Source organism: Canis lupus, chromosome 37 (genome assembly GCF_011100685.1).
Source record: "Canis lupus familiaris isolate Mischka breed German Shepherd chromosome 37, alternate assembly UU_Cfam_GSD_1.0, whole genome shotgun sequence".
Lineage (NCBI taxonomy): Eukaryota > Metazoa > Chordata > Mammalia > Carnivora > Canidae > Canis > Canis lupus.
Window position 1 is genome coordinate 12,557,679 of NC_049258.1, and position 72,089 is coordinate 12,629,767.

General features: G+C 37.7%; 1 protein-coding gene across 1 annotated transcript; it reads left to right on the forward strand.

The window, feature by feature from the left end:
- Positions 1–13,470: 13,470 nt before the first annotated feature.
- On the forward strand, positions 13,471–34,105 carry ICOS (inducible T cell costimulator). Its single transcript, NM_001002972.2, is given in 5 exon segments — positions 13,471–13,543; positions 29,270–29,605; positions 30,288–30,394; positions 31,397–31,481; positions 33,683–34,105. Coding segments are annotated over 5 exon segments (627 nt in total). The 5' UTR covers positions 13,471–13,485; the 3' UTR covers positions 33,724–34,105.
- Positions 34,106–72,089: the final 37,984 nt, after the last annotated feature.

The following is a 72,089-nucleotide window of genomic DNA, read 5'->3' on the forward strand; positions in this document are numbered from 1 at the left end:
GCACACATGGGACAGAGGGAAAGGGAGAGAAAGAAAATCTTCAAGCCACCTGAGTATGGAGCCCAATGTGGGGCTCGATCCCAGGACCCTGAGATCATGACCTGAGCTGAAATCAAGAATCAGCCACTCAACCAACTGAACCACCAGCTGCCATAACTTTAACTTCAACTGCCATAACTTTAGATTTCTGATGCATGAACATCTGAGTTTTATGAATTAGATTAAGGTATTTCCTTTTATGTCTTATTTTCCTTTTGTTTTTAGGTTTAAAATACTTTCTTCACCCTGAGATCAAGCATGTAGTCATCTATGTATTTTTCCAAAAGTATCTTTATTATTTTTTTCTAACATATGATTATTAATTTAAAAAACATAACAGTACAATGAGGAGAATGTCTGAGAAATAATGATGAAGGACTTTATCCTTCTAAGCAGTTAGGATATACTTTTCTCATCCTAAATTTTCTCCAAATTCTTTTATGGTTTTTTAAAATTTAGTTTTGAATCAGGAATTTATTTTGCCATTTTATGTGAGGTTAGAGCCTCACATATTATTTAATGAAATAAATACATATGTAATGAAAAACACATATTTCCTCCACACCTTAAATTTATGTATCATTTTGCTAAATTCCTTTTGAGTTTCTGAATCATCATGTAATTTTTCTATTCGAAATTAATTTTTACATGATACTCTTAGGGAATTGGTAGACAATAGAGAGAGAAAACAGGGAGGACATAGAGGAAATCAATTCAGGCTAAACAATGGTATGATTGGTCTGGATAGAATAATTAAATATTATATGAAGTTATATACTCACACACTTTGCATGTATACATTCATATTAAAGCCTTAAAAATGATCTGCTAAGACATTTATCTATTATCAAGTACATCTATCTCTAATTCATGCTCAGTCATTCCAGAATATCTTAGAATTAAATTTACAAGGTTGGTTTTAGATGTGGAGAGGCAATATTACAATCTCTGTGTTCTTTAATTTGGCCATACTAGGTAGTATAATTTCATTACTGGTAAATAAAAATCCTAAAGGAATGATAGACTTTTGATATAGGTGATTGGAGAGGACAACCATAACTATTCATTAACAGAATAAACTGTCTAGCTTAAGAAAGAAGTTAGCAAATATTTATGCATTACCTTAAAATTTAAGTTAAAAAAATAAAAATAAAAATAAATTTAATTCAGTTAATGAACATATAATGTATTATTGGTTTCAGAGGTAGAGGTCAGTGATTCAGTCTTATATAACACTCAGTGCTCAACAGATCATTTTTTTTTATTAAAGATTTTATTTATTTATTCATGAGAGACACAGAGACATAGGCAGAAGGAGAAGCAAGCTCCCCGCGGGGAGCCCAATATGGGACTTGATCCCAGGACCCTGGGGTCATGACCTGAGCCAAAGGCAGATGCTCAACCAGTGAGGCACCCAGGTGCACCTCACGTGCCCTTCCTAATAGCCATCACCCAGTTATCCTATTTCCCCATTGCCCTCCATTCCAGCAACTCTCAGTTTGTTTCTGATGATTAAAAATCTCTTATGGTTTATTTCCCTCTTTGATTTCATCTTGTTTTATTTTTTCCTCTCTTTCCCTATGACCCTCTGTTTTGCTTCTTAAATCTACATATGAGTGAGATCAAATAATTGTCTTTATCTGACTGACTTATTTTGCTTAGCATAATATCCTCTACTTCCATCCACATTGTTACAAATGGCAAGATTTCTTTTTTTGTTGGCTGAGTAGTAGTTCATTATATATATATACACACCACATCATCTTTATCCATTCATCTATTGATGGACATCTGGGCTCTTTCCATAGTTTGGCGATTGTGGACATTGTTGCTATAAACATTGGGGTACTGGTGCCCCTTCAGATCACTACATTTTTGTCTTTGGGGTAAATACTCAGTAGTGCAATTGCTGGGTCATAGGGTAGCTCTATTTTCAACTTTTTGAGGAACCTCCATACTGTTTTCTGGAGTGGCTACACCAACTTGCATTCCCACCAACAGTGTATGGGGGTTACGCTTCCTCTGCATTCTCACCAACATCTGTTGTTTCCTAACTTGTTAACATTAGCTGTTCTGACTGGTGTGAGGTGGTATCTCATTGTGGCTTTGATTTATACTTCCCTGATGCTGAGTGACGTTCAGCATTTTTTCATGTGTCTGTTGGCCATTTGTATGTCTTTTTTGGAGATATGTCTGTTCATGTCTTCTGGCCATTTCTTGGTTGGAATATTTGTTCTTTGGGTGTGGAGTTTGATAAGTTCTTTTTAGATCTTGGATACTAGCCCTTTATCTAATGTGTCATTTGCAAATATCTTCTCCCATTGTGTCCGTTGTCTTTTGGTTTTGTCAAGTGTTTCCTTTGCTGTGCAAAAGCTTCTTATCTTGATGAAATCCCAATAGTTCGTTTTTGCCTTTGTTTCTCTTGCCTTTGAAGATGTGCCTCGTAAGAAGTTGCTGTGGCTGAGTTCAAAGAGGTTGTTGCCTGTGTTCTCCTCTAGGATTCTGATGGATTCCTATCTTACATTTAGGTCTTTCATCCATTTTGAGTCTATTTTTGTGTATGGGGTGAGGAAATGGTCCAGTTTCATTCTTCTGCATGTGACTGTCCAATTTTCCCAACACCATTTGTTGAAGACACTGTCTTTTTTCCATTGGATATTCTTTCCTGCTTTGTCAAAGGTGAATTGACCATAGACTTGAGGGTCCATTCTGGGTCTCTGTTCTACTCTATCGATCTGTACAACTGTTTTTATGCTAGTACCATGCTGTCTTGATGATTACAGCTTTGTAATAGAGCTTGAAGTCCAGAATTGAGATGTTACCAGTTTTGATTCTCTTTTCCAACATTCCTTTGGCTATTCAGGTTTTTTTTTTTTTTTTCCAGGTTCCATGCAAGTTTGGGATTATCTGTTCCAACTCTGTGAAATAAGTTGATGGTATTCTGATAGAGATCGCATTGAATATATAGATTGCTCTAGATTCATTTTGAAAATTCTTATGTTGTGTGGATTTGCTTCTGGACTTCAGATTCAATTTAGCTAATTCTTACACTCATTCTTGGGGCTCAACCACTTTGGCATTCCATATTCTAGTCCACTAATTGTTTTGGTTATTTTCAACTTATTTTTTCAAAAGAATTCTAGAATAATTTGGTAAGAAATTTCAAAGATCAAAAATCCAGTTGGTCTTTTGTTGGAAAAACATTATAAGTTAATTTGGAGAAACTGATATTTTTATTGGGTGGAATCTTTCCATTCAGAAATATTGTGTGCCTCTCCATTTATTCACATCTTTTGTTATATCCCTTGGTAAGTTACATAGCTTTCTTAATATAGACTGTGTATACGTACTAATATTTTCCCTATACTTTTCTAAGCATTCATTTTTTTCCCTGACATATAGAAAGCTACCAGCTTTTCTTGTATTTATTTTGCTTTTGGCTGCCTTACTAAATATATTAATCATAAACTTACTAATTAGAATGAACCTTTTCAGCTCATTCTCTTGGATTTTCTTGATAATCAACTACTTCAGGACACATATCTGATAAAAAGAAAAAAGAGAAACAGTTAAGATTTTATTTATTTGAGAGAGAGAGAGAGAGAGAGAGAGAGAGCAAACAAACAGGAGGAGCAGAAGGAGACAGAGAAGCAGACTCCTCACAGAGCAGAAAGCCTGATGCAGGTCTTAATCCTAGGATCCTGAGACCATGACCTGAGCTGAAGGCAGCAGATGCGTAACCAACTGTCACCCAGGTGCCCCTGTTTCTCCACTTAAAAAAATGTATAATATCACTACTTCTTTTAAATATCTTTCTGAATATTGAAAAACAATGGGAATAGTACCTTCCTCCAAACCTTGGAAGATCCCTTCATAATTAAGCATGATAATGTCTAGTGGTATGAGATAGAAACTTTTCATCAGGTTAAGAAGTATCCTCCCAGTTTTGATACATTAGTAGAGTTTTCTTTTTAAAAACCATGTATAGGTGCTGAATTTATTGAAGGTCTTCTCAGTATCCATTGAGATGATTGCATATTTATCCCCTTTAAGTTTGTGAGACATAGATTTCTTAATATTAAGCAATTCTTGCATTTTGGAAGTAAATCTTATTTGGCACATTATTCTCTTAATAAGTCACCTAATTAGGGGCATCAGTCAATTAAGTGTCTGACTCTTGATTTCAGCTCAGCTCATGATCTTGGGGTCCTGGGATCAAGGCCCCGGTCAGGCTCTGCACTCAGCGGGGAGTCTGTTTGGGATTCTCTGTCCCTCTGCTTCTCCCTCTGATCATGTTCATTCTCTCTCTCTCAAATAAATGAATAATTCTTAAAAAAAAAAAGTCACTGAATTAGATTTTTTAGTATTTAATTTATAATGTTTGTATCTATATTCAAAAACAAAATTGGCCTATGGATCTTCTTTGAGTTAACTTTGTTATTTTTTAGCATTATTTCAGTTTCACAAAATAAACTATGTTTTCAATCTTTACTTCTAGTGGTCTGAAATAGTTTAGAGAGCATGGGAGTTATCTACTTTTTGAAAATAATTGAACCACTCACTTGTAGAATAGTCTGGGTTCAGCTCTTTTGTTTGGGCTAGTTTCTTGGTTCCATCTTTATTTTTTTCTTCAAAGGTTATTAGTCTATTCAGTTTTCTATTTGTTTCAATTTTTTATGTCCCAGAAGATTGGCCATTGCAAACATATTTTAAAAAGGTACATGATATTGGATGTTGTATTTTTTTTTAAATTAAAATATCTCATCAGTATTTTTCTTTTCTTCTAATATTGTGCATGTATATTTTCTTTCCCTCATACAAAGATAGACTTGCTCAAGTTAATGATTTTTAAAATAAAAATAGAATTTTTATTATGTATAATTTGTTTTCTAATTCACTATTTTTTCTTTGTAAATATATATTAATTCTATGTCTCTATTTTTTAAAGGCTTAGTTTTTTTTGTATTTTTTATCTCGATCTAATTGATTAGCTCATTAGTCTTATTTTATTATTTAATAATAAAAAACAAATTATATGAATGCATTTTTTGCCAATAAGGGCTTTGACCACATCAAATATGTTTGTGTAAGTTGTGTTTTATCATCATTTTCCCCAAGTAGTCTATAATTGCAATTTACTATTACTCTGACCAGAATTATTTTAGAGAGTGATTTTTGAAATTTTCAAGTAGACAGTTTTAACACTTAAACTTTTCTTACTAGTTTTTAATTTCATAGTGATCAAGGAAAGTGTATATTTTCTGCTTTTGAATTATATTGAGGGTTTCTTTGAGTCAATACACAATCTTTTTTTATAAGTATTCCAGATTTTTCTTCGGAAAAAGATATATTCTCTAGTAGACAAAAAGTTTAATATGTATGTAATAAATCAATCTTTATAATTTGTTACTCAAATTCTATCTTTAAACTTTTTACTTATTTGAACTATCAAAAAAGTTTCTCTTTCTGACACTTGTAAGAGCACTAATCTGAAGCAAGTATTATAGGAGTTCTGATTTTGACTCTGGCCTAGCTAATTTGGACAAAATATTCAACTTCTCTAAGACTCAGATTTCCATTCCTACAATATGGGAATGATAATAACTGTTCTGTGCAAATCATTGGTCTTTAACTGACAGTGTATGTGTAGGTGTCATGTTACCTGTACCATGCCATACAAGTGTAAATTAACACATTTTCTGTCTTTTATTATCTTTTACCTACCTTAATCATCAAGACATTCTGCTCTATCTTCTTTAAACTTTTCAGCTATCTCTGATTTTTCTTGCCCTATCATGAATCTAAAACAGCTACTCATTTGCCTTAGTTATCATCACTCATTTAATCTCCTGGTGATCACCATAGCCTTTGCAAGATCCTTGCCCTTCTCTTCTTGAGTGCACTCAAGACTGGGGAAAACTTATTCTGTATGTTAGTAAATTGAACACCAATAAAAAAAAAAAAATGAAAAAAAAAAAAAAAAAAGAACTGAAAAAAAAAAAAAAAAAAAGACTGGGGAAAACTCTTGTTACATGTTAATTTCCTGTAGCCACTAATGTCTCCTTAGGACATGAAATAGTGCTTAGGAAATAAAGATGGACATTGATTTAAAAATATGAGATTACTTATATGTGTTAAATTTTCATTGGACTTTTAAAATAAAATGGTTAATGAAAGCTATAAATTACTAGGCTGTAGGATCACCCTGGGATTAGAAGGAGTAAAAATAAAGGTCTGGGCACTCAATACTGTATTGACTCAAAATCCCAATAGGATTTGAGGTGTGAAGATGTTGGACAGAAAGAACTTGTGAACATCTGACAATGATTTTCAGGTTCATTTGGAAAATAATTAGGTAACAATAGATATTTTTTAAAAAGAAGAGCAAATCAGAGGTTTCATTGGGCCAAAATGTAAATCTCATTATGAAGCTATCTAATCACTTTTGTCCTTTAGGTATTTTGCTTCCTTATGCTTAAGATAATTTCATAAGACTTTTACTAAAGAAAGGAAAAAGTATTGCACACACATGTACAGTGTTTAGTTATTCCCATTATGGAATGATACATGGTCACAGGAAAAGATTTCAAAAGTGCAGAAAAGCACAAAGGAAAAACAAACATTTGTTTACAAGCAAATTAATTTCTGGCACCTATTATTTCAATTTTTTATATATGCTTTGTATTTTTTATTCATAAATTTTCATATAAAAATTTAAACATTAACTTCATATATATGTAATACATATAACTTGCTTTTTCCACTAATTGTATCATGAACATTTTCTCATGATTCCATGGAATCTTTGACTTGTACCTCTAGTAATTATACTAGTGTAATTGACAGTGTGGGACTCTGCAAGATGTGTTTTTTTCTTTTTTCTGGCTTAAAAGATGAACGTTTTTCTTCTTAAAAAGAAAAAGCAGATTTTCAGTTTATGCCAGTAGGTGTCATCCGTTCACACAAAGCACAACCCAAGGAACCTAATGTAATTTGACTTAACCTCCATAATTTCTACCAAATTCCAGTATTGTATTTTAGCTACCTTTGCCCTTAGGGTGCTAGGAAAGAAAGAAAGAAAGAAAGAAAGAAAGAAAGAAAGAAAGAAAGAAAGAAAGAAAGAAAGAAAGAATTTTACAATGGAATAAATTTTGTAAGCTTGAAGTTATTTTACCTCCTAAAAATGCATTAATTACTGGGAAGAAGTTATTAAAATCTTACTCTGAGGTCCATGGGTGGTGCAGTGGTTTAGCACCTGCCTTTGGCCCAGGGCGCAATCCTGGAGACCTGGGATCGAGTCCCATGTCGGGCTCCTGGTGCATGGAGCCTGCTTCTCCCTCTGCCTGTGTCTCTGCCTCTCTCTCTCTCACTGTGTGCCTATCATAAATAAATAAAAATTAAAAATAAAATAAAATAAAAAAATCTTACTCTGAGTAGCCACCCAAAAAAGGTCAATGATAATTGCCATGTTTTCAGAAAAAGAGGGTCACCAATCTTGATCCTGTGTTTAAAATTTGAGATGTGTCAAATATAATGAAGTATTTTTAAAATATCAGAAATTTATGGAAAAAAGTCATGAAATTTAAATGCTATATGTAGTAATTAGATTTTTGGTAGCATGAAATAGTTCTTAAGAGCTTTCAAATCCATTAGTTTTTGACCCTCACAAGAATCCACTGAGGTTATAAAAAGTAAACTTCTGTTTAAAGAAGTCAGGGGTCTTTCTTGGAGCCACACAGCTGGTAAACAATGAAGTAAGGTCTAGAACAAGAGTCTTCTTACTGCATATGCATATGTATATGTATATGTATGTATTGCCAAATGAGAGTTATCTTTTAAAGCGGAGGTTAAAAATTGATAGTCTGTGGCCAAACTGATTGGATCTTTAAATATTTTTTTCTGCCTCCTTTAGTGCTGGCTCACACTTTATTTTAAATTTTTAAAATAAGTTGCAAAATTTAAAAATCAGAATATTTCCCCACAGCTAGACTCGGAAACGTATTTGGAAAAATCCAGCAGATATAGCTATATTGGACTCTTATTTTATTGTAGCAGCGTATAGGGGGATCTAATCAGCTGCTACTCCTATGTGCTCTTGAACTTGCCGCAGTTTCCACCACTCCCTATTGCCTCATACCAGGTCCCCTTCATTCATTTGTTCCATCTGTCTGGCCCCTGTACGCATATGAGCTTGTGAGTCTTTTGAGTTTCAGTCTTTTGGGGAAGATTATGTACTCATTTCAGCAATGCTATTATGGTTCAAACATTTGTTTTGATAGCTTTCATAATCACATTAAGAGCCGCAGAAGAGACATGGGGCATGTATTTTAACCCATGTAATTTTCTGATTGACATGGTGTTATCTGCTTAATCTCTTAGGTGGAGTATATAGAAGGAAAGCAGAGGACTGAAGCTTCAATTCTGGGGAATATCAACATCAACACTTAGGAGAACAGAGACGTAGAAGAACTGGCAAAAAAGTCCAAGCTGGAAGGGATCTAGAGATGATGAGTGTTAAAAAGAATACAGGAATGATTTTGACTGTATATGGGGAAAATGAGGGGCTTCAATGAAATGTTTGAAGTTGGGAGGCTAAAGGTTTCCTTCTAAGTGTTAGACTTTATTCAACACAGAATAGGTTAAACATATGTGAAATAGTCTAGAGTTTAATGGTTCTTGGCTGTGATAACTCAATCAGGAATGGGTGGTACTATTTCAAGATAAAGTAGTATGACATAAAGGAGTATATATAGCATCAAATGATGCAGAGATGTCAAAGAAGAGAAGAATGAGAGTGTTGGTTGGAGTTGGTATTAAGGAGCTCATGGGTGGGCTCAGGAAAAGGAGTTTCAATGGAATGCTAGAGATAAAAATCAATCTACAGTGGATTCAAGAACATCTAGGAAGTAGTGATGAGTAGAGACTGAGCGTGGACATCTTCTTCCTAAGAAAGAAGAAAGAGCAACAGATGTCAGGGGTTGCGGGGTCTGAGGAAATGTGTTTGTATGTATTAAGGACTGGAGAGATCCTAGCATGTTTTTAAATGAAAGGGAGGGAGCTATAGGAAGGTGGTCCAGGGGCAAAAGATGGAACTGAGGGGACAAGAACCCTGGAGGGGCTAAAGGGAATGAGATCCAGGGAGTGCTTTATGATATTTTGAGCAGTGGCACTCATCAGGATGAAGGTCTTGTTTGCCAAAGTGACTAAGTTGGGCTATTTTTGCTAAAAATATCAATAAATCACTAGATAGTCACATCTTACACTGACTGTTTTCACTATACTTGGAAATGTGCAATTAGTTTTCTCAGCTTCATGAATTAATAACTTAAATGAGAAATTATTTTGTTGTTAAAATAGAATATCCTTTTGTTGGTTTAGAGATGGACAAATGGTCAAATAAGAGATAAATCAGGATAATTATATTTATTGAATTAATTTCAATGTGAAATACAAACATCTTGATAATTTTCTGCTCTCAAATTATGATTCAAAGAACAAAGTGTTAATTGGTGATTGCTCCTGAGGTAATAGTGTTCATTCAAAAATTAAGGATTCTTCAAACACTCATTCATTCAACAAATAGTGATGAAGCATCTACTATGGCCCAGGCATTGTGTTGAGCATTATAGATACTGATGCAAAGAAGCCATCTTCTTCGGACTCTAGTTATGGAAGTGGTTGGTAGTAAATGGATCAGGAAAGGGCTTATTTGATGAGTTTATGGGTTTGTAAGCAAAGGCTTGAAGAATGGTAGGATTCATGCTGGAGAATGGAGGCTAGGGTAGCGAGAAAAGAGAGTAGGGACAAGAAGAGGGCCCCCAGCAATGGGAGGAAGAGTAGCTTAGGGAATTTGTAGAACATGACATCATTCAATATGGCTGAAGCATTTGATGAGAAGGAAGAGAGCAAATGCGGCAAGAAATGAGGCTAAATTGGGACCCTATTGTAAAACAGCTTATAACGAGTTTGGGCCTTATCTAAGACTAACAGGAAGCCAATGGAGGGTGCTAAGCAGGGAAGCAGGGTGAATTAGATTTACATTTTACAAAGATTACTTAACTCTTGTTGGAGTGTGGAGACAGAAACGGGGCACGTGTGGGGACAGAAAAATCAGGAGAGATGGTGGAGACCTGGTCTAAAGCAGTGATCCTGACAAGAAAAGAAGAAAAACAACATGGCAGACAGCCAGGAAGTAAGATAATAGGGCTCAGTGGTGAATTCCTGAGGGGCAGAAGGGGCTGACCACAGGTTCCTGGATGATTTAGTGACTGGAGGGTGGTGCCACTCAACAACAGAGAGAAGCTAGGAGGAGAACCCATCCTGATTAGGGTGAACACTTCTCTTTCAATGCTTTTCAACTTGAGAGTGGCAAACCAAGTTTAGGTGAAGTACAGATAACTTTGCAGGTGCTTTTTAAAAACCTCATTGTTTGAGCTCAGTGGTTCTTCTCCACACGCAAGTATTGCCTTCAGTAAAGTTTCAAGCAAAGCAAAAGAAAGATATTCACCTGTGGAACTTCAAAAAAGCAAGCCCACAGCATCACCAAGGCTGGTGCCCGCAAAGCAAGGAATAATAAACATCCCATTTTTAATTTAACAGATTTTCCATTCCCCGCCCTCACCCCAGGCATCTGCACACACAAATCAAAACCCTCTTAAGTCATGGAATGAAAAAAATGAAAAAAAAAAAAAAAAAAAAGCAAACAAAAAGTGCTTCCTGTGGTGTGAACGGAAATTGTTGCCCAGTTTATTTTCCAAGCACATGAACAGTAGTTCTGAATATTTAAAACCACAAGTAATCATATTCTTAACTGAGATTTTTGAGAAGAGGTGGTGCGGACAGGATCACTCATAGCGGTCTTTGACATAAAGTACATTTACTTTGAAGTAAGGCCTGCTCCCCTTCAACATCAGTTATCACCAAGTGTCTTACAAACAGAATTGTGTTGGTTGGGAAAAAGCAAACAGATTCAGAACAAATAAATATCCCTACCTAGTTGAACTAAAGCCAAGCCATACCATCACATGTGTTTTTGCCCCTTGAGATAGAAATTGCATCAAAATTTTATTAGGAAAACTCTTTTGCATTAGAATATTTTTAGAACTTCATCTAGGATCTAAGTACCCTTCTTCCACCAAAATATGAGGCCCCCAATTCACATTGGCCAGTAATTTCTGGCCAGATAAATGAAGACTAGCATGTGAATATAGTGTGGTAATTAAGAGTGTGGAATTAAGTTTCTTTCTTGTTTGTTTTTAAGATTTGTTTATCTACTCTTTGAGAGAGAGACAGAGACAGAGAGACAGAGTGAGCAGGGGGAGGGGCAGAGAGACAGGTAGAAGGTCCTGAAATAGATTTCCCACTGAGTGGGGAGCCCGCTGTGGGGCTCCATCCAAGGGCTCTGAGATCATGACCTGAGCTGAAATCCAGAGTTGGTTGTTTAACTGAGCCACCAAGGTGCCCATGGAATTTGGTTTCATTGTCTGGGTTTGACCTGACTCTATTACTTATTGACCATGTGAGCTTGGACTTCATTACTTAATCACTCTAACTCTCAGTTTTCTCATTGTGAAATGGGAATAATAATGAGATCTCTGTCACAGAGTAGTTGTGAACATGGAAGAGATCATTCATGTGAAGCACAGTGTCTGGCGTATTGGTATGTACTCAATAAATGTTCATTAGATTCCTGCCCTATTGTCCTCTGCAGAACTATATCTGAGCTCTAGAATTTGTGGTAATTTTTATTGGATGAAGTAAGAGCTCTCTAGACTTAGTTCCAGAGCTAGGCCACAGCAAAGTTAGAAAAAGTCAATTATTCTACACTGCCTCCTTTTTGCTGGGAAAGGATTCAAGTACGATAACAATGGATCTGGAGGCATTTCCTCTTGATGCTGTCAGGGATCATAGTGGAAGGGAAAAGAAGGAAATCAGGGTAATAGGTTCCCAGTGGTCTTGGTGGCCCATTATTTCTCTCAAGTTAGCTCAACACCTCAAATAGCGTCTTTTACACTATTAAGGCCTAGGAGCCTAAAAAAGGTCACTGGGGAAACAGAGATGTAATGGAATCACTGCAGGATCAGCCTCCTACCTTATCTTTGGAACCCCTTGGCTCTGGTCCAGTATCCCATATTGCTCTTCTAGAGCCCCAAATCCGGATTCTACTTCAGAGCCTGGACATTGGACTGAAACTTTGGTTGCCCTGACATCCTGATTTCAGCTTCTCACCTGAATATCTCCTCTGCAGGCTGATAGTTGGTCTTATCCTGTCTTCCCCATAAACCCTGGATCCAGCATCTTAGAAGCTGGTTCAGACTTTTAGATGGTTGGCTTGAGTGGCTCTACCTGTTTTGGTTAAGAGTGAGAACTCTGGAACCATACTCTTCAAATCCTAGCATTCCCACCTGCTATTTGACTTGTGCCAGCACTTTACAACTCATGGCTCAGTTTTTCTTATCTGTAAAATGGGAAATACTAATTTCCCCACCTCATAGAATGTCCCCACCTCATAGAATGGTTAGGAGAGTTAAATGAATTACCATATGTATAAAACATAATATAAATACACATACACAAATAATCCAGGTTAATATAATATTGGCTATATTCTATTCTATACATAATATATATTATTTTACATTTAATTTTATGTACACTTTACATTAAGATGAATATTTCATATAAACACTTATGTACATACAAATCTACTTATTTATATTATTATTGCTATTGTTGTTATTGTCTGTTCTATTGCCCTGCAGAGATGGAGACCATGGGTAGGCTTTTCAGCTTTTTTTGTTTTCATCTGCAGCTATAGGTACAGAATTCCTGGTTTCTACAGACTCTTCTGTAATATGCAGAACAGAGTTTAGGTTGGATTAAAATAGATTGCATCATTTGGAGAATTACCATCTACAGTGAATGTGATGTAAATATTTCTCTGATTTCTGTGTTGCTCTTCTTCCAGATAAATCTGCATTTCAATTTCTGTAAGAATTCCCTTTATTTCTTATCCTGTTTCAAAGGCTTTCTATCTCTGGAGCAAATAGCAGAAGATAGGTGTCAAAAACATGTTATTTATCATGTGGCTATTTTTAGAGTTTGTTATTCCCCAGTAACCATTGATTCAGTGGAGTGGGATGGTTCTGAAAATAGGCATGGTCTCTTTCTCTTGTTTTATTGGAACCACAATGAGGGTAAAGTTTCTCTCTGTTTTCAAAATTATCAGCAATCCATGGATTAAGCTGAACCCCCCCGTAAACCATAATGCCGCTCCTATCGCCACTGACATCAATCGCAAGACACCTCCTTGCCTTAATGGTAAGTGTGACACTACATAAACCCTCACAAAACCCACTTCCTTTCCAGCAAATAGAAAACAGTTGAGAACATGAATTCACTGTCAGCTTTGAACACTGGAGGGGATTGCATCTGTTTTCAGCAAACATGAAGTCAGACCTCTGGTATTTCCTTCTCTTCTGCTTTCAAGTTGAAGCCCTAACAGGTGAGTGGCCCATCGATTATTTTTTATTAAGTTATGATTCAAGTGAATATTAAAAAACCCAAAAGGTAGAAAAATCAGGCACCCAGTAGAAGGTATTTTTGTTTGTTTTCTGTTTTTTTTTGTTTTGTTTTGCTTTTTTAAAAAAATTTAATTTATTACTTATTTATTTTTTGAAAGTGGGAACAATTGCAGAGAAGTCCCAAGCACTTGGTGCTGGGCTTTTGTCACCATGTCACAGCTGATGCCATGGAGTTTGTACTGCTTCTTTTGATATTGTGTTTTTTAAGATGAAGAAAAATGTTTCATCAGACCATTAAAATTTTAAATTACCTGCTTGGAGTTAGCTGTTAGTAGATAAAGTAGAAGAGCGGCTTACTGTTCTCAGAGAAAGATGAAAGGCAAAATGACTTGTGTCAACTGAATGAAGGTAAAATAGTCGTGGCATCTGGGCCGCGAATTCTTTTAGAAGGAGAAAATAAAATGGAAACACTTTGAAAAAGAGGATTTTGATTTTAATCTTATCTGGGTGATCTCTTGTCAGAAATGTCCAGGCTGCCACAGAGTTTTTTTTTTTGACACTAAGCGTCAGGGTCCCTCTAAAAGGCCAAGGAGTCGTGGACACTATAAAAAGGCTCCTAAGCCCATGGAGACATTAAAGAAAAACAAACCAGCATTCTGAAGTCCTCAATTCTCTCTCTTAGATGGTATATATATCAGACTATTTGAAGGGTTTAAATAATGTGACCTACCACTAAATTAAAAAATGTGTTTCTGCTGTTTCTTACTTGGTATATTTTTGTATTCCCCCCTCTGCCCCCCCCCCCCCCTCTGAGCCATGTTCTTGAGGCTGGCACAAGCAAAGTGAAATTATATGGACTTGGAAAGTTCTATTAACTTCTATTAACACTAAAAGGGAAAGCAGAATTCTAGTAGACATAATCTCATCTAGACACACATTTTGCAGTGGTACAAAGAAATAGATTTTACTTTTCTCTCCAAAGAATTAAAAAGCAATAACAGATTGGTCAAATCTTTCATCTCGTAGTAGTTCAAGGTGATTCAAATGCTCTTAAGAGGAATGAAGAGTGAACAATTAGAGTCTGCTTATAAGTTCCAAAGTCAGCTTGGGGCTACTTGCTTGTTTATGCCCTGTCTACAACCCAGTGAGATCTTTTAGTGGCATGAACAACAAATGAATAGCTTTGGAATTGATATTCATTTATTTATTCATTCACTTATCCATTCATTCATGCACCACCAAGCACTTGCCACGTAGGAGGTACTATGCTAGCTGCTGTGTGTGCAATGATGAACAAAACCACATCAGTCCCTGCTCTCAGGAAGCTAACTGAATGGTTGGAAGAAAGACATTAATTAAATAATCCCATGAATTAATAATAATTACGGACAAATTCAGAGAATGTAACAAAGAAGCCTCTCTAGACTGGGTGGATATGGGGGAGGAGTTGGGGAGTGGTGTTCATCAAAATCTTTTTTGTGGCAGTGCCACTTGAATTAAGATCTGAAGGATAAGTAGGAATAAATGAGGGGGATGGTGTCAGAGGGGGAAAAACATTCTGTACCAGGTAAAGAGGAAGGGCAAAGGATCTATGGCAGGAGGAAATGAAGTAAGGTCAGAGAACTGGAAGAAGGTAGAAATGCCTGAGCATGGAAGGAAAGGGTTTGGAATGGTACAAGAAGATGCTGGAAAGAAAAGCAGAGGCAAAACCATTCAGGCCATGTAAAGGATTTTGGATTTTTTCCCAAGAATATTGGTACAAGTCATTGAGGGTTATGCTGTAAAAAGATATCCCAATACGCTAAGCCCATATGGGCACTTACGGTTGATAGTGTGTTTATTATCAGTTTGAGATTTGAGTTAACAATCATGTTTTTTTCTGTGGAAGGATAGATCCAACCTAGGTAGAATTATTTCAAGTTACTAGACTAACCTGATGAAATTGTGCTTCTAGAATGATATTCGTCTTAGGCTCTTATAGAATAAAACCAACGTTCACTGTTACCACACAGAAAGCTATGCCATGTGATAAGCCATTTTTTGGTTTGAGGGATAAGTGACTAAATGGAGATTGTAAATTGCTAATGGTCTCCATGTTCGAAATACCATCACCATGCATTTATCCAGCACCTATCCATTCTTCAGAGCCTACACCAAGCACATGCAAGTCTTTTCCTTTTCCTTTGCCATCTTTTTAATCCTCCCAACTAAGTAGGCTTTCTCATCCCACAAAAAGGTTAAGTTAGTCTTACTTTCAGTTCATGTTTAAAGAATCTCAGACCAGCAAAGGCTAAGTGATTTGTTACATATAATTTATGGCAGAACCAAGAGAGAACACAAATGTAATGTATCTGACTCCAATATTCACATTCCGTCCACATTGTGTTGAAGTAGCAAGACATATAATGTTAAAGGGGAGAAATTCTCAGTGTTACCTTTAGTTGGTGAGTTAATTGGTTGGAGATCTTGGTGATTTCTTAACTATTACTCTCAGTGTAAAATTTAACAAAATCATATTCTCAATGATTCTGGAACAATAGGAAGCTCCTCTTTGTAAAAGGATCTGGAAAAAATTTGAACCTTTACCAGTGTTTAGAGGACCCTCTTTTTACACGTAATGGGCACTGAGAACCATGTGGGTGACCTTATGATTTCTAATTTTAGGAAGACTGCTCTGAGAGCAGAGTGGAGGCTGTACATGAGTAAGAGTGATAGAAGTCAAATGGTGCTTAATAAATGTAGGTCTCATAATGGTTATCCTCCCAGCTCCTCCCAGAACCCTTCAAGTTCTTTTTGAGCCTTGCTTTTATTTCCCAGCCATCAAATCCATGATTCCTAAATCCCATCACCTTAGGAAAAACAGCCCTTTGGTGTCTGCGGATGGGTCCCTCCTTAGAGCTCAGAGGGAATTCTGTGGGATCTGTTCCTCCCACAACTCCCTTTAGGTACTCATGTTGGGTTTTTAAAAATCCAAATTGTTAACTTTTGTCCCCCATATATGAATTCAGGCCATTCCCATTCAGTGTGATAAGCCTGTACTTGATTTTATGCCTTCACTGTTATGTTTATTTCTATTAATTTTCCTTTGCTATTGTATCTTTTTTATTTTGGTTGGCTTCTTTTAACTTCTCTCTTTGCCTCTGTAATTTGGAAGGTTGACTACAGTTCTTAACTGAGTAAGTCATTATGTTTGGAGCACCTTGAATGTCTATTTATTATTGGCTTAAAATAAATAATGACAATGGCCTTGCCTGATATGCTGACCCCACACTCCTCCATTGACCTGAGAACTTCTGAAGGTGCTTCCTGTCCCATTCTCATGCTTTCCTGTTATTGTACCCCTGCCCCAATCTTGGGATTTGTTGAAATAATAATTGAAGATCATTGCTAGTTTCCTTTTACAGTATTTCTCTTCTTTTAAGAATCCCTTCTTTAGACTTCCTTCACCTATTTTCAGTGATAGCATCACTCTTACCATCCAGTCCTGTCCTGTGATTTCTGTTCTGATATAGTCATCAGGAGATTTCCATTACTTTCTTCAGATACCCTGGACTGTAAATTCCAGCACAGGTAAAGAAGTCTTTCTTTTAGTCTGATACGTGACTAATATCTTTTCTGGGAATAGGATTCCTGGGCTGAAGTCTTTTCCCTTAATTGTCTGTGGATCCCCCTCCACTGTCTCCTGGCTTCTAGGACTGCAGGTGAATAATTCCATGCTCATCTGATTCTCGTTAATTTGTAAGTAACTTAAAAAAATTCTCTAGGATCCTGTAAACTACTTATTTCAATATTGGAATTCAGGAGTTGTGTCAAGATATGCCTAGCTCAGTGAAGATTTTCAGGAACATTTTTTGGGACTGGGTGAGACTTCAATATGTGGACATGAGAAGTTTTTTGTTTGTTTGTTTGTTTTTAAATTTGCCCCATAGTTGTTTAATCTTATGTTTGTCTTTTTCTCTTCTTTCTAGGCATACCTATTATTCTTTCAAGTCTATTATTCTCATGTAAGATCTTGAGTCCCTTGTTTTCATCATTAGTGGCTTTCATAACTTGCCATTGCTATTAGCAACTTCCTCAGGTGAAATGGAATATTATACCTTTGTTAGCAGGATACTCCCATTTCCTGGTAGAAAAAGAATGTAGGTGCATAGAGAGGACCTAATTCTTATCTTAGTAGAATGAGACTGTAGGTACACTGTAAGGTACATAGACTTCTTTGACTTAAAAAAAATGGTCTCAATATTCACAGTTGTAAACTGTGCAAAACCCACAACTTATGCTGCCTTCCTATCTTAAGGATATGAATTTTATATGTTAAAGAATTTATTAAACTTTGTAAATTAAACAAATCAAAAATCCTCTGTTTCCTTCAATACCCTAGCTAAGGTTCACATTTACTTCATAAAAGGCATTTTTTATGTTACTGCTATTCTAATAAATTGGATCTTTCAAATGGCACTTTTTGGTCATCTTAAGTAAAATAAGACCTTTGGCATTTGAAACCTTAGGAAAATTTAAAAATATATTTTGGAAAGTGGAACTTAATAACATGTAGAAAATATATAATGCAAATGAAAACTGTTAGTCAAAACGTGATTTTTTTCATTGGTTCAGCATGTGAGGCTGATCAAAACAGACCAAGATTTGCGAATTTAGAGTCAAATGTTGGGAATATGGACCTCCTCTGGGTCACATATAATGTATTGATGCCTGCTTCTACTTTGCTTGAGGAAAAGCTAAGAAAAATTAAGTTGCCTTTAGGGAGGTTGACAGACTCGAGAATTTTGGTTCTGTCAACCACTCATTCTGATAGAATCTTTTGTTTGTCAGCCATGATGACGTAAGCATGGCACCTTCAACAAGCAATTGGAGATCACTTAAATGTAGTGTTTTAATTTGAGAAATCCAACTTTTTGCAGCCAACATTTTTATTTTCCTAGAACTCAGCACCAGAAAAAATCCATTCATGGAAAACAATAAACAAATAAAATCTGTAATGCACTCACAATTAAAGTTTATTTTGTACTATGTAGGTCTAAAGCAAAAAATCTCATAGTACCCATTTGTACTTATTTAATGATGAAAGTGTATGTGAATCCATGTTTTTACATGTCTCCAGGCAGATAAGTTTCAAAATAACCATTAAGAATTTAGACCTTGTCAGAGCAAGGAACTAGACTGTGTTGCAGATTCAAATACATAGGGAAGCTCAACACATATGGTTGATGAATGAGGATGTCTAGAGAAATGAGTGTGTCCAGCACAAAGTAATTTCATATGTAAGAAATTATTTTATATATTTTTGGTGTATGATAACTTCTCAAATATGTGGCATCAATGTAAATAGTACTTCAAGTACTCGAGACATTAATATACCCAATACACTGGAAGGAAAGAAATACATGAATATAACTTCCCAAACAAATTTAATGTTAAAAGATTCTTTTTTTCTTTTCTTTTTTCAGCAAGTCTCTTTGGCTTCTGTGCCTTAGCTTCTAAAAAATTAAGGGTTGGACTAGATTATTGGACTAAAAGACTCCTTAAGAATATAGATTCTGGTCTCAGACTGTCTAGGTTCATATTATGGTTCCATCACATATTAACTCAATAATCTTGGGGGCAGTTATTCAAGCCTCAGTTTCCTCAAAATAGAAAATGTTTCCATTGAAATAGAAAATCTGACATAGGGATCCCTGGGTGGTGCAGCGGTTTAGCGCCTGCCTTTGGCCCAGGGCGCGATCCTGGAGACCCGGGATCGAGTCCCACATCGGGCTCCCAGGGCATGGAGCCTGCTTCTCCCTCCACCTATGTCTCTGCCTCTCTCTCTCTGTGTGTGACTATCATAAATAAATAAAAATTAAAAAAAAGAAAATCTGACATAAAAGGCTGTTATGAACATCAAATTGTATATTTAATGCAATGCATTTAACACAGTATCCAATGCACGAGAAACTCTCAATGCTTACAAGTTGTTCTATTATTATTTGGAAGCTTTTGAAGACTTAACTATTTATTTAACTTCCTGACCTATTAGGCTTCAGAGAACTGGCTGGGCATCATTCAGTTTACGTCTTTGCCTTTGGCCTGGGAAACAAGTGTTCTCCAAAATCCAGTAAACAGAATCTCTTGCTCTACTTTTCTTATTCTTCTCTTTAGTCCACTATGGGACATTTGCCAACCATGCTCAGCCTCCATGTTTTTCTAAGCATTCATTTATTTCATTGAGCTTCTAATACATTCCTGGTCCTAGGTGACCATACTACAGTACTTATCCTTGTGAAGCTCAGGTTTAAATGAGAAAGACAGACAACACAATTATGATCCAAGCTGATATGCATTATAAATATATTGGCATAAATAAAGTGTTATTGAGAGTATAGAGATAGGAGTCTTTGGAGTCTTGGAGACCAATCAAAAATGATTCTTAAAGAATGAATGGGGGTCTCTAGGAAGATAAAGAAGTACTAGGATATTCTAGTTTATGGGAACAGTTTAAGGATGTGAGAAGAATGACCAAAAAGTTTAGTACAGCTTGAACATAAATGGCTCACAGATTGTGAAAGGAGTTTGTGTCAAGCTAACACAATTTTTTTTTTATCTCATAAGCCACAATATAATAGAAACTTTAAGCTGGGAAGTGAACACAATTTTGGGAGCAGCATGGAGGATGGACTTGGAAGGGGAGAGACTGTTCTTGAGAAGGCCAGTTAAGAAGATTCTACAGATGAGGGAAGACATAAAAGGATCCTGGATTGGCAACAGAACTAGAGAAAAGCAACTGAATTCAAGAGATGTCTTTGAGCTAGAGTCAGCTAGAGTTGGTAGCCAGTTGGATCAGGAGACTCGGGGAAAGGGGTTAGACTACTGACTCCCTTAAATGAAGGCATTTGGGTTTGAAAGTTCAGGTTGGAAATGTTACTCTTTATCTATCAGAAGAAATCAGATAGAGGTGTTGAAAGGAAATCGGAAATAAGGGATGGGAGCCAAGGGAAGGGGTGGCTGAGATAAAGGTGTGGGTTACTGGAGTAGAGATGAGAGCTGGAGCCTTAAATGTAGCAAGTTCACCCAGCCAATGCCTTGTTTATGTGCCCAAAGGGCTTTACCTGGCCACTGAGGGATGGGAAGTAATGTGGACACTCTTGGGTGCCAATAACATTCTTTCTCCCTCCCCTTCTGTGGTAGAGACTTGGGTTCATTTAATCTCATGTGATTTCCCTGGTAGGACAGTTTCAAATCAATGACAATGAATTAACTAACAAAATAACTTGTTTGCAAATTAACTACTTCATGAATATTGCTACAAAGTTTTATAACCTATTTGGCATTCTTCCATTTTCAGGAAGAAAGTTTTTACTAGAAGAAAATCAGGCTTCCATTTTTTCCCTTATTATATAGTAAGATGCACATTTTAGAGGACCAAGGGTTATTTTACCCTATCTCCCACCACCCCACAAAGTTCCTTGGAGAGTAGAAACAACTCATACATTTAGTGTGTGTGTGTGTGTGTGTGTGTGTGTGTGTGTGTTTGTATGCTCTTATGCCTTTTTTATTTTCTCCTCACTTTTCTTCTTTACATTTTTGTCTTTCTTTTCTATAAATGTTAAGAATTTAGATCAGATTGGGCTTATTTTGCCTATCCTCCTTGCTGACTTCAATCAACTCTTTAGAGTACGGATGCCTTTGAATAGTAATGTAAGCATAGAAATGATGCATGTATAAAAATCCATAATCAGAATTCTTAAAGTTTTAGCCAGTAGATTCATAAGAAATGACAATGCTTCTAAGAAAGGTGAAAAAAAAGTGGTAAATGCAATTTTTTTTTAAAAAGCCAAAATTTCTTAGTGTAGCAAAACCTAAATAAACATTGCAGTTTTTAGAGCTTCACCTCTTATGTCACATTCATGAGCTGTGCTAAGCTAAAATTTATTGTTTGATTACAGAAAAATATGTTTAATAAGCACTATCAATAATTGCGAACTCAGGAGATCTTATCTTTCTATCACTCTGAGATCTTTGTGGAGGTTTGTGGTTAGAAGTCTGAATTGAGGAGAATGAAATTGAATTGCTGATCTGTCTCACATGCTGCAGTTGTGTGGGTTTTCTAACATGTTTTTGCCAAAAGGTTTTCAACTGGGGCTAATATAACTGCTTATAAAGAGTCCTGGCAGGATGGGTTCTAGCAACACCACCTTATACTGAAGAAATGGAATATTAAAAGAACCAATTTACAAATAAACTCTTCTGAGTTTATAATTCTCAGGTGAATGATCTTTTTTCCCAGGTTTGTTTATTTTTAATACCCCCCGCCACACACACTGCTCCTGCCCTATGGATACAAATGTTCTTATCCCTTAAACAATTTAGAAACCTAAAGAAATCACCTAATATAAAGATTCTGAACTTACTCTTGAAGTAAGTAAGGTTATAAAGTAAGGTTATAAAAATCATAGTTAGCAGCGGTTAACAGGTTTGAACCTCTATTGAGAAGATTGTACCCTTTAGACATGATAGTCTGTGATTAAGAAGACACAGTACCTGTTTTCTAGAGTACTTATAATCTAAAGAGTACCAGAGGTATATAGATATGATAGCAAAACTAAGACTAAAAAAAAAAAAAAAAAAAAAAAAAAAAAAAAAAAAACTAAGACTAATACTTAATATTCAGATTTTAAGACCCATCACCAGGACTCAAGAGAACATATTCTTATTGTGTTTTTAATAATATATTAAATGCTGAAAGATACAACATGGCATTTTATCACAAGTCACTAACATGCTGTGATTACAAACTATCTGGATATATTAGAAAAATCACTGGTCCAGGGGCCCGTGTCGTGGCCATACATTGGGAAAATTTAAGGAGTATGCTCTCTGGAGGATCTAAATAATCAACCAGGCTTAAACTTGTCCTCTCCTCTATAGATAAAAAACAGTTAAGAGAATCATCAATCATCTAAACAAATCTTTATGAACCCAGTGAATATTTACAGATAAAGAACCTGTGTCTTTGAAACTCAGAATTTTCATTAGAATCTGACATTTCATTTCAGGGGATTGATTGATTAACTATACATTTTGCTTGATTATACATTTGCAATACTTGTTTCCAGAAGAAAGGCAACTCATGGGATCATGTCCCAGCTATGAGCTCTGTTTAATCCTGGGCAAGCCACTCACTTTTCTGCCCCCATTCTATCTTGGTAATATAAATATAAAATGAAAGGCTTAACTGATCATTTCTGAGAGCCTTTTTGGTTTTTACATTGTATTTTCTATTCATCCCCCCCCAGATTTATAACATCACTGAGATCTACATATTCATTTATTCATCTGTCCATCCATCCAATAAATATTTATTGTGACTTAATACATACTAGGTGCTATTGTAGATACTGGGATGGATTGGTAAATAAGATCAACAAGGTGCCTGATTTGAAGACTGATATTATAGTGGAGAAGTCAGACAATAAACAAATAAATAAACCAGATAACTTCAGAAATTGATAAATACCTTATCTCAGGTTATATGATAGAAAATTCCATTGGGGTGTATTTTGGATTGAGCAGTCAAAAAGTAAGAAGAAGAAGTAAGAAGCAGTCATGTGAAGATTGGAGAGAATATTCCAGGTGAAAACTGACATTTTCACCAGCTGCTTATATTTGAGGGATAGAAAGAAGAGCAGTATGACTTCAGTGTAGTGAGTGTCTGGAATAAAATGATGTTAGAGAAGTGGGTAGGTCATGTAGGCATGGACACCAGGCTAAGGAGTTAGGTTTTATTCTAAGTGAGATGTATGTTTTATAATCAGGGCAATGACACCATTTGTGAATGTTAGAAGATCATTCTGGCTTCCCTGAAGAGGATAGTAAATGGGCAGGAGCGAGAACAGAAATTTAGGAAACTCTTATAGGCCTACAGAGAGATGATGCTGGTTTGGCCCAATTGAAGTTTAGATGCAGGAGCAGCGGATAACTACCAGACATAAAACAGGTATAGGAAATTAGGCTTTCTTCCTGTAAACAGATTTTAATGTGATCCTGTAAGAGTCTATAGTAATCATGAAGTGTCTAGCCTCATGTGGTTGCCTGCTTCCATTATACTTCCCATGGTTGTTGCTCGTGCACTTCAACCTTAGAGTGAACCCAGAATCTTTCATGCACCCAAGAAGTTGTATGACCTTAGACAAAAAATCTAACCTGTTTGGGTCTTCAGATGTCTGTACACAAAAGAATTAGACTTGCCGTATAATTTCTAAGTTTACAAGGTCTGATTGTTTTTGATGCTGGGTGGAAGTTGAATCATGTTACAGGAAACACAAATGTGAAGGAGGTGTTTTGGGGGTGTCTGAAACATAGGCAGTGTCTATGAGCACCTATGAGTACTGGAGAGGGAGATGGGATGTTAGGGAAGGTAAGTAACATATCAAAGACTATGAGAAGGGATATTTTGGAGGGTGATTTTATATTAAGAGGTTGCACGTGAAAAAAAATGAAGCTGAGAGAAAAGAAGAACAAGGAGAGGTTGATTGCTGAGGCTAATACAATTTTTAACTTGTGGTATTGTCAGCGGAACTGACCAAACAGACCTGATACTTAACCAAAACAAACACTAGCTATTAAAATGGGTGCTAGGATACTAGCACTCTTGATTGAATGTTAGATTTGGAGATGAGAACATCCAGGGAGGGTGGAGAAAAGATTCTAGCTGTTTCTGCAGTTATAAGAAACTAATATATTCAGGTTTCCCTTAAATTATCTGCCGTCCACTTAATGCTTTAGCCCTGGCTATAGGGACGATCTCCATTTGATACTATTTTTTTAAATGTCATCAAAGTCTAAGGAGTGTTTATAATTAGATATTTGAGCCTATCTGTTCTACAGGTGCCAAAGTAATTATGAAGCAACTAATTTAATATCGTACCTGGTTCCTTTAATTGAAAACATTCAAATTGCAGGCTTAGAGTTGTCAAATTGTTTTCCAGATGAAAAGCTTAAGCTATAGGTACATACAGAAGCCAGGTGTCTTATCACTACATTTAATAGTAAGAAGATCACCTAGTTTTTAGATTAAAGTTTTTAGATTAAATATGAAAAAATGAACAGGTTAGATAGTATCCAGCAGACAAGAGACTCTGGAATGCCCAGTTACTCTTCTGCTGTCAATGGCACATGCCTTTGGCACTATCACTCAAGAAAGATGTAGGTAATCTTCCTGCCCTACCTAAATACTTTCACAGGCAATGTGAATGTATCATTCATTTTTGTTTCTCCTGATTCCTTGGAATATCCCCATAAGATACTGGGCCAAAGAGAATTATGGGAACAACAACAAAGTAATAAGCTTTCTAGGTTGTTTGCAGTCTCATCTGGATATGTTTTGATTATGGATCCTTAGAGAGTAAGCGTTGGAAGGAACTTTATGTTTTGGTCTTACTTCTTCAATTCACAGATGAAGAGACTGTAGTCCAGAGGGGTACCAGAGTCACAGACTTGCTCATGGCAAGGCCAGAATTTTCCTCTTGTTTCTTCTTCTTCTTCTTCTTTTTTTTTTTTAACATATATTTTTTAAAGATTTTATTTATTTATTCACAATAGACATAGAGAGAGAGAGAGAGAAGCAGAGACAAAGGCAGAGAGAGAAGCAGGCTCCATGCCAGGAGCCCAACGCCAGACTCGATCCCGGGACTTCAGGATGGCGCCCTGGGCCAAAGGCAGGCGCCAAACTGCTGCGCCACCCAGGGACCCCCTTCCTCTTGTTTCCTTGGGAATCACTGCATTGCACTTCCACTACTCTGCAGTGCTACTACATTTCATCTTATGTGAGGTTGTGGGTCATAGTGAGGGCACAGGGCAGAGAAGCGAAGCTGCTGACAAAACATCTTCAGAAACACAAGACAAGCATCTCTGTCTACATGTTTATATGGGGGCCACAGTCACTTTTGCTCCAAGATCTCTTTGTGGTTTACTTGCTGTCATTCTAAAGTCCTTGGGAAATGTGCTCTGAACATTTCTAAAGAAACTGAGAACAAGCTCATTGATTTTATCATCAGCTGTAGACTATAGAGACCTAAACATCAGAATAATAGTCATGCAACATAATTTAATTTCAGATAAATAAGTCCCCAAGCAAAAACAAACAAACAAAACAAAAAAACAAAAAAAAACACACAACTTTCCTTTTAATCTAATGTAGACTACACCTATGCTCATGCTCAGTTCTGTCTTTTTTGCCTTTTACTTTAATTATTTTCTCTATTTTTTTTAAAGCTTTTAAAAATTTTTTTTATTTATCTATGATAGTCACACACAGAGAGAGAGAGAGGCAGAGACACAGGCAGAGGGAGAAGCAGGCTCCATGCACCGGGAGCCCGACGTGGGATTCGATCCCGGGTCTCCAGGATCGTGCCCTGGGCCAAAGGCAGGCGATAAACCGCTGCAACACCCAGGGATCCCTTGTTTTCTCTATTTTTAAAGTGAAACAAGTACTATTTTCCTTCTATATGCCTAAAATTTTTTTTTATCCTAGAACAAAACATCTATACAGAAAGGTGAAAATAAACGTACAATTTAATGAATAATTATAAGGCATTCTACCTTACTCTCATAATCACCACAGCTCAAGAAATAAGGCACCCAGAAGCCTTCCCACCCTGGTGTTTTCCTTCCTGATTCCAACACTTCCTTCCCTTTATCCCAAACCACTAGACTGCATTTTGTGACGTCCACTTAGGTTATATGTGGTTTCTATTCTTTTAGTCATTATGCACGAAATAACATGCATGCATCATTTATCGAAGTTTCTCATTACATATACCTTTACTATTTTTCACTCTACTTTTTATTGTTAATGTTGAGATATCACCCGTCAATCTAATAGTTCCTTTTTTGAAGGTCATCAGTCTCTTTTCTCTGGCAGCTCTTAGGCTTTTCATTATATGTCTAAACGTGCATACTTTAAAAAATTTGCTTTTGATTTGTTGGGATTCTTAAATCTGAATGTGGATTGCATTTCAAATAATTTTTCTAACCTAATTTTCTAGTTCACCAATTCTCTCTTTAGCTCTAATATGCTTTGAACCTATCCATTGACTTTTAATCATAGTTTTTTTTTTTTTTTTTTTTGCCAGTTCTAGTTGATTCTTTTTCAAATTAGTTGGCTTTTTTATTAAAGTTTCTTGTGCTTTTAGATATTATTACAAGTTTATCTTTTATTTATTTATTTTTTACAAGTTTATCTTTTATTGCTTTAAATGCAGTAAGTTCAATTATTTATATTGGGGATCTGATAATTCAAATATATGGTTTTTTGGAGGGTTTTTGTCATCAATTGTTTCTGTTGTTTTATTTCCTTGCATGTCATTGTTTTTAAATACTATTTGCAGATAGGATTTGAGGCCAAGATGTAAATCTTTTCTTCCTGGAGTAGTTTTATTTTTACTATCAAAAGCATAAGGGTTAAAATAATGATCCAAAATCACTGTAAACAAAATTCAAAGATTTAGGTTTTCTGGACCATTGAAGTGATTTGAAGGTGAGCTATAATCTGCATGAGGGCTGGTTTTCTTCTGCCTTAATGTAGTCCAAGAAGGAAACCCTTTGAGATCCCAACTTATTGAGAAGAGGTCTTCGAGAGGCTCTTCTACTAGATTTCTCACTTCACAGACTCTGGGAGTTGAGACACGAAGACAAAAGTTTGAACCTAGCAGAACAGCAAATGCTCTCAAAGTAAAAGCAACTTCTAAACTCTGCTCTCATTGCTCTGGGTTCTGGTTCTTCAAATTTAACCTACCAATTTCTCCTCTTTGTGAAATCTTATTAAGCCTTTTATTTGTGGGGTTTTTTTTTGAAATCGTATTAAGCCTTTTAATAATATTTTTGGACCTTTTGTTCAGCATTTTTGGTTGTTTTGGTGTGGGAATTTATTTGGATCTGGGCTGCCATAACTGAAAAATTAGAATACTTGTATGTATTTTCACAACCAAATCCCCAAGTTGAAAATATATTTCCCTTGTAATATAAGAGCTATAAATTAAAGCCTACAGACATTAAGAAAAATAACTATGCTAAGTCTTAAATAAAATTATGGCAACTAGTGCAAGTAGAGTTGTGGCAAATGAATCCACCTGTATAATGCTAGTCTTCTCACAAATTGGAGTTCTTTCAGAAAGCAATATAACAATCCATAGTGTTGTAATCATGTTTAAACATTTTGGCCATATGTCATAAAAACAAAATGCTAAAAACAACCATAGTATTCAACATTAGTGAAATGCCTTAACAAATTATATATTAATATTATGTCCTAATAGTCATTAAAGAGGATACTTGTGACAACTATGTAAAAAATGGAACATTTATGATTTACCATTAAATGACAATAGCAGAACACAAAATAATATGTTTTCTCTATAAAGCATATATCTGGAAGGTAAAGAGCAAATATACATAAATGGCATTTCTATTTTACTGTAGGGGTGGGCAAGTTTTTTTCCCCTAAACATTTGTTATACCTGTTATATATTCTTTTCAGGAATAAAGACAGATTCCAAAACTGAAGCAAAAAAACTGTCATGCTAATAGTTTTCCCAAAAAATTTCAGTGAGAAACTTTTATATTAAAGAAAAAGAAAAAAGGAAACAGAGAGCAGTTTGAACTTATAACCCAGTAACTCAGAATATGCAAGTAGGCTAAGACCTTTTTCCGTTCCTTTTTCATGTGATCTCTATGTAGCTTCTAAAACACCTTTGGCTTCCTATAAGCTTAAATTTTATTGAAAAAAAAAAAAAAGAAGAAAAATTAGACAAAAATCTGGGGTGTTAGTGCCATCATCAGATCTTGATTGAATTCTCAGTAGATCAAGTTCAGAGAAAACATTTCTATCATTTGAAGATGATTCATTTGTTGTTTTGCTGTCAGAGGGTATAATATGAATATGTATTTATATATAGTTCATTTTTAGTATAAGCTATTTGCACTTTTTAATGTTTTTTCACTAAAAAACATCATCATTCCCAAATCTCATCCCAAATCTTCCTTTTTTTGACTAAGTGCTAATCTTCCTTCAATTTCAATTTAAAAAAAAACAAAAGTACATTATTTGATTCTATAAAACAAAATTAAAACCCAACCCCACCATCTTTATTTGAACAGCACTCCATTCCTAGCATTAATTAGGGTGGTTTATTATGTATTTACCATCTGTCCCCAATATGAAAGGGCAGGTACCATATCTGTCTGATAATACTATGTAAATATACTATTTAATATATTACATATTATATATTCATATACAACAAGCCAATTTCTGTTTAGGTTTTTTCTTCTTTCTTTTTAAAAAAATATTTATTTGAGGTAGAGAGAGAGAAAAAGAGAAAGAGCTCATGAGCAAGGGCAAGGGCAGGGGGAGAGGGAGAAGCAGATTCCTCACGGAGCAGGAAGCCTGACACGGCGTTGGATCCCAGGACCCTGAAATCATGACCTGAGCCAAACACAGATGCTTAACCAACTGAGCCACCCAGGTATCCCCTGGTTAGGTTTTTTTCAGAGGCACAGTTTTATTTTTGTCATGTTCTTTTTTTGGTTGTAAATTCTTTCATCTTGGTTCAATAGTGGTGACTGAAGAGATTTCTTTTGTGTTCACGTATAGTTATTAGAGTAACATCTTCTTAAAAGGTCACTTTTGCTTTGTTTTCTTCCTTTTTATCCAGGAGAAATCAATGATTCTACCAAGTCTGAGATGTTTACATTTCACGATGGAGGTGTACAAATTTTATGCAAATTCAATGCGATTGTCTCGCAATATAAAATGGAGTTGCTGAAAGGGACAGAAGTACTCTGTGATCTCACTACGACAAAGGAAAATGGAAACACAGTGTCCAAGAATCCGAAATTCTGTCAATCTCAGTCATCCAGTGATGGTGTCTCCTTTTTTCTGTATAACTTGGACAGTTCTCATGCCAGCTACTATGCCTGCCAACTGTCAATTTTTGATCCTCCTCCTTTTCAGAGAAAAAATATTAGCAGAGAATATTTGAATGTTTATGGTAAGACATTATTTTCATTTTTCAGGCTTAAGAGGGCATTTGCATTTTAACAACTTTTCTCACTAATGAAAACAAGTAAATAAGTGCCTTTTGTAGAGTTCATTTTGGTGAAATTGATGGCAATCATTTACTATGAAAATATGCGGGGGATTAATAATAATTAATATTAATCAGTAATATGCAATTTGATCATGTAGACTACTATGTCAGTCTATGTCTTTAAAACACATATGCCATTAGAAATCAGAAAAAAAAAGACAAATTACCCAGATCCATGGCCTAATGGCCATTGCCTCTATTCACATAAAGTTTAAAGTTTTGATTTGTTCTGGGGTTTGTGGAATGAAGTGAGATGATTGAAAATAATAGTTTTATACCATTACCATTCCTACTTACTTTTCTGCAAAAAAAAAAAAAAAAAAAGACGGAAAAGTCCTTTCTATTAAATTCATTTGTAAACATATGTGTCCATAGAGTCCATAGAGTCTTTTAGGTTTGAACTTTTAAGCTCTTGCTATGGTATGATGTTATTTATAATGTATTGGATTCCATGATTGTGATGAAGCCAAGCTTCCTTTGATTAAATCACTTTAAAATTTGGTAAAAGAACTTGTGATTCAGCACTGAAAGAGGAGATCGGATTTTCTCAGTTTTCCCTTAACATGTCTCTTTTCCAACCCAGAATCACAGACTTGCTGCCAACTGAAGTTCTGGTTACCCATAGGATGTGCAGCTTTTGTTGTAGTCTATATTTTTGGATGCATATTTCTTTGTTGGCTTACAAAAAAGGTGAGTGATGTCTATTTTTTCTTGCATTTGCTTTGTTGAAGAATATCAGTATTTACTCATCAAAGCACATATCGCTCTAGCCAGAGTAATTTGATTAACACAGACAGTTTTTCTTTTCCACAAGATATGTCTACTAATTAAACGATTAACTTGGCAGAGAAGCTTATTTATTTTACAGCTGGTTCAGCCTAAAAAAGGATTTGATGGCTTACAGAGAGAGCTGTTATTGTTATTACTCAAAAAAGATAGAGGAGCTAGGGCCAAGAAAGGATAAAAAAGGACAAAGATTGAAACACAAAAATAAAAAAGTAGATGCTTCTAATTTCTAAGAATTATTACATGCAGGCTGCACATTTGATTTTAAGTTTCCAGAGTCAGGGCAAAGATGAAACAACCAGTTTTAGGTTTCCCTCAACTTGTCAATTAAATAATCAGTGAGAAAGTCTTATAAGATGCCAATAGTAGCTGAGAAGGAAATGGTCAGCTTCTTCCTATGATAAGTTGCTAGGACTCTGTTTTTAAAGAATGCCACAGAAAATCTAGGGAGATAACTCAACAATGACAAAACAAACTCTCTCCTGGGGGATATTCTTCTCAGTCTTTCACAATACAGATTCTCAATGAAAAGAAGTTACACCATTCTGCATATTGTACCAGTATATCCACAGTGTGATCATTGGCCAGATCATGGAATTTGGAGAGAAAAAGAGAGAAGACAGTGAGATAGGGCCCATGACCTAAATCTACAGAGAAAGGAACAATAAAAACAAAAATGAGGTGGGAAATTCAGCAGAAGCCTCTTTATTTAAAATCCTTTTCATATTGTTTTCCTACTTAGTTGCAGGTCAGGAGCCTGAGCCATATCCTAACACTTTTGTCACTTATCATTTCAATGAGGAGTGAAAAACAAAAACAAAAAAAACGAAAAACAAAACAAACAAAAACCAGGGATGGAGATGAGGAAGAGCAGATGACAAACCATGTTTTTAACTTTTCTTCCAGAAATATCGATCCAGTGTGCATGACCCTAACAGTGAATACATGTTCATGGCAGCAGTGAACACAGCCAAAAAACCTGGACTCACAGGTACCACTCCATCTGGAGCTTTGGGCAGAGCAGAGTGTTCGTCACATTAAGCCTGGAATTTTATTTTTTTTCAAATTTTAGTGGAAGGGCAAATGTCTCAAAGGTCCAATTTTAGATTTTCTGTGAAAATTTGACTTTTCACTTTAAGTTTGTGCTTTCTGCAGTACAATGAAAACAATAAGTCTATAAAACTCATTAAAAATAAACAAGCAAAAGATTCATAAGCTACTGGTGTATCAAAGCAGTTTACTAATTGATACTTCAAAAATGGGATGATTCTAAGTCTTCCTTAGTAAAAAGTTCTTTAAGTCATGTGATGAACATTTATTGGGTATCAATGAAGTGCAAATTATTGAGTGAGGCATGGGAAATACACAAACAAATGTAGGAGGGTTTTGGACAGAGATTTGGAAGAGAGATCTGGGCTGGTGCTCCCTGGGGGAAGGAGTTAGAGTTAGGGAAACTGGTGTTAATCTGATGGAAAGAAGGTGCAAGTTCAGAGAGTCTGGATAATTGCACAAGACTAGTTCGGTGTGACTTTGACTTTTTCCATTCAGAATGAACATTGTCAATTTAAGGGTCGTTAAGCTGAGGAGCATCTAGAAAGTTTGAAGCATCTCTTGTGGTTGGAATGAGATGAAGGATGTAATGAGATAGAAGCCCCTGAATTTTTTGCCACCATTCAGTGGTGAGATGACTATATAAAGGGATATAAACAGCCTCCGTAATCTTGGAATTTGAAGCATGGGAAAGGAGCTAAATGCCCCTTCAGTCTAACTCCTCATTTCTTTGGGTGAAAGAAATTGATGCCCAGGGTATTTAGTGATTCCTTTGGTCCCCTAAAGATTTCCTACCATAGGGACATCTGGGTGGCTCAGCGGTTCAGCATCTGCCTTTGGCTCAGGTTGTGATCCTGGAGTCCCCGGATCGACTCCCACATCAGGCTCCCTGCATGGAGCCTGCTTCTCCCTCTGCCTGTGTGTCTGCCTCACTCTGTGTCTCTCATGAATAAATAAATAATCTTAAAAAAAAAAAAAGATTTCCTACCATAACTTTGTCACTAGCAAAAAGCTTATGTTTCATTGCTTTGCTTTTGAAAGAACAACAACCACCACTTTTCTTTTAATATCTGTGCCTGTAATAATGTGTCTGTTTTAGTTTGGATCCCTGAGAGCAGACCATGAGTCAGAGACTTGAGTATAAGTAATTTGTTAGGTGACTCCAGGAAAAAGAGGTAAAGGAACAGGGAGAGTGAGACAGGCAAGGAAGAAAAGCAAATGAAAGTTGCACTACTGAGATCTCAGCTGGAGACCACAGAACCTCTGAGAAGTGTTCAGAGGTCTCCCAGAGTTGTTCTGAAGGATAAGTGGGGTATCTATTTACTGGCTCCCATCCCCACTAGCTTGGGGTTGCCTTTGGGGCTCATGAGCTTTCTCTTGTGCATCCTGGAGCAATGCTCTATGCTTGAAACAGTGTTTTACAAGTCTTTAGAGAAAGCCCCAAGGTGGAAAGCAGAAAAATGCATGGTGGGGCTATTGTGCTAGAATGGACACCATGTGCAGAAATGTCTATCCCGGCTGTGGTTGAGATGAGAGGTCGGCAGTTTCACACCCCACCTACCAAGTACAATAACTGAAAATAGCCAGAGTGTAAGCTTCTTGAGTGTAGTAGGGTCTCTCCTCTGTATTCTGAAACCACTATGCATACACAATTCTAAGCAGAACATGCCTCAGCACCAATATCAAATATTTATTGTAGGATAATTATGCACCATAGTACCATGCTGAGTAATCTGTGTTGGGCAGAGGGAGAGGGAACTCAACACAGTCCTTGTCTGCAGTCTGTAATGTCATTGGGAAAGCTGATGTGTTTGCATAGAGGGTGGAATCATGATAGAGTGAAAAGTACTCAATTACTTGTGAAGTGTAGAGTTCAGGTAAGGTCTATTACGAGAGTCAAGAGTGGGCTGGGAAACACTTTATGGAAAATGTAGAACGGGTGCTGAGTCTTGAAGCATGAAGAAGAGTTTGGATGGAGTGTGTGTGGAACCTGGCGCTAAGTCTTGAAGCATAAGGAAGAGTTTGGATGGTGTGTGTGAGTGTGTGTATGTGTTTGTACAAGAGGCAGATGAAAGGGACAAACTTGCTGAAGGGTAGTGGAATAGAGTTCTTTTAAAATTTTTATGCTACATTTTGTTACAGGTGTGACTCATAATTTGGAACTCTGTGGCACCCAGGCATGAACCACGTTGGCCAGTTCCCTCCGACCTGAAGTACAAGACTCCCACATATCCTGGACCACAGAGTCAGACTTGATTTGAGTACATATATCTTCTGTTGGTGTTTTGTTCAATCTGGACCAGTGACTATATCAGTCAAAAGGGATTTTAGCAGGCTGCTTTGGTACTGTTGGGTTATCAAAACATCTTCTTGCAACTAGTTATAGAAAGCCCAGCTTGTGTCTGTTTACCAAATAGAACTCACTGGGATGGAATTCCTATCTTCACATCTGCTTCTAGCAATGCGCCAGACAGTAAAACAAACACATCTACAGATATTTTTTAAGAGATGCCAAGAGTCCTGAATCTGCAAGGCAAATGGGTAGCCAAGGGTCAGTATCTGTCTGCATTTCACTAACAGACTACCTCTTCTTCCCGTAGAATGACCATTCCTTTTTATTCAGATACTGGAGGGAAATATTTCAAAGTAGTAGCTATTTTATTAGTGAGGCGTCGACGAAAAACGGTGTTATTATAGTATATTAATACCCGGTACTCTTTTTAAATTTTTTTTTAAGTTTTTTATTTATTTATGATAGGCACACAGTGAGAGAGAGAGAGGCAGAGACACAGGCAGAGGGAGAAGCAGACTCCATGCACCGGGAGCCTGACGTGGGATTCGATCCCGGGTCTCCAGGATCGCGCCCTGGACCAAAGGCAGGCGCCAAACCTCTGCGCCACCCAGGGATCCCCCGGTACTCTTTTTAAACTGCTGAACCCCAGTCTGCCACTCCAAGAGTTTAGATGCCTTCATCTGCTTTCAATTTTCCTTTTTAAAATAGTCCTACATGATTACTTGACAGACATTCGGAGTAGGGAGCTAGGTCTACATTCCGCCCCCTCTACTTCTCAACAAAACACAAATACTATATATTTAGTTGCAGCCTAATGAATATCATTTGCCTATATTCTCCCTATAAGAATATTTTTGCTCCAGAAAGACATCTTATTTTCCCAAATTCAGTTAAACTGATTTATTTTGTTGACTTGTTTCTACCACATTAGTGGTAGAAAACATTGCCCAGAATCAGGAGTGACTTTATTGTATGATTCTGTTTTTTACCATTATCTATGTTTTCATGGTGCTATTAATAACAAGCCAGGCTGTTCCTGGAGATCATATTAAAATTGCAAACAAAAAAACCCCAAACCATCTTTCACTGTCAAGCATTGTCTTGGAGGTAGAGCCAATGATCCATTCAGCAGAAAGCTGTAGTTCCGGGAGGTCACTTCTAAACTATAGCCACGCTGACCTCTGGGCTTGACAGGTTGAAATGGCCCCATCAGCCTGGAGCAGCTATCAGACGTGGGTGGAATTCCAAGGGTTAAGAGGCTCCCCTGAGCCAAGGACAGCCAGCTGCTCTTCTTCCCAGAGGCTGAAGTTATTCTGGGGGCCACAGTGAGTCTGCCTGCATTTGTACTTCCAGAGTCTGGGAAAAAGCACAAATGTGCCAAGGAACATCAGCATGATTCCCTCTCCTAGAACTCATTCAGCCTGGACACTGGCCCTGGCCCTTCCGGATAGTCTTTCTTTGAATACAATTTGCCTGGAAAGATTCCTAAATGTGTGTAATATGTGATTAGTCTTAGTTGTAATATTTTCTCACTTCCTGTTTGCGTGCCCAACGCTTCTGAAGCAGCCAATGTATGTGCAGCAACATTTTTAACTTTAGGTTAAATGAGGTTATTGAGTAGTTTTAAAATTTGTTGGTGCCTGCTTATAGTTTACTTTTAAAGTGAGACCAGATATGTCATTATGCATACTTATATTGTTGTAAGCATGTGTAATGCTGGATGTGTACAGTACAGTACTGCATTTGTAATTTGAATCAAGTATGGTGTTCTCTTTCCAGCTGACTTGGACAACCTGGTTGGCTCTGCAGAGATGTTGCCTGAGTTGTTTGCAACTTTCTGGGTGGTGGGAGGTGGTTGGAATGGGGGAGTAGAGCCTTCATGTGGGGTCCACCTGGCTTGGTTGTCCAAACTGTGCTTTGAAGCATCCTCATCCTCAGCACTGGACATTTCAAAGTGAAGTATTAAAAGATACAATTTCTGTGAAATAAAGACTTGTTTTAAGAGGAGCTACTCATAAAATAGACTTTAGCAATAGTAGGAACCTAAGGAATAAATGTTTGATATTCAGCAACTGAAAATACCTCACCGTGTTTTCTTGGGGGAAGAAAACGGTTACCTTAGCTGTAGCTGGCGCTTACAAACTTGACCTTCTTGAAAGGATTCCACTGCTTAGGACAGTTGTTCATTTTTTCTTTTTCTTTGTTAAATATTGAAACAACCACAGACTTATAAAAAAGTTGAAAGTCTAGCAGAGAGACTCTTCCTCAGTGAGTTTCTGGCCTCATGCCCTATTCACCTCTGAGCAGTGTGCATTTCCTATAGACAAGAACACTCTTTTCTCCATAACCACAATACAACCACCAACATCAGAAAATGTACACAGCTACATTGCTGCCATCTCATCCCCAAGCCGTATTCAAGTTTGTCCAGGTGTCCTCCTAATGTATTTTATAGCAAAAGATTATATTCAGAATCTCCCTTTGTAGTGGTCATATCTTCATGCTATCCTTCAGCCTGGGCAGTTCCTCAGTCTAGACTTGGATGGCCTTAGCTCTTGAATATGACAAAGAGTTATTATGTAAAATACCCCCTTTATTTGGGTCAGTCTGATGTTTCTTGATAATTAAAATCAGGTTATCCATCTTTGGCAAAAATAGCCCAAGAACAATGCTGTGCATCCTGTCAGGTGGCTTACAATCTTGATTTGATACATTACTGATAATGTTCATTTTGATCTCTTGACTAAGGTGGTATCTGTCAAGCTTCTCCACTGTAAAATACTCTTTAATTAGTTAATAAGTAGTTTATGGGGGTACACCTGGGTGGTTCAGTGGTTGAATGTCTGCCTTTGGCTCAGGGCATGATGCTGAGGTCCCAGGATTGAGTCCTGCATCGGGCTCCCCACGGGGAGCCTGCTTCTCCCTCTGCCTGTGTCTCTGCCTCTCCCTGTGTCTCTCATGAATAAATAAATAAAATCATTAAAAAAACTAAGTAGTTTATGGGGAGGTACTTTGAAATATTCTTTTTTTTTTTAAATATTCTAAATCTTCTGTTCCTTGTCAAATTTTCAATTTATTCATTTGTTCATTTTTATCTGTATGGTTTCCTGTTTTATTCAATGGGTAAAGATTTGTTACTGTCATTATTTTTTACAATATCCCATTCCAGGCCAGCGGGAGCCCCTGTAAAACTGCTTGTGATGTCATTCTACCACATTCTCAACATTCTTTCAGCACCTCCTTGCTTTCTGGCAGAACAAGATATTCTAGGCTAAGCTAGTGTTTTCCTATCCCAGTGCAGGCATCAGCCATTTCTCCAAAGAGTCCTGCTTTCTTCAAGTAGGCAACAGTTTTAGAAGCCAAGATCCAGGCATTAGTAAATGCTCATTACTATCGGGATTTCCCAGCTCCTAGGCCCTTCAGTGCACAGAACTAGGACACACACACAAACACACAGATGTAAATGTGTATGCGTGTATAGGTGTAGATATGCCAATATACATGTATGCAATATTCACATTTATTATCTGAGTATAGTTGACACACAATGTTACATTGGTTTCAGGCATACAACATTGTGATTCAACAAGTGTGTACATTATGCCCTGCTCACTACAAGTGTGGCTGCAATCTGTTCCCATACATCATTACAGTATCATTGACTATACTCCTTATGTTGTGCCTTTTATCCCCATGATTTATTCATTTCACAAATGGAAGCTTCTATCTCCCACTCTCCTCCACTCGTTTTGCTCAACTCCCCACTCCCTGCCTTCTGGCAACCATCAGTTTATCCTCTGTGTTTTATCATACGTATATTTAAATATAGATGTAAATGTGTGTATATTTGCATATATACCTATATATGTACATATGTATTATATATGATATGTACACATACACCCACACAAACATTTGTATCTATATTTGTTTCTGTATCTATCTATAGATGTTGAAATACACAAAATCACACCTATGCCTTTAATTCCAATATAACACTTCAGGGTTCATTCCAGATTTATATCTTTCTATTCTTGGCCCTCTCAGGACAGTGAGAAACCTGACTCCTACCATCTTTAGGATGTTCACTTATTTGCTCAGTCTCACAGTATGAATCTCCCATTTTGGTTGGGCCCCGTCCCTGATGTGATAACCTCCCTACTCTGCCCAGGCTCTGACTCGTCAATTCCAGGTTGCCCAAGCCTAGCATCAGTCACTGAATTCTGACTCCTTGCACTGGGCTCTCCCACTTCATGGAGGTCCTTCTCACCATGTTTGGGCTCTAACACTCCAGGATGGGTTATTCCTCCAACTTCAGCTTGGGGCCACAGTGGCTCCCCTGCACTGGGGTGGCTCAACTTTGTCAATTCCAGTTTCTTTCCCATTATATCCACCCAAAAGGAGCTGAAAACCATTGGTTTGTTTACTGATTGGTCCACTATAATAAGCATATCCACCAAGAACAAACCATACTTGGGAGTCATTACAGTCTGAACTCCTGTTAAGAGAGGACTCAGTTGCCTCACTTAAGCCAAGAGCTTACCCTATCCTTTGTACCCATCACTGTGAAATAAAAATGTTTTCTTGCTTTGTCTGGCAGGGCCTTCCAGAGTCCTAAAAGAAGTTGACATTAGTTTTTAATGGCCGTTTACTTTATTAATGTGGGAAATAGGCTAGACTTAATGAAATTATTTTGGGTCAGAGTTTCCCCTCTAATGGAAATCAGGGCGGGGATTTTCTACTTGCCTCCATCCCATAGTATATATTAAATGCTGCGGGGTCCAAATTTATTTCCTAGCAACGGTTGAGAAAAATGGCTATTTCTGGGAAGCACTTCTCTTTTAATATGAAGAAACCAAAGTGAATGAACATGAGAAATATGGGAACCACTGATGCCTTCCAGTTGAAGCTTGGATCCAGTCTAACTTTTCCCAAACAGAGCTGTGAGAATAAATCTTATTGGTATGTGAGGACTCAAGGAGTGATTTAAAATAATCAAAGTGCTTCTTTATCCTTCTCTTCCTTGTTTAGCCCACTCTCTCACCTTAAAGGAACAACTACTTTATATTGAATTCTGGATTTCAAGCAAACTGTTACAGAATTCCAACTGTCCAGATTTTCAAATGTCTAGAATAATCAGTTTTATATGAGTGAAGGCAAGGTCTGATGTTTCAAATCTGATGACAAGGAAAAGCATATATAAAGTTCAATGGAACAACCACAGAATTTCCAAGGATCCATAGTCCAGCTGCATAGATAGTCTGAAGAAAAATGATTTCTCGTGGTTACCTTCTGAGTGGGTATCAGAAGTAGACTAGAAACTGTTCTTTCGGCTTTTGACACACTGCTTATCTTTTTCCACTTGCTTTACCTCACCTAACCCAACTTCCCAAACCTAACTTCCATTCCCTAAACACTCATTCTCCCCTCTTATCTCCCACTTTCTGCCACCCACCAAGGAAGACTGAAGAGGTTAAAGAAGAAGGATCTGTGGGCAGCAAGTAGAGGAAAACCTTTATGATGGAAGATTTGTCAGTTCCAGCTTCCTTCTCACTCTGCTTCCTCCTCACCATACCCCCATCTCCAAGCCTCCTGCTTGCCCTCCAGGGCCAGTGTTCTCCCAACACCCCACTGACACAAGAGGCACTGGTGTAACCTCCTTCCTTCTCCAAGTTCTAGCCACATTTGAGAAGCTCTGGCCAAAAACTGTTTTCGAATGAAAGGATCACCAAAGATGAGAGCTAGATCTCTGAGTTCTGGGACTCATGCCTCCTCCTTTCATTTTCTACTAAATTCTTTGAGTTTATTTACATCTCTACTGATCACCATCTTTGCTAAAATCTGAGAGTTATGCAGATACTTCATCACTCCAGTGAGAAATAACTTGCCAGCCCTAACTTTGGTCTCTAAGCATTCTGAGTAAGAGAAATGGTTACTGTCAGTCACTAAAGTTTCAGAGTCCTACCCTATCAGGGTCTATGATTTACTCTGATACCACAACTCCAGCCTGTGTGATCCACTTATGTAACTGTTAATCTTCAGGTTCTGGGCCTGCCACTGGTTTGGATATATGGAAAATATATAATAAGCAAAAATGAAAAGATGTTCAGCATCATATTTATCAGATAATGAAAATTAAAACTACGATAACACTACTCACCCACTGGTATGGCTAAAATTGAAGTATGGAGATGGATATGGAGCAACTGGAACTTTTATTCATTGCTAGTGGGAGTGCAAAACGGTAAAGCTGCTTTAAAAACAGTTTGGCAATTTTGTATGAAGTTAAGCATACTCCTACGATATGATACACATTCCACTAGCAGGAATCTTTCCCAAAGAAATGAAAATATAGGTCTTCACAAAAACCTATATGAAATGTTCATAGCAGCATTATTCATAGTAACTGAAAACCACTAAAATATCTGTTTATTGATGATGATGATAAAGCTTATGATAGCTTTACTTGTAACAAAGAAATGATCCATTTAAGCATTAGATTTTTTAGAATCTCAAGAATTTACAGAATAGAAGAGAAAAATGACCTCTGCCTAAGACGTACTCAATGATTGAAGAATAAAATGGAGAATAAAGTTCTACTCAAAGCCTGGAACATCCAAAAACTGAGGGAAGATGGTAATGCTTTGAGAATATAAGCAGAGAAATCAGTTTTCACTAGACTCCTAGGAAGAAAATATTCTGACACATTCATAGGAACTTCTGTTTAGAGATCTACCTAGGCTAAGACTCTGGCAGACAAAAAAAAAAAAATATGTAGAGAGTAGAAAAACATCTTTTCTAGGAAATGGGTTTCATAGGCTCAATCAATTCTACCTCAGGAGGTAGGGGTAGCAGCCAGTGGGTCATAGGACTGAAAATGCTTGCTCGGAAATGGGTGTAGAAATGATGGTCTGAATAGATACTGTGCTAGGTATGGCGCCAGGCACCAGAAACGAAAGACTTGAAGGGGAAGTGGAAATAAGATCTTGTGACTGGTACAGTAACCACTGTAAGTTTCTACACTTTCTAAGAAGGCTACGATGTCTTCGGTACCTCTCTCTGAGAAAAGCTCTTGGATGCTATCAGATTTTCGCTCAAATATGATATCGACCTCTTGGGAGAAATTAACCTCTTGTGAGAAATTTCTCCCAGTTGGGTTTAATCTTACAGTTATAAATTTTAGATAATTGACAAGAGTTGTAGCATCCTAGAAAGACTAAAATTGAGACCTTCTCCTCTCTGACTTCCCTCTTTTCCTCAGTAATACTGGTTTGCTGCCTTGATTTTTGGCCACATTAATGTGGGTCTAGACTAAGGTTGAGTTCAGAAAACAGTTTTCACCTGGGAAGAACTTTCTAGGAGCTGGGTTTTTGTCTTATTTTAAATTTCGTGCGTGTAGTGCTACTGCTGTGAATCTGGGTGTGTCTTTGGTTCTTTAAATGTTGGGGAACACAAGAAATAATGCTCATTTTAGTGATAAAAATCTCAGGCAGCAGTAGTTGAACAAACCCAGACTCTACCAGATATCTGAGCCTAAGTCCTTTCTTTCACTGAGCCTAAGTAGAATAAGAACTGTAGAGAAGGAATTAAGGACGTTAATTCTTTCACATATTAAATTATTTGGATTCTAACTTGCAAGAGAATTTAATCTTTGGACTTCAATTTCCTCTGGGAATTTCAGAATGGCACAGAGTTTATATGCAAATCTCAGGCACCTTTATGTTGCTGCAAATTTATTAGTGGAATATGTTAGTGTTGCTATTTAATCATATTGCCTAACCTCTGGTGAGCTATATTGGGCAGTGTAGTTGGGTATAATTTGGGATGGGAAATAGAAGAGGGAGCAAATTCTTAGCTGTGGGTACAGTGGAGATTTGGAGTTAATCTAATAAATGTACTATTGGGAATATTTTTATGCTTCCTACCAGTAGTCACAACGGAGTAACAAAGGAGCAGTATGTGGTATTAAGGAAGCAGCCCATGAAGGTGAAAACAAGATTGCCTTGATGAACAGCTGATTTCCTCTTTTTCACAGGATCATCACTCCCTTGTTTGTTATAATTCATGGTGAATCCGAGAGAATAAGAGAAACAAAAATAAGAAAGGATGCAGGAACCCTTCCTTATTTTTTTTCTAATATGAGGTCTTTAGATAACACCCATGTCTTTTACCCATCTTATTTCTTACTCCACTCCTTATGATAATAAGAGAATCTATTAGTCCATGTAACTCCATTTGACAGTTGATTTATTAGAAAGTTCGAAGAACTGGGGTGCTAATTCTTATTATTTGATCATTTTATCATATTATTTTATTATCAGTATGAGGCAGAGATCCTAGGTAGTGTTTTATTTTGCAGGTCTAAGCTTTTCCCTTTGGTGGGCTTTTTTAAGGTCTAACTGGGGTATGGATGGGAGCCAATATAGTAGAAAGTGTCAGAACAACTTTTTTATTGTGTAAATTGACCACATACTCCACCCCAGTTTTCATAAGAGGTTTAACATTTTTTAAAGATTTTATTTATTTGAGAGAGAGAGGGGGAGAGAGAGGGAGAGCAAGAGTAGGAGGGAGGGGTAGAGGGTGACAGAGAAGCAGACTCCCCAGTAAGCAGGAAGTCCAATGTGAGACTTGATTCCTAGCCCCTTGGATGATCTGAGCCAAAGGCAGACCTTTAACTGACTGAGCCACCCAGGTGCCCATAAGTCTAACATTTTGATCTCCATTTTTCTGACTGTAATTGAGAGTCTTTTTTGTAATTGTTTTTTTAACTCGGGTGAGGAGTAGAATGTTATTTTGGGGGGATTCTCTCAAACTAGAAGCATCAGTGCAATATCACAATGATAGTAAAGATAGTTTGTTGGAGACAAGGCAATGATCTGAGTTTGTATGAAAATAGTGGGAAACAGCTAGGAAATGTATCTGGCCCCAAACACGAATTTATTTTTTTTTAGCAAGTATGAGAAACATTGAAGGTATTTGAGCAGAACAGAAACATTGCCAGAGATGGGTTTTCCAAAGAGCAACTTAATAGCAGTACGCAAGTTGACTGAAGACAGATGAAAGGAGATGACCAAGGGGAGAGGTTAATGGCTGAGGAAACAGGGAAGAAGGAATGATAGTATCATATAGGTGTAACTTGGAAAATCACCTCTATTGAGGGTGAAAGGAGTGCAGTTGTCAAAATAATGGATTTGTTCAGCTTTGGAAATTTGGAGCAAATTTTAGCAAACTTTTTCTGTAAAGGTCCAGATAGATACATATTCTAGGCTTTGTGAACCCTACAGTCTCCATGGCAACTATTCAACTCTGCCACTGTAGCATGAAAGCATAGCTAATACCTACATGAATGAGCAAAGCTTCGTTCCAATAAAACTTTATTACCTAAAACATCCAGCCCGCAGGCCATGGCTTACCAATCTCTGGTTTACAAGATTATAACATCAGAGCTGGTTATTAAACTATTTACTTTGAGCTCCAAACTCACCCTGTTCCCTGCCCTGGGATGTTGGGACTGGGACTCTGCAAAGCATATTTCTGTTTTACCAGCAGCTCCCTATGAAGTCTGGAGCAGGGAGAAAGGACACACTCCTTCCTGTTATGCTTGCTGTTTCCTGTCAACTCATCAGCACAATGTTCCTTCACCTTGGCAGCTGCAGTTGGTTCTGGATTTCCAGTTTGTTCTCATACTCCCAGAACCAGATGTAATAGAGCTGCGTCAGAGATACCAACATCAGCCATCTGGTAGCCCCTCCACAGGAATTTGAATCTGGCATCATGAGGAACCTCTTCTGAGATCCTAAGGCATCAGTACCAGCCATGCGGAGCTCTCATTCTCCAGATCCAAGAGTCTAGGTCCTAACAACCATAACCTCTTCCCTCTGCTCTACCAGTACTACAAGTGGTAGTGGCTTCCTGCATTAACTATCTTTGTGTTAACCCAAAATTCCTTTTTGCTTTCTCTTTGCAATTCTCCAATGCCTGTTTAACTTATTTCTTGTATTAAATTCTTTCTATTGAAATAACTGGTATGATTTCTGTTTCTCTGACAGCATCCTAATATAGAACATTCTGTGTAGAATAGGAATATACATAGGAATATAGATAGGAAATAGGAGAAATATAGTCTCAAAGGGGTAGAGGTTGAGTCTGCTTTTAGAAATGATGAGTTTGAAGTACTGACAAATCACTTCTAAACTTCTAGCTGGCAGTTGGATATTGGAAAAAGTCATGGATATATTATTCATATAAAGGTGCTATTTCTATGAGTAGACATAAATAATTAGGAAAGTATAGCTAGAATGGAAAAGATATAAATGGGAAATATCTTCATTTTAGAGAGAAATGATGGGGAAGAAGGAAAGACAATGAACAGGACAAATAAATAATTGTCTTAGAGGCAGAAGAAAAAACTGCAGAATACAAGAATTCAAGAAGGAGTTTTAAGAGGAAAATTGCACACCTGCACCCCAATGTCCACAATAGCCAAACTGTGGAAGGAGCCTCAGTGTCCATCTAAAGATGAATGGATAAAGAAGATATGGCCCATGTATACAATGGAATATTCCTCAGCCATTAGAAATGACAAATACTCACCATTTGCTTCGACGTGGATGGAACTGGAGGGTATTATGCTGAGTGAAGTAAGTCAATCAGAGAAGGACAAACATTATATGGTCTCATTCATTTGGGGAATATAAAAAGTAGTGAAAGGGAATAAAGGGGAAAGGAGAGAAAATGAGTGAAAATATCAGTGAGGGTGACAGAACATGAGAGACACCTAACTCTGGGAAATGAACAAGGGGTAGTGGAAAGGGAGGTGGGTGGGGGGAAAGGGTGACTGGGTAATGGGCACTGAGGGGTGCACTTGATGGGATGAGCACTGGGTGATATGATAATATAATGGCAAATTGAACTCCAATTAATAAATAAAATAAAATAAGAATAAACAGTAACATTTAAGAAAAAAAAAGATTTGTGTGGAATCAGAAAAGATCCAGAATAGCCAGGGGAATATTGAAAAATTAAATGAGAGCCAGGGGCATCAGAATGCTGGATTTCAGGTTGTACTACAAAGGTGTGATCACCAAGACAATGTGGTAACGGGCACAAAAACAGACACATAGATCCATGGAACAGAATAGAGAACCCAGAAATGGGCCCTCAACTCTATGATTAACTAATATTCGACAAAGCAGGAAAGACAATCCACTGTAAAAAAGACAGTCTCCTCAATAAATGGTGCTGGGAAAATTGGACAGTCACGTGCAGAAGAATAAAACTAGATCATTCTCTTATACCAGACACAAAGATAAACTCAAAATGGATGAAAGATCTAAATGTGAGACAAGAATCCATCAAAATCCTAGAGGAGAACACAGGCAACACCCTTTTTAAACTTGGCCACAGCAACTTCTTGCAAGATACATCTATGAAGGCAAGGGAAACAAAAGCAAAAATGAGTTATTGGGACTTAAGATAAAAAATTCTGCACAGCACAAGAAACAGTCAACAAAACTAAAAGACAACCTACAGAATGGGAGAAGATATTTGCAAATGACGTATCAGATAAAGGGCTAATATCCAAGATCTATAAAGAACTTATTCAACTCAACAGCAAAGAAACAAACAATCCAATCATGAAATGGGCAAAAGACTTGAACAGAAATCTCACAGACGAAGACATAGACATGGCCAACATGCACATGAGAAAATGCTCCACATCACTTGCCATCAGGGAAATACAAATCAAAACCACAATGAGATACCACCTCACACCAGTGAGAATGGGGAAAATTAACAAGGCAGGAAACCACAAATGTTGGAGAGGAAGTGGAGAAAGGGGAACCCTCTTACACTGTTGGTGGGAATGTAAACTGGTGCAGCCACTCTGGAAAACTGTGTGGAGGTTCCTCAAAGAGTTAAAAATAGACCTGCCCTACGACCCAGCAATTGCACTGCTGGGGATTTACCCCAAAGATACAGATGCAATGAAGCACCGGACACCTGTACCCCGATGTTTCTAGCAGCAATGTCCACAATAGCCAAACTGTGGAAGGAGCCTCAGTGTCCATCGAAAGATGAGTGGATAAAGAAGATGTGGTTTATGTATATAATGGAATATTCCTCAGCCATTAGAAATGACAAATACTCACCATTTGCTTCAACGTGGATGGAACTGGAGGGTATTATGCTGAGTGAAGTAAGTCAGTCGGAGAAGGACAAACATTATATGTTCTCATTCATTTGGGGAATATAAATAATAGTGAAAGGGAATAGAAGGGAAGGGAGAAGAAATGAGTGGGAAATATCAGAAAGGGAGACAGAACATAAAGACTCCTAACTCTGGGAAACGAACTAGGGGGGGTGGAAGGGGAGGAGGGCGGAGGGTGGGGGTGAATGGGTGATGGGCACTGAGGGGGGCACTTGACGGGATGAGCACTGGGTGTTATTCTATAAGTTGGCAAATTGAACACCAATAAAAAATAAATTTATAATAATAAAAAAAGAACTTATTCAACTCAACAGCAAAGAAACAAACAATCCAATCATGAAATGGGCAAAAGACACGAACAGAAATCTCACAGAGGAAGACAGACATGGCCAACATGCACATGGGAAAATGCTCTGCATCACTTGCCATCAGGGAAATACAAATCAAAACCACAATGAGATACCACCTCACACCAGTGAGAATGGGGAAAATTAACAAGGCAGGAAACCACAAATGTTGGAGAGGATGCGGAGAAAGGGGAACCCTCTTGCACTGTTGGTGGGAATGTGAACTGGTGCAGCCCCTCTGGAAAACTGTGGAAGTCCTCAAAGAGTTAAAATAGATCTGCCCTATGACCTAGCAATTGCACTGCTGGGGATTTGCCCCAAGGATACAGATGCAGTGAAAAACCGAGTCACCTGCACCCCCAATGTTTGTAGCAGCAACGTCCACAAAAGCCAAACTGTGGAAGGAGCCTCGGTGTCCATGGAAAGATGACGGATAAAGAAGCTGTGGTCTATGTATACAATGGAATATTCCTCAGCCATTAGAAACGACAAATACCCACCATTTGCTTCGATGTGGATGGAACTGGAGGGTATTATGCTGAGTGAAGTAAGTCAATCAGAGAAGGACAAACATTATATGGTCTCATTCACTTGGGGAATATAAAAAGTAGTGAAAGGGAATAAAGGGGAAAGGAGAGAAAATGAGTGGGAAATATTAGTGAGGGTGACAGAACATGAGAGACTCCTAACTCTGGGAAAGAACAAGGGGTTGTAGAAGGGGAGGTGGGCAGGGGTTTGGGGTGACTGGGTGATGGGCACTGAAGGGGGGCACTTGACAGAATGAGCACTGGGTGTTATCTAAATGTTGGCAAATTGAACTCCAATAAAAGAATACATACAAAAAAAAAAAAAAAAAAAGAGGAAGGTTGCAAATAGAGGCAAATCCTACAAATGTCAAGGGAGATTTCTGGTGACTTCCTAAGGGAAGTTTCAATAGAACAGTCAAGTTAGAATAAGAATTGGTAGGAAAAATGAGGTCACTAAGTTCTTTTTTTTTATGATGATAAAAGGAAGATGGGTGATTATATGGAGATCTACAAGCCTAAATTTATCAAATCAACTAATTAATTAAACGAGGAAAGCTTGAAGTTTTTACGTAGAGAAGTTATTGGTGGTGAGGGGTAATGGAATATGCAAAGAATAAGGGAATAAATAATATGTCGAATACATAAATGGAAAATGGTAGGTAAAAATAGATGGGACAGAGAATCCAAATGATACAAAGAAAGTACATCTCTTTCTCTGAGGTTCAGATAAATTGCGTATCAGGAGGATAGAAGGTGAACTTGTTTTGAAAACGGGAGCTGTCCTAATTCCTTATTCCTGTCTTAAATAATGGGACCAGACATGTTTTCCTATTCCTATGCCAAACAGTGCTAAGACCAAGCAATAACCAAGGCTGCTTGTTTAGGGAATACATGTTCATGGATGATGAAACCATGGACCACCCTGTCCAGATCCCTCTGCTCTTGCTGCAGGTGAATGCTATTGGCAAAAAGCCTTTATCTGTCATCCCTTCAGAGATGGCCTCAGCTGCAGAGGGCTGCCTTGCCCATTACTTCCTTCCAGAGGTAGCCCACGTCCAATAATGTGGTTCAATGTGGGACATTTCTGATGCCTCATTTTATAAACAGAGCTCCCTGTGGGGATTTCCTGAAACTAGAGATCACAAGCTTGACTTCTCCCCCTGGCCACTCTAGGTTCCTCTCCCTCTTATTGCACAGCTGTTGATTTTAAGCATCACCTAGTAAGCATCCTGAATATTAAGTGGTGCCCCAAAGTCTGCTTCACAGAAAACCCAACCTACAATGCCAGCTCAACGGTTTACTTCAGGACTTGCTTTAACATCCATGCCCCGTTGTACCTACCAAATCAAGTTATTTTGTCATAAACTCAGCCCAATCTCATCCATTTTCCTGCCTTAGAGACCTTGCCTTAGAGTCAACCAGCCTGGGCCCTAAAACTCTATAGATAACTTGTTTTGATTTTCTATTTTGAGACTGGCAAGGTGATGTCCTTCCTTACTTAAATATGTTTAATTAACTAATTAGCTTAGCTTTGCTTGATTAACAGGTTTTACTGAGGGTCTTCTGGAGAACTGATATCTAAGAATTTTCATCGGATGTCATTATCAGTATTCCTATTTTAGAAATAGGAATTGTACTAGGAATAGGAACTGGTAGCTTCAGGGGAAGAGGAAAAGTTTAGAAAACATGTTTTGCCTAATATAATAAAGAATCAACTAAAAAACCCTACATTTTCTGTCTGGACTTGGGATTTTATAAAGAATAATGATCTCCTTGGGATGGAGAGATGGTGGGAGATCTATAAACTTGGGCTCAGATAACATGGCATAGGACAGTCGATAGCTACTATCTTCCTTCACAATTGGTGTTCCCAGAAGTTCTTATCACTCTCATGGAGCACATTGGGCTCTGGTGAAAGTGGAGTCCCTGGTATCTGCTTAGACTCATTAATGTTTTTCCTTGGGTTGGGATGGCCCCGATTCTGAGCACTTTCACCTCTGATTTCCTCTATTCTCCTAGGTTTCTCATCCCACCTCCATCCTCTGCTGCTTGTAGGCTTAGCAAGAGATGCTTGTGGTCAGAACAAGTTTTTCTTTCTTCCTTCTATAAAAAATATTAGTAGGAATTTGGGAACACAGAGAAAAATACAATAATTTTCCCTCCACGTAATCCCAAGTATATCATAAGAGCAATTATATGTGAGATTAACATTAATGTGCTCAAATAGGATATGATATAGTGAAGTACAATCTGTTTTCTTGCCTTCTATTCTATTCTTAAAGTACTCAAAGATGGATCTTCCTATATAGGTATTTTTCAGTAATTATCCTCTAGGATGTGCTTATTTTTAGAAATGTAAACCAGTTTATTCTTGCCATTTATAGCTCACACTATTACTGAATGCCTGCTAGGACAAGCCTACCGACCCACTCATGATACCATGTTATATCCCTGAGATGGTTTGTAAACTTCTTCTCTGGTTCTCTTCTTTAAGTCAGATGGGCCTAGTTTTTTCCTTTACCTGACTTCCAAAAAATGGTTTCTATTTGTCTTTTTTGAAGCATTATTGGTAAAGGCAGAGGTGAGACATTAGTTAAGTTCAGCCCACAAAAGATCCTTAACTCAAATTACCAGCCTCTTAGTTTTGAAACTTTTGAAGTTTAGGCTTATTTGAAGTCATTTGGGTTTTCCCCTCCTTTTATTATCTTCCTTATCAACAGCAAACTCTGGTGCCTAGAGGCACTAAATATTACCATTTGAAGCACCCCACCTAACTCAAGTCTGCTGGGCCTGTGAAAAGCACCTTGAAGCTGGCTATAGGGCCACCTGGAAGCCATTCTTACATAGAGGTGTTGCAAAGGTAGGACACAGTACTCAGATAATGAGACTAGGTTCAGGTGCCTATAATCTAGAAACTGCCACCCCCACAAAGAACAAACCAGAAGTTTTTGCTAAGCAGAATTTGCTTTTCTAAAGAAGTGGTACTTTGTGTTGCTGTAGATCAAATTAACATATGAATCTTTAAAAATGACAAACCTGAATTCAAAATGACACTTAAAAAATACATTAAGACACATTTTTAATTGCATGCTTGAAAGAAAGTTCATAATGTAGTTATACAATTTTCACTAATAATTTGTCTAAAATTAGTCAATTTTCTATTCTTATAATCATGAGTTTTTTGGCTTTCACATCTTACATCTCTTCATTTCCCCATGTTATCACTAGCTTTGAGTTTTCAAGTTTCTTTGTATTGCCACTTTCATTGTCACCAACTTCTTTGTACTTAGGCAGAGGAAGCCAGGAGCATGCCATGGGTGAGCCTGAACTGAAGCTCAGGGTCTTTGCCAATGAGACCATTGCATTCCATAGAAATGGGATTACACCCAATTCCCTTTAATGCTAACCTTTGCACATAATTTTTCCTATTATCTGAAGCATGTTGCCTTTTGTCTGTGCATTTATCTTCACACACTCAGTCCTTTCACTGCCAGTTGAATACACGTGAGGGCTCATTTTTCTCGTTTACAAAATAGTTTCTGAAGTCTCTACCTCTACAATTTTACTATTCTAGCATTTAAAAATCTTTAGCTCCAAATCCAACACTTAAATTTCAACATTTCTTAAAATCTTTCTTGGTTCTAATTCCCTTGGAATTAGAACACAGAGTCTGTGTTGTTTTAGTTCAGGGCTGCAAACTTGTATTTGTACTCCCAAGGTGATCTTTGTATGCAAAAGTACCATAATTATATCGGCAAGAAGAATTCCCATTAAAACACATTTTTATAAGATTTTATATTTCTTAAAGCTGCACAGTCAGGCTTTTTACAATTTATTTTTCTTATTTCTGGGAAAGTCCTAAGGCTCCTAAAAGTCACTAAGGAAATCACCCAGATCATAAGATATTTTCTACTTCCATCTTCTACCCTTTGTTGACTTGCTCAGGGAAAAGGTAGTCTTCAGATTTTACGTTATTCTGAAAGTTCCCATTTTCCCATTTTTAGTATTTTTATATTGTGACTTTTATGGGTTTTCCCCCTGGAAAGTTAGATGCGAGAAGGGGGTTATCCCAATGAGAATGCATACAAGGGAATGACTGCAAATTAAATAAGCGGTTTTATTTGTGGCAATCCTACATGGCAAATATGTTTGAATTAGCAACCACCTAATTCTTAGGTTTACAGAAAAAGAATATATGCAATACAAGCTTTGAAAAAGTGATTTCAAAAGAAAAAGATCTTTTAAAATGTTATAGATGATAGTCAAAATGCTTCCTGGACTTAAATAGCAATTACAAGTGAGTAATTTCAAAATCAGAAACATTTGGATGAAATTTCTCACAAAACATAGTAGAGATTTTATAAAGAATATTTCAGTGTAATCACTGTCTTTTGTCACCAGCTGCCAGTCTTTTGAGAATTTATAGTGATTTATGCTTCATTGGAAAAACAACAACAAAACAGCATAGTCTTCCTTTTGAGTAAATTCAAAAACTTAGTGTAAGAGACAAAGCATTTTAATCTCTCACCCTGTTAGACCCAAAGAGATCATGGCTGGCAATGGGGAAACAGAGGAGAGTTTCTGAGCTGTGTAACTGTACAGGGAGCATATGCATATTAGAAGAGTGAGAGGAAGCTATCCAGGACTGCACAGGTAGACTCACACGTTGCATCCAAGGGTAAGAGTAAGTCAGAAATGTCTCAGCAGATGCAGAAATCAAATAGGATGTTGAAGGAATGCCTATTTTCCTAAGAGTTAACGACCAGGGTGGGTAAATGCAGATTTAGAAAAGTTGTTTGAGAACTCTAGTATCTGGAGGAACAAATGGCCATAAATGAATTAAAGCTGACAGAAACATAAGTATATTAAATAGTATGAAAATGTGTTCACATGGAGGTCCAAACTAAATCTGAAGACAAGAAAGTTATTCACTTTGCTCTGCTCCTGATTTGGAGCTTTAAGTTTTTCTGCCTAACTTCTGACAGGACTATGTTTATTTAGCACCTACTATATGGAAGGCACAAGGAATAGAAAACACATCAGATTCAAGAACAACTGTGACTCTTGAATAGTCACAGCATTGACCCATTGCTCTGTCTTCCCTATCTCTTTACTAGTCCTTTCCACCCAACACCTTCTTTATTCTTTCACTGGCTCCTTTGCCATTTCTTTTATTTCCGACTTTTCTTTCTTGATATTTAATATATTCATGAAAATTAGTCTATTTTCCCTAAAGAAGAAGATCACATTTCCAAGTATTTGGATATTTTTCTCTGAATTTCTCTCCATCACTTCATACATTACATGTAAATTATTCAGTACTGGGAGAGGGGTATAAAGATGAGAATGATATACATTGAAATATTCATTTGTTCATTTATCCAATAACCATTTATTGAGTGCTTAGCAAGTACTAGACATTATTTGAGACACTGGAAATACAGAAATGATTAAGATGAACTTCTTGTTCTTAACAACTCACAGGCTAGAAGAGTAAAACACGAACACTTAAAGGCCCCAGAGACTTAGGTGATACTGTGAAGGGCTAGCAAATGTGTAGAATTGTTGAAAAGTACTTTATTGCCTAATATCATTCCTGTCTTCATCTTACTTTCATATCTTTTGCTAAGTTTCAGAATATATTTCACTTTGCTATATAGTGTTTCTTTGTACAAGGCATTATGTCCTTTTATTTTACATCCTTGTGTATGATATGAAAACATAAAATTAATAAGAGTCTATATTGAAGAATGTTGATTTTTGAGGTAGGCGTTGAAAGATGGAGTTCAGGCAGCAGGAAGGAGAAAAAGAAGCAGAATATACAGTATGTACAAAAGCACAGGGAGATGAAAATCTTGGAGTGTTCAAATAATGGTGGGTGGTTTTTTGTGGGATCATAGAATATTTGGAAAGAAATGGCAGGGGATTTCTGAAAGAAAAAGAACTGGTCATACTAAGGAGATCGGCTCTTATCCTATAGAGGATGAGGAAATATAAGGGATTTTAAAGGAGAAGGGGGGCATGTTCTGCTCTGTGATGGCAGAGTGAGAAAGGTGGGTTGGAATGAGGAAGGCAAAAAATTAAAAGATAACTGTCGTGAGGGCGTGGACTAAGGCAATATCAGTGGCAGTAGGTTATTGCTCAAATAACCAATTTGAGCAATATTGAAGGAACAGAGTGGTAGGTCTTAAGGAATGATTGCACATAGCCAGTGGGGGGAGAGGAGAGGCAGGCTTTTATTTAGATGGCAGATGATGTCCTTGTTCTCATAGATATTGACTACATGGTCCTGGGAAGGAACTTCAAATCTTTTGGGATAAGAAGGCATCAGCACATGAGAAGTGAGTTAGCAATTGTTTATCTTCCCTCACAGTTTGCAATGGCTTACCATGCTCTTGTTTGATAACCTGTGAATGATGTCTCAAGGCAATGCATGATTGAGTGTCAAACAAATGGTTACAACATGAGGGCTATGTGTGGAGAGATGGTGGCATGATATGACAAGAATTCTGAGCTATCCAATAAGAGGACATAACATTTGTAAATATTTATGCACTTAACATGGGAACACTGAAATATGTAAAGCAAATATTAACAGACCTACAGGTAGAAATAGACAGCAACAGGATATGATAATAGTAGAGAACTTCAATACCTCACTTTCATCAATGGATAGATCATTCAGATGGAAAATCAGTAAGAAAACAATGGACTTAAAGGACATGTTAGACCAGATGGACTTAGACATTTACAGAACATTCCATCCAAAAGCAGCAAAATATACATTCTTCTCAAATGCACATGAAATATTCTCCAGGAAAGATCATATGTTAGGCTACAAAACAAATCTTAATAACCTTAAAAAGATTGAAATATGAAGCATCTTTCCTGACCACAATAGTATGAAACTAAAAATCAATTACTAGGACAAAACCAGAAAATTTACAAATATGTGCTTAAACAATATGCTATTGAATAACCAATGGATCAAAGAAGAAATCCAAAGAGAAATATATTGAGACAAATGAAAACAGAAATATAACATGCCAAAACTTATGTGATATAGCAAAAGCAGTTCAAGAGGCAGCCTTATAGTGATAGATACTGACATAAGGAAATACGAAAGATCTCAAACAACCTAGCTTCACACCTCAAAAAACTAGAAGAAAAAAAAAAAAAAAACAAAGCCCAAAGTTAGTAAAGGGAAGGAAATAACAAAGATCAGAGCGAAATAAATGCAATAGAAACTAAGAAGACAATAGGAAGGATCAATAAAACTAAGAGCTGAATTTTGAAAAAATAGACAAAACGTTAGCTAGACTCACCAAGAAAAAAAAAAGGACTAAAATAAAGAAAATCAGAAATTAAAGAGGACATGTTACAACTGATATCAGATATACAGAGGATCATGAGACTACTATAAACAAATATATACCAAAAAAATTGTGCAACCTAGGAGAAATGGATAAATTTGTAGACACATACAATCTTCTTTTTTTTTTTTTTTTTTTTTAAATTTTTTTTTTTTAATTTTTATTTATTTATGATAGTTACAGAGAGAGAGAGAGGCAGAGACACAGGCAGAGGGAGAAGCAGGCTCCATGCACCGGGAGCCCGATGTGGGATTCGATCCCGGGTCTCCAGAATCGCGCCCTGGGCCAAAGGCAGGCGCCAAACCGCTGCGCCACCCAGGGATCCCGACACATACAATCTTCTAAGAGTGAATCATAAGGAAATAGAAAATCTGAACACATTGGTTACTACTAAGATTAAATCAGGAATCAAAAGCCTCAGAACAACAACAACAACAACAACAAAAAAGCCTAGAATCAGATGGCTTCATTGGTAATTCTACTAAACACTTAAAGAAGAATTAATACTAATCTTTCTCAAACTCTTCCAGAAAATAGAAGAGGAGAGAGCAGTTCCAAACTCATTTTACGAGGCCAGCATTACTCTGATAGCAAAACCAGATAAGGACACTATAAGAAAATTATAGGCAAATATCCCTAATGAATATAGACGTAAAAATCCTCAAAATATTAGCAAACCAAATTCAACAACACGATAAAAATACCATACACCATGATGAAGCAGGATTTAGTCCAGGGATGCAAGGATGATTCAATATCCACCAATAAATCAATGTGATATACTACATTGACTAAACAAAATAAAAATCATATGGTCTCAATAGATGCAGAAAAAGCATTTGACAAGATTCAATATCCATTCATGATAAAAACTCTTAATAAGGTGAATATAGAGGGAATATACCTCAACATAATAAGGCCATGTGACAAGCTCACAGAAATCAATGGTTAAAAGCTGAAAACTTGTTCTATAAATCAGGAACATGATAAGGATGTCCATTCTCACCACTTTTCTTCAACACAGTGCTGGAAGCCCTAGCTAGTGCAATTAAGCAAGAAATAAAAGGCATCCAAATTGGAAAGGAAAAAATAAAATGTCTTTATTTGCAGATGACATATTATATATAGAAAATCCTAAAGACTCCACCAAAAATCTTAGCATAAATGAATTCAGTAAAGTTGGAGGATACAAAAATCAATATATAGAAGTGCGATGAATTTCTATACACTAATAAACAATCAAGGAGAAATTAAGAATCCATTTGAAATTGTATCAAAAAGAATGAAGTGTTGAGGAATGTATATAACCAAGGAGATGAAAGACTTGTGCACGAAAAACTATAAGACATTGAGGAAAGAAATTGAAGAAGACATAAAAAAATAGACAAATATTTCATGCTAATTGATTGGAAGAACTAAAATTGTTAAAATGTCCATACTACTCAAAGCAATCTTCAATGTAATACCTATAAAAATTCCAATGACTTTTTTCGTAGAAATAGAACAAACAATACATCAAAGACAAATGCCATATGATTTCACTCATATGTAGAATTTAAGAAAAAAAAAAAAAACATGGGGGTGGGGGGAGGAAAACAAAAAACCAGACTCTTAACTGTAGAGAACAAACTGTGTGGTTACGAGGGGAGGTAAGTAGAGGGATGGCTTAAATAGGTGATGGGGATTAAGGAGTATACTTGTGATGAGTACTGGGTGTTATAAGGAAGTGTTGAATCAGTTAACCATACACCTGAAACTAATATTACGCTGTATGTTAGCTAACTGGAATTTAAATAAAAACTTAAAAAGAAATAGAATAATCCTAAAATTTATATGGAACCATTAAAGACCTTGTAAAACCAAAGCCATATCAAGAAAGAACAACAAAGCAAGAGGACCATCTTTTCTGATTTCAAACTATATTATAAAGCTATAATAATCAAAACAGTATGGTACTGGCATAAAAACAGCCACATAGATCTGTATAACAATATAGATAGCCCAGATGAAACTCACAATATACGATCAATTAATTTATGATAAAGTAGCCAAGAATATATAATGGGGAAATATCTTCTCAGTAAATGGTGCTAGAAAAACTAGACAGCCACATATAAAAGAATGGACCACTATCTTACATCATACACAAAACTCCTCTCAAAATGGGTTAAAGACTTGCATTTAAGACTGGAAATCATAAAATTCCTTGAAGGAGACATAGGGGATAAACTTCTTGACATTGGTCTTGACAATGAGTTTTTGTATTTGACACCAAAAGCAAAATAATGAAAAGAAAAAGGAAACAAGTGGGACCACTCCAAACTAAAAACCTGCTATACACACACACACACACACACACACACACACACACACACAATGGTAGCCTAAAGAATGGGAGAAAATATTTGCAAATCATATCTAATAAGTGGTTAATATCTCAAATAAGTAAGAACTCCTATAAATCGATAGGGGAAGGAAGGAAGGAAGGACTGCGGAAGGACCCTTGGTGTCCATTGACAGATGAATGGATAAAGAAGCTGTGGTCTATGTATACAATGGAATATTCCTCAGCCATTAGAAACGATAAATACCCACCATTTGCTTCGACGTGGATGGAACTGGAGGGTATTATGCTGAGTGAAGTAAGTCAATCAGAGAAGGACAAACATATGGTTTCATTCATTCGGGGAATATAAAAAATAGTGAAAAGGATTAAAGGGGAAAGGAGAGAAAATGAGTGGGAAATATCAGAGAGGGTGATGGAACATGAGAGACTCCTAACTGGGAAATGAACAAGGGGTAGTGGAAAGGGAGGTGGGTGGGGGGTTTGGGGTAACTGGGTGACAGGCACTGAGGGGGGGCGCTTGACGGGATGAGCAGTGGGTGTTATACTATATTTTGGCAAATCGATTAAAAATATACAAAAAAAGGAAGGAAGGAAGGAAAGGAAGGAAGAAAGGAATGGAAGGAAATAAGGAAGGAAGGACAATAAGAATAGAAATAGAGAAAGAAAAAGGAAATCCAATTAAGATGGACAGAGGATCTGAACAGAAATTTTTCCAAAGAACATATACAGATGACAACATGAAAAAGTACTCAACATCAGGGAAACACAAGGGGATCGAAACTATAATGAAATATCACGCTTGTTAAAATGGCTATTAACTAAAAGACAAGAAATAATAAGTGTTGGTGAGGATGCAGGGAAAAGAACTCTTGTGTGCCACTGGTGGGAATATAAATTGGTACAGCCACTATGGAAAGCAGCATGGGAATTCCTCAAAAAATTAATAATAGAATTACCCTATGATCCAGGAGTTACACTTCTGGGTATTTATCTGAAGGAAACAATATCTTTATCTTTAAAAGATTTCTGCAGCTCTGTGTTTGCTGCAGCATTATTTACAATAGCCAAGACATGGAAACATCCTAATTGTCCAGTGATGAATGACACATGTACATACATATATATGCCAGCATATGTTTCATCCACAAAAATGAAAGAAATCCTACCTCTCCTTCCTGCTTCTGTAGGCCTGAATCCCAGAACACTAACTGTAGGGATCAACTCAAAGTACTTATAGACCTCCCTCTGATTCTAAGGTCTTTTAGGAAATTACTAGAAGGGGCCAACATTGAAGTTGCCATTTTACAGAAGAGGAGCTGAGGCCCAGCTAATGAAGTCAGTGGTTCCCACACACTCAGTGGGTGAGTGGTAGGGCCAAGGCCAAACTCCACATTTCCGGCTTCACACTTGAAGCATACTCTCAGCAGCCTCAGGCCTGCTTGCAGAGGCCTGCGCTCTTGCTGGCTGGGAGGTTTCTAACTCTGGGCTTAGGGCTAAAGACTCCTAGTCCTGGTTTTTACCAGTGGTAAGGACAGATAATCTACTAAGGTCTCTCATTCCTCTGGGCTCAGCCATTTATTTGCATCATTCTTTTCCAGATGAACTCTTCTTTGCAACCAGTGGTACATCTAAACTGGCTCTTTATTCCTCAGATGGCCTATAACCCTCCCCCAGCAGCCACAGTTGTCTAGGGTAAGAATGCCACAGAAGGTCCCGAGGGAAGCCTTATCTGCAAACATCTATCTTCTCTAGAATCTATATTGTTCAGAGGAAGTTTCTAGGAGAGTGAAGCCGGCCAAAAGGATCCCATGTGCCATCCCTCTACGCCAAAATATTCCAGTGAGGCTCCATCGTTCAGTCTGACCCTTCCACAGGTCAATCTCAAGTCCAAATTAAGCCCAGCTCTCCTTCAGAATCACATGAGCATGAAGGTAACCTGCTGGATTAATACTTCACCTTCCCACTTTCTTTCTCCAACCACTTCCCCTTCAAAACAACAAAAGAATTCTGGGTTCACATTCTGGGCTAGCCCGGACAGGAACCGGAGGTGTGAATTTTATGCTCTTTGGACTTGAGTTCTCTTTACATTTTGTTCCAAGTGGGGCAAAGTGAGGCGTACTCTAGATGACATTTAAGTTTTTTCAGATCTATAACTTAATGAGTAAATATTCACCTTTCTTCCCCAGGCTAGTTTCCCTTTCTGACAAGTCTGTTACTTCCTGGAAGGCAGACACTGCTGTGTTCATCTCTGGATCCCAAAGACCTGGCACAGGGTCTGGTGTAGACTGTGAGGAATTCATTCTATTGAACAAATGGCTGAATAAGTGACTTTCATCTGGAATTAAATCTGCCTCCTGGGATTAAAACCTTTGAGTGCACTGTATCTCCCTCCTCTTTTTTTTTTTTCTTTTTAACATTTAATTTACTTATTCATGAGAGACCACACAGAGAGAGGCAGAGACACAGGTAGAAGGAGAAGCAGGCTCCATGCAGGGAGCCCGATGTGGGACTCGATCCCGGGTCTCCAGGATCACGTCTTGGGCTGAAGGCAGCGCTAACCTGCTGAGCCACCCAGGCTGCCCTCCCTCCTCCTTGCATGACACCCCCACACTCCACTCTGCCCTCGTGGAATTCAGAATGCAGTTTTTCCCTCTAAGTATCTTTGAGATACAGATTCACTTTACATCTCCAGATAGTCACCCATATCTCTGTATTTCACCTTAAGTTTAAGTGATTTTAACCATGTGTTCACTTACTGTTGTTGTCCATTCCTCCCAAACTCACCCTGTATACCACCACCACATTAAGCTTCCATAGCTTTGTTTTCAAAACCTCAAATACCCATAGTGTGCAGTTATACTCAATTTAATCTGGCTCCAACTTACATTGGCATGATTCTCCCCTGAACCTGTCACTCAAGGTCTTCTAAACATTTGCATGTTCTTATCTCTGCATGTTGCTTATTAGGGTTTCTCCTACTTACAATGCTCTTCCATTCTCACTACCCACCTGAATGCATTTCATCATCAAGGTCCAGGTAATCATTCCTCCATCAACCTAAAGTCTTTCCAGGTTATATTTTAGTCAACACTATTTAGTTCCCTCACTCATCTGGTAAATAATAGTGTCACATACTTTATTAGGATATCTCTATTGCTATTGTCTTGTTATCCCAAGCAACTTGTAAGGTCTTTGAGGGTGAGGAATAGGTCTTATGTATCTTTGTGCTCTCTATTATCTAATGATAACACACTAGCTGACATTGGTTACTTCTATGTGCCAGACAGTATACTAAGCTTTTTATATTCATTCTCTTATTACTCAAAACCACCCTGATGTGATGGGTTCTATTACCACCTCCCTTCTTCAGATGGGGAAACTGAAGTTTAGGAATGTTAAGTAGTGAGGCACCTGGGTAGCTCACTTGGTTAAGTGGCTGCCTTTGGCTCAGGTCATGATCCCAGGGTACTGGAATTGAGCCCTCCCTGCTCAACGAGGAGTCTGCTTCATCCTCGTGCTTGCCCTCTGCCCTATTCCCCACTTGTGCCTGCACTCTCTCTCTCTCTCAAATAAACAAATAAAACCTTAAAAAAAAAAAGGTTAAGTAGTTTGCATTAGGTCACTTATAAAGTGACAATTCTGTTCAGTTTTTATATATAGTAGGCTTCCCCAAAGTTGAGTAATTGTCAGGGAAGGTGTCCTTTATTTCTCTCTCCAAGTAGTTGAAGCAAACGTGTTGAGAAGGTGGATTGCTTTGGGGCAGGCTCTGGAAAAGCTTTAAAGAGATTTAGAGGGAGTTAGGAGTAGAATAATAGGCCTGCCAGTGAAAGGTAGAAAATTATAAGACAAGGAAAACCTGTTTCAGACTCAGATCCATATCTGGGAAAGTAACAAAATGTAAAAATACTCTGGGTCAGTAATCTATGAAAAAGGAGACAAACATTACTGCAAGACAGAGCTTATATGTTTGTTTAGAACATTTGGGAAGCATGGAACGTTTTCAGTTAGATTTTGAGGCATAAGCATGCTACTTAAAATTAAGACAAAAAAATTAAGACAATATTTTGTAGTGGAGAAACTATGACTATAAGTAATAAAATTCAATTATAAGTAGTGGTTTGTATTTGATAGTATAATGTTTTTAGGGCCTAAGAGGGAGCTCAGACTACATTCTGGGTTCACGGTCATCCTTGGGAACTATAAAGTAGGAAAAATAAACTTTTTCTTTCCAGCCAAAATACTTCCTAGGAATCTACCAGATTTTAGGGTGGGTTAGCAGCCATGACAGAGATGGAGATGAAGGACTTTAATGACAGGCACAGGGCTTCCTTCAAGTCCAGAAGATGCTTCATTCCAGCTTTAGGACTGGTCAAAGGCATAGTTCCCGACTCTGTTCTGGCATTGTGTTAACTGACACTCATTTTACAACTCACTAAAGGAACAATGTTATAGGTGGCCAGGTGGCCAGTCTCCTTGCCCTGGAAGTGGAGGAGAAAATTGAAAACTATGGGCTTTGCTTAACTCCCTGGGAGGGACCTCTCAAAGTCCAAAACCAAAGAGCTCTGACCTGGAAAGGATGGCAATTGACACTCATCAATAGCTTAGACTACATACAATGTTTGGTACATGTTCTCTTATTTGGTGTTCACACCTCCATGAGGAAATGGTTTTGGGAGGTTAGGGAACTTAGAGAATGTCCCCGCCTAAGAGGGGACAGAGTGGAGGTTCATAGCTAGATCTTTTGAAGTACATCCACGTTCTCTTTTGTTCACCAAGATGAAGACTCTCCTCCTTGGTCTAAACCCAGCTCTGCTTCTAACTGTTGTACTTTAGTAGACCTCTAACACAGAAGATTCTGACCAAGGTTTCTTCCAGCACTGTGATTATCGCATTATATCATCTAATGAAGGAATGGGAATTCAAATGTTATGTAGAAATGGTATGTCCAATTCCATTCTGGTCATTCCACCTACATTTTTATACCATTAAGATCAAATAATGGGCACACATGTGCACGCGTGCACACACACACACGCACACACACACACACACACACACACACACAATCAAAAGAGGAAATTCATGGGAAGCCCAAATCCTGGAGCAGTAAAATAGATAATTAGCTTGATAATAAACACACAAGAGCTAGCAGACTTTATATAATCTAATATCTTCTAATCTGATCTTCCCACATGGAGTGGGATAGGCCTGGGATCTTTGGGTCCTTTGCCTTTGTTTTATAGATGAGTGGTATATTCCTGAGTCAACTGGCCTGAGAACTCAAAAAGAATGTAATGGAGGAAGTACAAGGCTATGTGCCCTTTAAAAAATGCAATATTGACTGCCTTCACATGGTGACAGCTGAGATTGTACAGAAATCATTACCTACAGAGACTACAATAGGAGAAGATAACCCATGGACACAAAAGTTATCTTTCACAAATTTGAATATATTTATCTTAAAATAATACAAAAAGGAATGTAGTGACATATGCTACAACATGGATGAATCTTGAAAACCTTGAAAATGGGGTGATTTGTGTAAAATGCTTAGCATTCACAGATACATGAAAGTTCTCAGTCAATGGTGGCCGTGCCAATAGAATTCTATCATTATTGTTACTATTTCTAAAAGTGAAAATGGATATAAAAGAACCTCTCTCAGTGTCTAGTCCATGACTGACTCAATGGAATATTAGCACGGTTTCCACTAGTGCAAATTATGTTTCTTTCCCCTTTTCACTAGAAAAATAAAACCATTTACACTAGCAAAGCAGGCAATTCAAAACTCACTCCCCTCATCGCCATTCATCTATATGAAATGGAGACATTATTCAGATAAATCAGAGGGCTCAGTTTCAAGAGAGAAATGTTCTCTTTCCAAGAAGTCACTGAAATTACATTTTACCCCCTTGTCCTGGTGTGGCCTCAATTCAGGGACTTTACACAGAACTGAAGGCAAATGGAGTGCTTGTCCTGGTTATGAAGTTACAGAAATCATCTGTTTGCTTCATCTGGAAATTTATGTTGTTTTTCTTTAGAAGGTGTTCTGTTATAGACCACATGGTTTCTGACTTAGTCAAGTTCTAGTTTCTTAATCATTCAGAAACTCCCAACTCAATCAGACAAAGATAATCATGTGCAGAGCTTCTCCTTTTTCCTCAGTAAAATTCCAAAAAAGCCACCAATTTTTGTTGATTTTTATTACAGATCACTTATCCTGCCACTTAGTGGAAGAAAGCTACAAAAGACTATCTGGAAAACATGGTAGTTAAGACTTTTGCTTCTCAAGTTTAGATTTCAGAATTTTCTTACATTTATATTTCTAACTCAGAAGCCATGTATTAAGGAACTTTAGATGAAAGATCTTGCATAAATTTTTACATGGGAGTTCAGACAAGTTAGATAAAAACACGTGACACGTATAAACACTCAAGTATAGAATGTAAAATAAACATATACATGGTAGGGTGTGGGGACTGGCTGACATATGAACATTTCTTTGTTATTGTTACCAGAACTCTGATTTCAGTAGCCATGGTTGTGTGAGGTCTTAGAGGGTGTTTGAGAGAAACAACACAGACTGGTGCAACTCTCAGGTTCTTGGGGATATATTTTATTTGTGGGTATTTGGCTGGACAGCACGGGCACAAGAGTCGTAAACAACTCATCAGAGACAAATCCTTTTCCCCATCTTGCCACACCAGCCTTCATCCTTCACTGTGCTCTCTGAAATCCCCCAGGTTTTTTTTTTTACCTGCAATTTCTTGGCTCTTCTGTCATTCAGCTTATTTTTTCCTCTGTGTCTAGCCTTAAAAGATTAAGGACATCAGGCAAGGGAAAAATAAATACTCAGGGCAGTCTTCCCTACCTACATTTTTCAGCTTTCTGCTTCCTACTAACAGGGTTATGATTAGCAGTACTCAGAGATACTGGTTTCCAGAAGTCAGCAGCCAAAGGAAAAAAATAACCCACAGAGTTACGTAAACCGAGTCATAGAGCCATTTCGCTTTCAGGAAAGCATCCTTCACAAAGTATCAGGGAAGGAAAAGTTCTGAAATATCTATTTTTAAAACTGGTTAGTTTATCCTAACAGAGGCGACTTTAGTCTCAACACTATTGCTTCTTCTCTGTGACTTGGAACTTTCTTCCTATTCCTAATGACAACCTTGTTCAGAACTTTAACTTAGACTATGTATAGCTAAGTGTAATAGATGAGGCACAAAGGGAAAGATTGAGTCTTCCAGAGAAGGGGAAATAGGAGAGAGAAAGCTTTATAGAGGAGATAATGCTTTAACTGAGTCTTGGACGATGAGTCAGTGTTTATTGGAGGGTTATGGGAAGGACAGTCTATCTGGAGCGGATGTGGAACTGACAGGGAGTTATAAAAGATGAAGCTGTTGTAGTAAGCAGTGCTTACATGTTATACTAAGTTAGGATTTTATATTGGGAACAGTGGAGAAACATTGGTGAACTGATCTAGTAACTTTCATATTTCTGGCTTAGGCACCTATGTGCATGATATTATTCACAGAAAGGAAAACATGAGTATGGAACACATTTGGGAGGAAAAAAGCCCACTCTTTTTTGGGTATGTTGAGCTTGGATAACTTGTGGAACTTCATAAGGTGTCCCAGTAGACAATTAGAAGTTTGGGTTGAAGATCTGGGCCAGGGACTTAAATCTGAGAGTAAATAGCCTACAGATAGTTGAGAAAGTGGTGGCACTTCCCATGAAGGACCACAGAATAAGATGACGACAACAAACTCCAACAAGAGGGACTGGGAAGGAATGGTCAAAGTGGTGGAAGTGAACCAGGAGGGAGCCACTATAATAGAAACTAAGAGAGGAAAGAGTTTCTAGAAAGGAGGCATCAACCATTCCAAATGCTACCAAGAAATGGTCAAGCCATAGGAGTCTTGAGCTCTGTTATTAATGAGCTTGGCAAATGCCATTTGGGACGATGAGATTCCAGAGGGGTAGAGAGAGAGTACAGATCAGAAGAAGATTAGCAAAGCAAGACATAGAAGTTGGTCCTCCTCTCAGCTTTCCATAGTTGAAGTGGCCAGGAAGGTATGTGACTAGCAAAAAAGGTAGCAAAGAATAGAACAGAACAAAGGCTCTATTTGTTGAAACTCTTGTGACATGTGTTGAAGCAGGCAAGAAGCAGCTGGTTATGCTGGACTCCCAGCTTTGGGCCAGTGCCTCAGGAGTCAAAGATGGATTGGGTGGGGTGTAGAGGTCTGACCCTTGTACTGTGATCATGGAGAAAAGAATGATCCAAGAAGCTGTTTGCAAAAAGTTGCACTGGATTTTCTCTGAGGCCTCTTTCAGCTCTAAAATGTTATGATTCTGTGATTAATTTGCTAAATAAATTAATAGTGCAAACAGTATTTCAAGAGGAATGTTTAAATTACTTATGAGAACAAACTTTTTGAGTTACCCTCAAGCATCATAAAAACATCCACTCCCATAGAAATAATTGATACACCAAATATAAATCTTTCTTAGCTATTCATTCAAGCAGATTTCCTAAGAACTGTGCTTGGCCACACTATTTACCTAGTTTAAGTTCTTGTTTGTATTTCAAAGCCATCAAACTGCATCTCTTTAAACAACATGTTTCAGGCTGGCCAGCCCCTCAGTAGGGCTGAATTATTAAAGTTTTATATTATGTGCAAGATGGGTTCTTGATGAATTAGTTCATCCTTGGAGAAATGCCCATCTTCTTAATTTAGGACACAGCTGTTAAAATTGCAGACTTCATCAAAAAATGGCCACATATACTCAGACAACTCACAGAAACATTTCCTCTCAATTGGCATGGTCTTTGAGGACAAACCACACTCTACAATGTTTGTGTAACAGGAAAATGTGGTGTCAAGATGATCAAAACAAGATAGAAAATAATTTTCACAAAATTTGCATATATTATTTAAAAATACCCAATGGTGCACCTACAAAATGAGAGCATAATAGTTAAGGGAAATAACCTGATAAAAATGCAGGTAGATTAAGTGTGCGTGTGATCAAAGACCCACTATTAATGATTTTATTTTATTTTTAAGTTTGGGAGGACACCGGCAATGCTTCCTACCACAGCAAAAGCACATGAGACCTCTGCTAATCATCTCATTCTTTGGTGATTTTATATTTGGAAGAAATGTATAAGCTACTTTACTCTCTGAGCCTTAGTTTCTTCAGTTGTAAATTGAAGATTATTGGGCAGGGTCCTGGCAGGCAGAGGTCAGGATATATGAACCGGGTGATTTAAGGAATGTTTAATCAAAGGTTATTTACAGAAGTGTGGGCAGGATTCAGGAAAAGTGATGGGACTATTACCAGAAGTAGCAAGAGCAAAGATCCTGCAAGAAAGCTGTGTGTAGAAGTTACCTGACAGGATCTGTTCTCTTAGGAGAGGGATGCAATCAACCTGTAAAAATCTGGGAGAAAGAACTAGAGACCTCAGTACCCACCCAACTCTCCATATCTCTTTCTGTTGCCTCCAATTGGCGAAACTTACCTAAAGCAAGAGATCAAGGGAGCCAGTTGAGGAAGTCAATATGGACCCACCTTCGCTTGGCAGAGAAGGAAAGAGATAGATCTGGAGTATCATAGGATGGTGTCCACCATGATGGATAGATAGTAGAGGTACCAACTTTATAAGATTGTTGTAAAAATTAGGGAAGAATGGAGAATAGGTGGTTATCACAGAATCTGACTCATGGTAAGCACTTGGCTTAATAAATATTAGCATCTACTATTATTTTTATTAACAGAGGTATTCAATTGTATCATGGTCAAAGAGGTAGACTCTTATAGTAATAAAAGTAAACTAATTATCACAAACTCAGAATAAATTTATATTGTCTTTAGTAGAGAATCCATTTCCTTAGCCTTTCCAGCTTCTAGTGGCTGCCTATATTCCTTGCTTTGTGGTACTTTTGTCCATCTTCAAAGTACATTACTCCAATCTTTGTTTCAATAGTACACAAACTTCTCTCCAACTCTTTCTTCTTCTTTTTTTAATAAGGACTTGTGATTACATTTAGTGACCACCTAGATAATCCAAGATAAATTTCCCTATTTCAAGATCCTTATTTTAGTCACCTCTGCAAAGTCCCTTTGGTCATATTAAGGTAACATAGCCACAGGTTCTGGACATTAGAACATGGATAGATTTGAGAAACTTATTTTGCTTATCACAGATGAACCTGGGGTTTCTAGAGCAAAGTGGAATTCATTTGCTATGTGATTAAATAGCTTCCCTCATTGACTCCCACAAAATACAATGTCATTGTCTTAGATTGACTTCTCCATGGAATGAACACAAGACAAGTGTTTATGTACAGTTAGTTTATTTTGGAAGTGGTCCCAGAGAGCATTAATGATGGATTGAGGAAAGAGGGTAAAAGGGAAAACCCACTCAGGGATACATTACCGGTTTGATCATCATGATAGGCAGCTAAGGCTTGATCCAGCCAGGTCCTTCTGAAGACAACTTAGAATGTATTTCCAGAATAGTCTGCCCAAGACAGTGGGACTTGTGAAAGAATATTAGCTCCATCAACCATTAACCAAGAGTTGCCCTATAGAACATTAAATCCCTTGTACCTCAAAGCTGCACATGCTTGAGTCCAGGCAAGTTTCCCTAAGTGTTCCATGGTACAACAGTCCTGGGGTTAAAAGCTAGAGTCATAAGAGTAATTGTGAATTTATACCAACTGGTTGTTGCCACAATGGCTGGAGTAAAGTGGTCCAGAAGAACACCAGATGGGACATAAAAATAGTCTGGTACAGTTAGCCAGGAAATATTAGAGGCAGAAGGACTCTATTGGAATGTATAAATGTGGCTTATTGTGTGATACCACAGTTAAGATGCCAAGATTTGCAAATTTTGCCCAAGTCCACTATTTTCTTAGAGAGCATTGGGTCCATGACAGATGGTTACAAATAAAAGATCAAAAGTCTTTGTAACAGGTTGAAATGCAAGGTTCTTTTTGAACACCCACTCATGGTTTGCTTTATAGTCTGGTGGAAGCCTACATTAACATTAAGCAAAAGATAAAGCATAAATAATTAAATATTCTCAAATGTTCTGATGCTGTGTATCTCATCTTGGTATCAGGGAACATTTCCTTAAACTATGACTTGAAGAATAAATAGGTAGTAGATAAGTAAATAAAGGGAACAGTATTCCAGGCAGAGGGAAGAGCCTATGAGACAGACTAGAGCAGAGTATACTCCAAACTAAGAATCCAGCATGGCGAGAGTGAAGAGCAGGAGTGTTACAAGATGAAATTGAAAAAAATGGGAAGTGGTAGAGCAGAGAGAAATTGTTCATGATCTCACAGGCCAATAGCACTTTTTAACTTTGTCTTGGAAAGTCATTGAATTTTTTTTTTTATAAAGAGGAGATTGGATTATTATTTTTTTTTTTAGAGTGAGAGAGCACAAGTGGGGGGGCAGGGGAGGGTGGGTGAAAGGGGTGGGTGGAGAGAAGGGGAGAAAATCTTAAGCAGGCTCCATACTCAGCACATGTGCCAATCTCATGACCCTGAGATCATGACCTGAGCTGAAATCAAGAGTTGAACACTTAACCCACTGAGCCATCCAAGTGGCTAAATTAACCCTAAATTAAATATCTTTAAAAGTCTAGTTGGTAGAAGAGAAGAGACAGGATACAAGAAGTTGAGGGAGTCCTAGGGGGAGATGATGGATGTACTGAGGGCACAAGTCACTGTGTGAATCAATCATGTATATTTCAAGATATACCAGGATGGGAGTGATCTGTGTCCATGAGATATTTCATGGCTTCTGCAAAAACTGAAGAATCTCAATTCAGATTATGGAAACTAGGTGAGTCAGCAAAGACAAAGAAGGAGGAGGAAGAAGGGGGAGGAGGAAAGGAAGGACGGGGAGGCAAAAAAAAAAAAAAAAGTAAAGAGAAGAAAACAACAACAAAGAAAAAAAAGTAGGACTTTATAGCATTACGAAGAACAAGCAGAGTTGAAGGAAATTTATGGATTAACATTCTAGACCAGGGTTTTTCTATCCCATTAACACTATTAACATTTTGGTTTGGATAGCTCTTTGCTGGGCAGAGGTCTAATGTGTGTATTGTAGGATGTTTAACAGCATCCCTGACCCGTCCATACTAGTTGTCGGTAGCAACCTCCCCACTTTCTATCTGTGACAACCAAAACCACCTCTAGGCACTGTCAAATATCCCCTAGAGGGAAAACCTTCCTGGTTGAGAACTACTTTTTAAATCTTGTAAGTTTTTGTATCATTAGAAGGAAGATAGATAACTTTTTAGACTCCTTAAATTTTTTAAAAGATTTTATTGATAAAGAGAGAGAGCACATGAGAGACTCCTAACTCTGGGAAACAAACTAGGGGTGGTGGAAGGGGAGGTGGGAAGGGGATGGGGTGACTGGGTGACAGGCACTGATGGGGGGCACTTGACGGGATGAGCACTGGGTGTTATGCTATATGTTGGCAAATCGAACTCCAATTTAAAAAATATTAAATAATAAATAAATAGAGACAGCACAAGTAGGGGGAGCAGCAGGCAGAGGGAGAGGGAGAACCAGGCTCCCCATGGAGCAGGGAGCTGGATGGGGGGGCTCTATCCTAGGACTCTGGGATCATGACCTGAGCCAAAGGCAGATGCTTAGCCGACTGAGCCACACATAAAACGAGGTTAGAAATAACCCTATTTTATGGGTAACCAAACCAACAGCTGGATTATCAGTTTTCAATTTTTGAAAATACTTAATTTACTTCCAAATAATTTTGATTAGTGATATTGTATTTCAAACAAGATGCTTTATTACAACCTGTCTGCTATCTGAGCTAAAACGTTTCATGTGTGGAAAATAAGTCAAGCTGAAAAACAAGTTGAGTCAGTAGGTCACCAGAACTGTGTGTGCGTAAACTTTTATGCAAATTCATCTGCATTTTGCTGAAAGAGAAACATTAAGATAAAAGGTATTCGGTGAAATACAAGTATTTTTTTCTTCTTTATTTTCCATAGACCAGATAGAGTTCAAATGACTTTTCCATGATGCAGAAAAGCAATTCTTACTTGCAAATCATCAAACCACCCATGCTCCCTCTTTTAAGAGAATAATCTAGCTATAACTGGAAATTTCTCACGTTATAATGTTGTGTGTCCCACCCCCTTCTTGACACCTTGACACCTTAGCTGAAGGGATATTTCTTTTCAGTATGCAAATTCAATCACACTTTTGGAGCTGGTCATTGGCTTGCTCTTGCTTTCATGATAAAACCCACAATCCTAATCGAGGCACCCCAGTCACAAATATATATTTTTACTGCCAAAAATTTAATAGTAGCAATCCCTCAATAAGCGCTGTGTGTCAGTCAATGAGCTAAGCATGTTACTTAATCTTAAACCCAATAGGGCCCCATTTTATTTTAAAAAGAAAGTATTCAGCTTAGCTCAGTTTCCAAGAATCATGAAGCTGGTGCAGAGAAATATATGCCAGTGTCAGGTTTCTGTTTGATTTAGTCATTGACTGTGTTCTGGGGAGACTGCTGCATGGTGTCAATTCATGTATGAAATGTGTCAGTGCTACATTCTCTTGGATGGTCTAAAGAGCAGAGTTGAATGGGGTAGCAGTGGAATTTCCAGAAAGTCCTAAGAATCAGAGGTGGCTCTTATTTTAGGTGATTTCTACCATAGCACCATATGGCAGGGTCCTTGTGGCAAAAAAGAAAGTTAACTAGGAAGAACCAAGTTGGGAAACTGGCAGGGGAAGTAGTGGAGAGGGCATTGACAGGGTCCATAGGTATGGACAGGTCCCAAGGCTCAAAGGGGTCAGATTTGGCGGTGAGAAAATGAAAGTCAAGGAGCCTGGGAAGTCAAGCTATAGGAAGTCAAAAAAACTAAACACAAAAAACACAGTGGGCAACTTGAGAGTAAAAAGGCAGAGTCCATATAACATGGAATCAAGAAAACCCTAGTAAAGAATCTGGGCAGCCAAATGCTGGGATCAAGGCAAAGGGTCTGAGAGAATGGTTGTATGGTGAAGAAATGAGGATGTAGCTTGCTGGGAGCTTGGCGTTCTGAGGTCTAGAGCCAGAGCCACATTCTGAGCGCAAGTAATTTATTCTGATAGTTCAGGCAATTGTACCCCTCTGGCTTCCTAGAGAGTGTAGAGAAGACAATTCCTAGCAGGAATAAAAAAAAATTAGGACTCCAATTCAATGCCTCTTTGGGCCAGCTGGCTTTGTCTTTTTCTTCATCTGTTCCTCCTTCTCTTCTCTACATTTTTGACATATGCCTCAACTGCCCAAGTTTGGTTTATTGACATCATTTGGTTCCTTCTTTCAGCAACTCCCAAGCCTTCCCAACCACTTGCCAACTCAACCAGAATATCACATGTCCTGCCCCATGTTTCTCAAACATAGCTAATTTCCCATCCCTTCTTTTCCTTTTTTTTCCATACCATTGGCATTCTCTGGGACAGCTTTATCTAGTTTACCACCTAGAAAAATATCTACTCCTTTGTCAAGGCCCAGCCCAAATGTCTTTTTTTTTTTAATGAAAGATTTATTTATTTATTTATTCGAGAGAGATTGAGAGAGAGAGAGAGAGAGAGAGAGAAGCAGAGACACAGGCAGAGGGAGAAGCAGGCTCCATGCAAGGAGCCCAACGCGGACATGATCCCGGGACTCCAGGATTGCCCTGGGCCAAAGGCAGGCGCCAAACCGCTGAGCCACCCAGGGATCCCTCCAGCCCAAATGTCTTTTCCACCCCCCCACATATCACCCCCTCTCAGGAAGAATTAATTACTTCTTCTTTGTACCCACAGAACTTCTTACATAGAAATTTTATAGAGGATTTATGGCTCCCTATTACTCTTAGGATAAAGATAAATCAGGCTTTCATAGCTCCCTAGGCCTCACCTTCATAGCCCTAGAGTAGAGGTAATTCTATAGTTGTTTCTGTAATTATTTGATTGGCTCTTTAACCTGTAACTACATATGCCTGGAGTTGAAGAAATGTTTCTGTTGTGGGCCTGAATTTCCAGTTGCCCAGCCCAGTGCCCGGCTCAGAGTAAGCACTGCGTACATACTGATCAATGAATGAATCCATGTTATATTTGTTTGCGTATGGGTCTTTACCCTCTCTAGAGAGAGTGCTCCTGGGAGACCAGTGCACTCCTGGGATGTAACTCTTAATCCTCTAGACCCTCAGTGTTGATCATTGTACCTGCCACATGGTAAGTGCTCAGTTAATGTATTTTGAATTACATCATATTCCATTTCAATGTCATGGATTCATCTCAAATTTGACTAGTAATTGTGGTCTTTCGATTAATAAGGCAGCAAGACGAGAGGCTGTCCATGAAGAAAATGTGCCCCTATGGAAATGTCGTTATTATACAATTTTAAGTCACCCTATGGCCTCTACAACTTG